Source organism: Echeneis naucrates, chromosome 1, assembly GCF_900963305.1.
Source record: "Echeneis naucrates chromosome 1, fEcheNa1.1, whole genome shotgun sequence".
In the NCBI taxonomy this organism is placed as follows: Eukaryota; Metazoa; Chordata; class Actinopteri; order Carangiformes; family Echeneidae; genus Echeneis; species Echeneis naucrates.
The window spans coordinates 12,085,674-12,157,762 of record NC_042511.1 but is presented as its reverse complement, the minus strand read 5'-3'; the positions used below and the strand labels follow the sequence as shown (position 1 = coordinate 12,157,762).

General features: G+C 40.6%; 2 protein-coding genes across 4 annotated transcripts; both read left to right on the top strand.

The window, feature by feature from the left end:
• The first annotated feature begins 30,304 nt into the window (after positions 1–30,304).
• Positions 30,305–40,889, top strand: cusr (Copper-only SOD repeat protein). Its single transcript, XM_029497315.1, has 10 exons — positions 30,305–30,486; positions 33,039–35,112; positions 35,624–35,723; positions 36,820–36,897; positions 37,567–37,668; positions 38,062–38,194; positions 38,318–38,432; positions 38,903–39,027; positions 39,874–39,954; positions 40,341–40,889. The coding sequence occupies exons 1-10, from the start codon at positions 30,447–30,449 to the stop codon at positions 40,445–40,447; spliced, it is 2,955 nt and encodes a 984-aa protein (XP_029353175.1). The 5' UTR covers positions 30,305–30,446; the 3' UTR covers positions 40,448–40,889.
• Positions 40,890–41,624: 735 nt separating this feature from the next.
• Positions 41,625–50,855, top strand: xpnpep1 (X-prolyl aminopeptidase (aminopeptidase P) 1, soluble). 3 transcript variants are annotated; one of them, XM_029497318.1, is made up of 20 exons: positions 41,625–41,826; positions 42,900–43,018; positions 43,319–43,382; positions 44,008–44,112; positions 44,366–44,458; positions 44,552–44,695; positions 44,807–44,902; positions 45,853–45,934; positions 46,093–46,303; positions 46,637–46,726; positions 46,878–46,928; positions 47,103–47,161; positions 47,492–47,569; positions 47,668–47,739; positions 47,892–47,952; positions 48,598–48,667; positions 48,985–49,158; positions 49,920–49,996; positions 50,192–50,290; positions 50,569–50,855. In XM_029497318.1, exons 2-20 carry the CDS (start codon positions 42,902–42,904, stop codon positions 50,686–50,688), a joined length of 1,863 nt encoding a protein of 620 aa, XP_029353178.1. In that variant the 5' UTR covers positions 41,625–41,826; positions 42,900–42,901; the 3' UTR covers positions 50,689–50,855. The 3 variants fall into 3 exon arrangements, with proteins under 3 accessions (XP_029353178.1, XP_029353176.1, XP_029353177.1); XM_029497316.1 differs by lacking the exon at positions 41,625–41,826 and adding an exon at positions 41,871–42,613; XM_029497317.1 differs by lacking the exon at positions 41,625–41,826 and adding an exon at positions 42,595–42,613 and having other exon boundaries at positions 42,894–43,018.
• The last annotated feature ends 21,234 nt before the right edge of the window (positions 50,856–72,089 follow it).

Here is a 72,089-nt window from a genome sequence, read left to right as displayed (position 1 = left end):
ATCTATCCTTCCTTTGCGTTCTTTCCTTCTCCTCTCCCTCTTCTACTGTTGCAAAACTTTCACCTGAAAATCTTGACCAGGCAACAAAAAAAGCAAAAAAACTTTTCAACTAGATCTGGCAAGATCTTCTTTCCCTCCACTAAGGGACCCTCCCTCCCCATTGCTCCTCCAAAAGACACGCAGCACTTTCCTTGATAGAAGCTGAGAGAAACACAAAAAAGCCTGAAGGAGGATTTGACCAAATCAACGAAAGGAGAGAAGTGATGGGATTGAAAAATTGGGAATTTGCAGAAAACGTCAAAGCACTGAATGTCTTGTGAGCATTTTCTGATTGCTTTTACAGTTCCAGAGTACACACTCAAAGCAAACAACGCCAGATTCACTAATAACAAAATCACCACAACTAACAAAACAAACTGTGAATTAGTGCTACTGGGCTTGTTTTTGTTCAAGAAAACCAGGCTAATACTTTATCCACTTTTTCCTATTTATATGCTAAGCTAAGATAACTAAGCTATTCACTCTGGCTGAATACGTAGCACACAGGCGTGAGTGGTATCAAGGTTCTCCTTTAACTCTAAATATGTACATGAGATATATGGTTAAATAACTGGTTGATATCCTGGCTGCTGTATTTTGTAGAGATGAAGGGAGACGTGTGTTGGTGCTGTCTCATCATTGCAATAAGGTCAATTTGTTAACTGGGGGGGATTTAAAAAGAGGCCGGGGGGAGTGACATTAAATTAGCATGTGAAAGGCTCCCACATTGACTAACATGTCCATGCAACTATTAAACTGGGGAAGCGCAGAAGTCCTTCCTTCTTGCCTTTCATGTCTTCTAACAAACTTCTCTGCATTAGGTCCATGCATATTCATTTCAGAGTAACAGACAAAATCCACGAGGGACACCACAGGCTTTAAAGGATATCGTTTCATTACTATGGTTTCAACACAGACATTTTCCAAGAAACCTCAAATTTCCAGGAATGAAAAGGGAATGAACTGACATCAACAACATCAGCAGTTCCTTTTAAACTGTTAGTGTGTGTAATTTTTGGTCAGCAGAGTAACAAAAACAGCTCAAATGAAATTTTAATTGCCGCTTCCTCAAAAATGCTTTCACTTGGAAGGTAAAAGCTCGGCTTTATTGCTGAGCAGCGAAGAAAAAGGAGCAGCCAATAATTATAGGGAGCATAAACACTAGCTAGTGCCTAAAAGCAAGTAAGCCACATAAACCTAAATCAATTCAGAATCAATTATTTAAGCTTAGAGAGGACAGGCTGCAGTGGGCCAAGCTACTGTATGCCCAGCTGTCAGCGTCTGAGTGGAAGGGATTCCCTGCTTGTCGGCACAATGACTGAAGCTGCAGGTTTATCACAGTACGTCTTCAGATGATCAATCCCAGGTCGAGCTGAAAGCAGAGAATCTCCCACACTGGAAACTATTTAGTGTGGTGTGTTCAAGTTGCAGTGTAATAAATAGTATCATTGGTGTTGGTGGGAATCATCAGCTGGCAGCTCCAATCGCTCAGATGTGTCAGATGAAGATCCCTCCTCGCACGTGTTTATTAAATTGTATTTTACACACAGACCTCATCCCTCCAGCTCTCCCACAGTCTACATACCTGTCCTAGAATAACCCTTGCCCTGGCCTCCTGCAGCATAACTGGAGCTGGATGCCGGTCTAACATTAGGACATATTTGAGTGAAATGTCCAGGGGCCCTGAACTCTCCTTGGGTTAAAACGGGATACATGTCTAGATTATTTATGAGATTGCTAGTTGTAACGTTTTTCTGTTTTTTTTAATTCTTCCTTTACGGAAAAAGAGGAAGAATATGAAGTAGTATACTTTGCTAAATGGCCGATGGTGAGTGCAGCGCATAGGTTAAGAAGCACTGATACTTGTATGTAATTATATAGTCCAAGTAAAGTCGGTGTATAAGAAAATTCACATTACTTGTTAAATGCTCGCTCATTTTAGAGACATGCTGTCGTAATATTAATCAATTAGTTGAGTTTTTCTGTCGCTATACATACAGTAAACAAAGTATTGCATGTGTGTGTGAGAGCTTCTCTCTCATTTGAAAAACACAAAAACTGCCCATCACAAACACCATGTGGGTAAGGGGTAGGAGGGCGGACAGATATAGCATTGTTACTCTACTGGGTCAGGGAGGTTTTAACATTAATTTTGACAAGAAAACCTGAAGAGCAACCTCAGCAGCTGTGTTGTGTGACAGGCTACACTTTAAAGAGGAAAGATCTGGAAGAGCGTTAGAGAAAACTGAAATTTGGCTTCCTAATGTTATTGCTACACAATGACCAATGGAGTCCAGACAGATGTGTATCATTTTCCCTGTCAGCATTATATTCAGAGGAGAGATCAGTATTTATTCTGCAGAATGTTTTTGTGGCTGACAGTTGAAACCACTGATTGCCATGTTCATGCTCCATCCCGTTAAATCTGTCAGTTGTCTCCTCTCAAAACAGAAAAATTATTATTTCCACTGTTACGTTTGACACAAATGCAGCCTTCATTTGTCCAAAACAACAGAGCACAGGGGCAGGAGCAGCAAAAAGTACAATACAGACACAACTGTAGTATCAACACAAACCAAACAATAATACAATGATGGTCTAATTTTCTCACGTTCTTTTGAAAAAGAACACAATGTGCCTTAAAAAAAAAAAAAAAAAATCTAATGAAGAGGGTGCAAAATAAACAATTTCTCGAACTTGACTGTAGCTTTCTGCATGCAGAGAGAACAAACAAACCACACAAAAACAAGAGGATAGCAAAGCCATGTAAATGCTGACGGAAGCTAAAATCCCCCCAAAAGATCCACCTGCAGCAGCTTGGAACTGCCTTTTGGCCTCCGCCCAGCACTCAACTTCCAAGTATGCTGAGGAGGGTAAAATTCATGCAGGGACCCTCACAGACACCGAGCCATCATATAGAAGTATGAACAATGTGCGGGCAGAGTAAACAGATAATGCATTTGTGGCAGCAGCAGTGAAGAGTACAGTATGTCTTTGTGTTATTGTTTAGTAACAAAACTTACCATCACAGTGCAGGGGTAACATAAATTGTAATAAACATGGAAAAATGCCAAAAAGCCCCCAATATAAAAAGAAAAACATCTAGATTTATATAGATTTTTTTCTTGTTTCTATAAAGAATTTGAGGACACATTACCCTTCACAGTTTGGAGTGTGCAGACTCATAACCAACACAGGCGTGTGTGTTCTTTAATTACCGATGTTGAGTGTAACACTGTGTGACAGAAGTAAACATTGTGTTTCAACTAATGAGTCCACGTCTGGGACAAGGTCAGGAGGCGTCTATTAAAGTCAAGATCCACACAGTGACAGGGATGTGTTCCTGTTATGTTCACAACATTACCTTAAATTTCTGAAAGCAACTTCATATCAGCGAGGCAAATACAAGCAATAAACAGCTTGACAGCTACGTAATAGTGATGTCAGCATTAGTGAGAACATAGACGTCATCTATATAAAACACACAAAAAAAAAAATAAAAAAATCTAAAAATTTTACCTATGCTTCCAGCCCAGTCCAAAGGGAGCTGTTAAAACATGAGGTAAATCTTGTGTGTGTGTGTGTGTGGGGTGGGGGTTTGGGCTCTTGGTCTAAAAAAGGCCTGAGCTTTAACTCTGCCTGACTCCAGTGGAGACAGCAAGAGAGAGATCCAGACAAACACAGCTCACTGCCAAGCATCGTTACTTACAACACCCACTCCTCTTCACAGCACATTTCCACTGATGACTGCCAGACTCAGGAATAATGATATTAGACAAACCCGCCTCTTTAAAAAATATCTCCAGCAGAGGAAATAAAAATAATTTGGGATGTGCTATTGGAAACAAAAGGGCATTTTTTTTTTATACATTAGGACAGGATGACTTGCATGGAGCTCCATGTATGTGGTTTCTCAATTTGAGCAGGAACAAAAATTGCAAACAGAGATTAAATGCAACTGAAGAGTTATATTTTTCCTGATGCAGCAGACGAGAGATTCTTGAGGCAATCAGCAGGGAGATGAGTCATTGTGACAAGTTCCCTTTCCAGTAAATGCCTGAACAACACTCAATTTCAAAATAAACCTGCAGTATGAATCATGAAAATGGAAAGTGGGTGATCTGTATGTTTTTAAGGTTCCTTAAGGAAGTGCTATAAGTGAAAGTATCTATATATAGCTAAAATGGATTTGACTGACAGATTAGATTACAGAACCAAATAAACTGGAAAATTTGATATTTAAAACAAGAAAAAAAAAGAAAAAAGGAATGACCTGACCGCTGTCAGGTCATGTCAGACTTGGGCTGCAGAGCACTGAGCTATAACACTCCTGTCTACTTGTCCTCCCTTCACTGCAAGCCCATTTTCTACTCTGGTGTCATGAGGAGACTCTAATGAATCAGCCTATTGAGACTGGCAGAACTGTGCACTGGCTCTAACACTGCCAAAGCGTGCGTGTGTGTGTGCTCGTCTGTATGTGTGTGTGTTGCGGCCAAACTTTCTCAGCCTCACAGGACACAAAGCTGTCGTTTGTGGCCTCTCAGCACTACAAAAGCCCTACAGGCCACCAGAGCTGGAAGTGACAGTGTGCGAGTTAGTGGTTGACTTTATGTGTCTATGGGAACGTCCTTCTCCTGATATGTTTTTAGCTGGTGTCCATTATTTATAACCCCTGAAAATGTAGTGTTTTGGAAACACTGCTGGCCTTTTTGTAGCTTGAATCCAGTGTTGCGTTACTGTCAGGGACTGTACCTTCGGAAATGACGACCGAGACACTCACAGTCACTCTGATAGCGTCTTGTCGTCCTCGATTACCAGTGGTGAATGCAACATGAATAATGAATGACAATATATCCTTATGCCATATGCTCTTGTCTAAATGTGTAGTCAAGAGTTGGAGCAGAATCAAGGACATCAGAATACATACAGTCTACATCTACTGATGATCACAAGACACATCACATGGCCACAGTTCAACACAAACTCCAACACAAAACTGTGGCACAAAGACGGACAGCCATACAGCTGAAGATATGAGACCACTGCAAGATAAGAGCAGAACTCTTCCCTTAATCTGGACACAGCTCTAAAGAGAGGGCAACACATCACATGTGGCTATGAAACAACCACCAAGCACAATACATGCGTAATCAGTCCTGGACACAGACGCACACAGACCAAACCCTCACTCTCAGGACTAATGAGTCACCAATGAGACAGCTGTTGTTTATCCGAGAAACTCCCCTTCTGATTAGAGTAAAAACATCTTGTCATACACTCACAGTGTCACAGTGCCAGTTCATGAAAAGATGTGTTTGGTCAGTATCTATACACATGGTCGCCATAAATCTGTGTGTGTGTGTGTGTGTGTGTGTGTGTCTGTGTGTGTGTGTCCAGACAGAGAAAAGTTCACTTGACATTTTCCATTTTCTTCTCACACTCCATCAAACATTGTAGTCTTTCTTGCAGCAACTAAATTATCTAATGATAACTTCTAAATTAAAATGCCTGGTTAGCTTCATCAATTTCAGATGAGAACAATTAAGACCAATAAATCTAACACAACAGACTAGTTTCACAAGATTAAACTTGTAGTAAACTCAACCCCTGTAGTGCTGGAGGGCTGGGCTGAACATCATTATTTATGTCAGATGTACCCGGCCTTTTACATTCTAACCGAGCACTCACTCTGCTGAACTGCAGGCCTTTTGCTGTTCCCACCCTCTGTAAAATCTCTCCCTTTAGCTTTTTATGTTTGAGTATCACAGGCACTACCCCCCAGCTGCCCATCTCCAGTAAAAATGCGTACAAAACTTCCTCTGTCTTGCAGATTCCTACAGTAGTCTCTCAGGGGGAGTCAGCTCAGTCTGTATGTGTAGAAGAAATAAACACATGAACCAAATATGAAGAAATATTCTAATGTCACAGTGTAGATGTATATATAAAAAAAATAATAATAATAAAAAACCCCACACACACACAGCAAACTCCGAGAACAGTTCTTTCACGGTTAGGTAGGCTCAGGCTACTCTTCTGGGAAATAAACAGATTGGTTGGTGTGAATATCTTTGCACTCCAATCTCATTTACTTAAAGCTACGCTTCAAATAAGAAAATTGCACAGATACGTTTGTTTACTGTCTGTACCAGATCATATTCAGTCAGCTCTAAATCTTATTCTTAACACTACTGTCTGGAGTTGGAGAGGTATTTGTATTTTTGCTTGTATGATTTCTGAACAAATCATTTTCACCCAAGCCACACTGGTAAACAACACCATAGTAACTCCCTCCATCTTTGCTGCTTGATCAATCTAATGCAATCAGCAACCCTGTGTATACCACCTTGCCAGAGAAATGTTTATAGGCCAGGGAACGATAACAAAACTATCTAATAAATTGACATTTCACTTTTCGGTGTGCCACTTAAGTTCCTTACAAAAAAAACAAAAACAAAAAACTGCCTCTTAACGTAGCCTAACCAAATAATTACTTTGCACCCACAACATAATTGGAAAAACAGTTAAGTCACTGATCTATATGAGCATAATTCCTAAGAGACACAGTTGGTGCGTGTGTGTTTATACAGAGGCAGTTATGTGGGCAGCCGGCGTGTGTGGTTTGGACCCAGTGAGATAAGAGCAGCTGTGATGCCATCCAGATGACTGCAGAGGAGACAGGCAGCCAGTCAGTCAGTGCCAAGTCAAACCAGCGTCTCAGGTCCCAAAGCTGTTTCACAGCTCCAAGCATTCAACAAGAGGGAGCTACAGTGACGTCACCCTGGAGGTCTGAACGCCGCCCCCTCACTGGGAGACTGGCTCAGGTTTGTCTTGGTTATTAATCAACATTTTAAAATCATTATGCTCAAGAAAATAATAGCTGAACAAGAAAGAGCTATTGCTTCTGCTGTGATTACTGCCAGACGTGGCTAGACAATAGCATATGGCCTCTAATTTGAAACTTGCTTATCGAAAGAACAAATCTAATTAAAAAAAGATCTAGATCTGTATCGCTGCTTCTATACTAAAAAGTAAAATATAATTTGTCCTGATGTTGTCATGTACCAGGTTGAAGACACGCTGGCTGCAGGCTGAGCTGTTTAACAAAGCGAGAGGATGAGGGAACAGGGAGATGGTGACGTCTCTTTTATGGCCTGCTGGGTAAAGGACAGCTCGCCTTACTGAAGGAAATGAAGAAGGAGAAAGATGGGGAGAGGCAAACAGCAGGAAAAAAGATGACAGTCACAAAGAGAGAAACTGAGACAAGTAGAAGGATGGAAAAGAGGGAGAGTAGGCTTTCCAGAAAAAGAAAATGACCTATGGAAAATTTTGACCTTTGCTTTCGTCCTCCAGTAAAAAGCTTAGCAGCCATGTGCGTTTTACATCTCTGTTCTCTTCTTCTCTCCATTTTGTCTTTTTTAGCTCTCCTTGCTGTACAGACACCCTCAAATCCCAGACAAACCGCTGCTCCCCTCTTTTTTCTTACTCCTGCTCCTGTCTTTGTTATCTGGTTACATGGACACCTGGACAAGTTTATGTAGCGTCGAGTGTTTTGCTCTTTCAGTTTCGACGTCACTCACTTATGATGGCTCAATTAGTCTGGTTTACAAAAATCAGTGGAGCCAAAGAGAGATAAAACACTGCTGATGATTTTGATACTCATTACTTCAATGTGAACGTCCATGACTGACTCATGGAGTCACATCATTGGTCAGCTGGCCTAGACGACTCCACTTTGCTGTTGCTCTTTCAGAAGATTTGCTGCAAATGGCCTCTATTATGTATGTTAGGGAGTGTGACTTGTTTCTGTTGGTTGCTCTAAAACGCTCAGCTACGCCCAGACTCCGCTGCCTGTTCAGAACTATATGCCTGTCTCAGGAAGCTGCACAGCTGAGGCGGAAACTACCAACCGTATTAGGACAGCGCTGTTGACAGCTTTACAGATGAGACAGTAAAAATCGCCAAATCTTTGTGGTGAGCAGACAAACCTCCATCAGCTGCCAAACGTCTGTGTCAGGTACAGCCTTGGTGCAAACAATGTAACTCATTCCCAGTTTTATCTCACACAATGGGGAAAAAAAAACAAATCACCTCACACATTACTACGATTCATGGTCCACCTTTATACTGGTACCGGTTTTTACATGGTTTTATGTTATTAAAAATAGAAATTTGATGGTTAAATGTGGAAAAGTTCAGGTGTCACCAGACTATCAGTTGCCATGAGCTCTGAAGCGTGTTTTAGTTTATTATTTTGGTTTCATGGCGCATGACTTCATTGCTTGATTTATTTTCACCACTCTCAGTTTGTTGCTGTCATTGGGAGAGTTTGCCAGTACATTACATTACCACTGTTTTATGTCTTTTGTTTTGTTTGTTTTTTGCTGAGCTCTGTTTCATTTTGTTGTAAGCAACAGAAATAAACTTTATTTAGCATGACATTTTTCACATCTTAGTGAGATGATGTAACTATGTCAAAGGTAAAAAAAAAAAAATAATTATTAGAGCTGTAAATCATGATCATCATGATTCATGATTAGCTACTATAAAACCAAAAGGCCTAATTCAGCTCAAATGTGTATTACTTCTATTGGTGTGGGATAAACAAAAATCACAGAGAACTATGAAACTCATTAAGGGATTACATCAACAACTGTTAATCCACTTTCTATTGTGTTGTAATTAATAAATGGAGTATTAGGACCTCAGCCAAATGGCTTAGCTATCGTTTGCAGTCTAAAAGGAAAACATGACCAAATCGCAACACTATCAGCTCCAGCTCCATGCTGACAACACTGAGGCAACTTTCTGGAGTCATTTGTGCATTTTTTTTTAAATGAGATGAGACTTAAATTGGAAAACAAGAATGGATCCATGGAGGCAATTTGAGATTTACACTAAAAACAAATCAAGCCAGACATTAAGTGTATCACTGTATATGGGTGCAAAATTCTTTCCACTAATTACAAAATCCTAAAGAGCACAATGTCTTTGGTGTTTCAATATTCAGCAGGACAAGAGGGCTAAAAAAATAACTGCCAATAAACTGCCATCTTCAAACTTTCTTTCTGTCCAAGTATCTTCTATTCCTAAACAGTAGAAGATTTCAGGAATGTTCTAATCCAGCAGCTTGCAACAGTGCAAACACTGCTTTACTTTAATGCATTTAATCAATTTACAACAACCAAAGGAATCAAATATATCCTTGGCTATGGATACTAAATGTCTGTGCCACAAAGTACTTCTGTTACACCCATGGTCTAACAACTTTGTCAAAGTTACATAAAGCAGGAACAGCCACAAGTCAGAAAGTGGAAATGAAGCCTGGCAGCTGCAAGCAATGCAGAAAAAGCTCTTAAATTCTTAAATCCTGAGAGGCCGACAGTGAAATAAACAGGTGTTCTCTCACTGTGGAGCCACTATGGCTGACTTAAAGAAAGGCTGAATAGTCAAAGGTGTGAGTGCAAAGACTTGAAAGATGCAGGCTACAGGTATAATTACGCAAATGAAAGGTGAAGCTTTACTTCAGAGCAGTAACCTTAATTTAACGTCTTAAAATCTCATGAAAAGTGTTTGGAGCTGCAGGTATTTGGATAAATGGACCTTTTCAGCAGACACAGCATCAGTATGTGTTTTTACGGTGGCAGTTGACATGCTTTGCATTCAGTCTACAGTATGAGCACATTCACAGACACCTTGTGTCTATATAAAGCTGTGAAGTTCATTATGTGGTTTTTTTATTCCCAACTATCTATCTATGTATTGAGAGAGAGAGAGAGAGAGAGAGAAAAAGGTCTCTCACGCTTTCCTTTGCAGGAAAACCTCCAGCACAGTAAAACGTCTGGCCAGAAGCACTCAACAAAGTCATGTCACTTATTCAATGCTATCCAAAAAGTGCTCACATTTACACTGCAAGTACCTTGTGTGTCCTTTAAAATGAAAGAAAAAAAAAAAAGCCTAAAGACGAGGGTGGGGATTTGGTTGACAGACAAAAACTTTCCATTTCAGTCAACGCTACATTTCAGAACTTTTCTTCTCCCCTCTTTAATTCCCATCAACTATGTTATGATATAAAATACTACTAAAAACTGTTTTGTGCTATTAATGGAGTCAACAGCTGTTTTCCAAGCTGCAGCAAGAGATGAAATGGTGCGCGTTGATGTAGAAAGTCTTACCTCACGGGGGACTGCTAGGGTAGATGATGTCTCGTCAACTAGGGGGGAAAAAAAAAAAAACAGATACAAACGCATTATTACTTTCTGCATCCAAGTCTGCTGAGGTCTGCCACGGCTTACCATAAAAGCAGAGTCATATTATGTGTTTGAGGTGAAGAAATCTGTCACAATTAAAAGTAGGCGTGTTGTTGCTTTAAATATTATTTACTTGGGTGTTTTTTTTTTTTCTTTTTTGAAGTCTGTAATTGCAGGGTACAAAAACACAAATTAGGCAGGAATGAGTGAAGCAAAAATCTGAAATGAAAGAAGATGGTTCCCACAGTCAAGCCTACTTCATATCCTGAAGAATGAGGCCTTTTCATTAACTTTGTGAAAACACTGTAATTTCATGCGGCTGACATTCAGAAAAAAATGTAATCAAATAGAATATAGTGAATGTTAACAAACACCTGTAGTCTTTTATTCTCCAACATGCCCTTTCATTTAAATGACCTGATAGGTGCTTTGTCACAACCCTTTGATATGCTAAAAGACATTGGAGTGTTTCAGATTTCCATTGTCATGGTGTTAGTGATACACACAGTAAGCAAAGTCTAAGCTCTACTTAGTCATCATAATAAGATTTCAAAGTTAAAAAGAGAATAGATAACATTGGTTAAGTGACCATCGGTTTCCCACAGAAATTATAAGCAATGTCCCATTTAAGTCCATTTATTGTCTTGTCCAACCATCCATCGACACTCACTTCCTCCTAATCTACCTGCACTCCTCCTTTGTGCATTTCATATTAATATGACAACTAAAGGTTGCCCCAATTTTAAAATACAGCAGACCCTGTAACAACTTCCTTGCCAAGGAAATTCTGAATGGCCTCTTATAAGCCATTTCCAGAAGACAGGACACTGTAAAGACAGACGCCCATTGTTCAAGTGTTGCATTGCGTCCCTGAAGGTCCACATAATGTTGTAGGGACTTCTATCATGTCTGGATGTGGTTCAAATACTGTGTGCGTGTATGTCTATCTGCTTATTTGTACAGTTGAATTATCGCTTAAATCTCCACGCCGCTGCATGAGCGTTCTCGGTCAGAGCGGTCAGCAGTTTCCACTGTAGAGACTGAGCTCTCCCTCTGTACTGTACTGGTGGCTACAGAGCAGCAGGAGGTCTGTCCTTGATAGTCATCTATGTCATCTGCACAAACACCAACTGTGTCAACACCAGGGAGCACAGCGCACTATAGAAGAATATGAGGGCTATTGATAGCATGTGAAATGTGTTATTCCTGAGGGTGCTACGCCTGCATTCCATTATAATGATAATTGGCTGCTGGGAATTTTGGGATTGGCCCAAAATAACAAGTTAAAATATTCCAATTTCATGTCATGAAAGAATTATTAAAAAAAACAACCTGCCCGACTATGATCATTGGGCTTGGGTTACATTCACAACTGGTGTTTAGGGGATGTTGTGCAACATCAACAGAAATCAAAAGTGGAAGGTAGGAGGTACACTGGAAGGTAGGAGGCCATTATAGAGAATGTATACAGGATGTAAATTGAATATGGGGGGGATGATTAAATTAATTGGGTAACTAATGCAAAAGAAATAAGTTCCAACACGAGAGGCTCTGATTGTGTATCCTGATTCCTTCTAGACTCATCAACCTTTGTAAAAAACGAAAAGCTGATACTTGCATGAATGCCAAGATTATGTAACAGCAGGCTAACTGAGTGGGAGCGTTCTGCCTTTCACATCTGTTAATTGTGTGAGAGCTTGTAGAACCTTTCAAATGTGAAAAGCCCCAGATGGCACTGCAGTGGTGGAAACACACTTATGACAAGGTTGGCTGATTAAAAAAGGAAGTGAAACCACCTCCTGAACCTGGCAGGAATGCTCTGCTAATGGAGGTGGAGAAATGATGGTGAATGAATTGTCCTTTGTCCTCTTGTACTCAGGTGTAACATGACAATAAAAAGGTGCTTCTTGCTGACAGCAGGTCTACAATCTTTCTTAGCTAAGACACGTCTAGGAATGAAAACCACTGAGATGGCAACAGATCACTCAGCTCAGAGATGAATGTCTGACAGATTGATCATTCACTCATTCATCTTCAACTGCTTTTCTGTTTTTGGGTCATGGGAGCTAGCACTGGCTGAGGGCGGGGTCACCCTGGACAGGTCACCAGTCCATCAGAGGGCCAACACATAGAGACAGACTGTCAGGAGCAACAACCACAGCACTTTGGAATAACAAGAATGAGCAAAGCTTCAAGTCATTCCCTGTGTCAGACACTGTGCTTGATATATATTTTTTCTCTGGGCAAGGAGAATCAGGACAGTTACATAAAAGCATCTTCTGCTGACCACTGCAGTGGCCTCAAGTGAATTAGTGGATGGGACTTTTCCAACCACACAGCATCACTCAATTTTGTTTTATTATGTAAAATCCAGGCAAATTGAAAGTGTTACACTTAATGTATTACTTGTTTAGCATTAGAAGTCGAGGTGAAGTCACTTCTAATGGTCAGGTTTCAATGCCTTCAACGTACGTATTAAAACTAAGCTGTAAGAGATACTGCTTTATTTAAAAAAAAAAAAAAAGTCCAAGGAGATGTTAGATAAGAGTTTTCTTTGCTCTGCCATAGTTTCACAGAAAAGCTGACATCTCATGGATCTAATTGGGGTTTAGAGTGACACTGTAAGAGCTGCAGTGACCGCTCTGTAGGCCCTGTTGTCCTCCGATGGCATGACGGCTGGAGATTCAGTTAATTCAGAGGTATGAAGGGGATGACAGATGATCCTTTCAATGCTGCTGAGCTGTGTCGTGACTTTAAAATTGAATGAAGATAAATGAGTGCGAGTTAGTTAAGAAAGTGGCGAAGGGAAAGCGAACATTGGAGAAGAGGTGGGCCATGTGCAGAGGAGCAATTAGGTTGAGTATAAAGCAGAAGTAGAGATGCATTAGAATTTGCTTAGCATTAAGACTGTCTGTCAGGACTGTACTCATTCAGCTGGAAAGATCAGCAGATGTTGCTTGGATTGGAAACTTAAGTTAAATAATCACTCAGGGACATGGCAGAATCCCAACATGACCGGTTAAGATAATAGCTGTGCACAGTTGATACAAGTTTGTTTGTATTTCAGACTATTTCATTATCTCATCCAGTTCTACAAACTGATCTCATTATATATATATATATATATATATATATATATATATATATATATATATATATATATATATATATATATATATGTGTGTGTGTGTGTGCCCCATCCTTCATCCTGAACAAGATTCTTACATTATAGGAAGTAACTTCACTGATAATACCTTAAACAAATAAATGTAGGCTAGGGTTGGAAATCTTTAACGGACCTACTTGTTAGCTTTACTATGACCAATGTTAGCAACATTTCACTTGTCAGCATTCCACTTACAAGTCTTACAGAAACATTGCAAGTTCTGCATCAAAACATAATTAATTTAGTCACTAAGAGCTGCCTCCCATGGTGGAAAGTAACCTTTTTAGTTTTACCTCCTTTTCTATCACTTTTTTTCCTGCTACTGACAACAGGATGCTAACCAGCTAGCGGTGGCCTGTTTGATGTTATGACCTCTGACCTTTTGAATTGTATCAATCCATGCAAAAGAAAAAAAAAATTGCTTCTTAATTGACATGGATCACAATGCACACAGACACCACTACAAACACATAAACCGAGACACCCCAGATAAGCAGGAACCTCTTCATCCCAGAACAACATGATAATCAGATTTGGATAACTGACAGAAACAGAAGAAAACATTCCCTCGTGGGCTGCAGAGAAACACTGGGGTCATCTTGGATAGGGAGAAGACACTGTAAGCAAAGGTTCACAAATGGCGCAACAGCTGATGTGTTGGATTAACTGTGGATTCACACGTTTGCGAGATGAAGTGCTCACATCAGATCATCCACTCATCATATTTCATCAATTCATCCATTTGTGGGTACGACGTAATACATATTGTGTATTCTTGTGAGATTGGTTTTCTGCTTCCCCTCTCAGGTTTATGTGTTTAGTTCTGGCTGTGCGCCACTCCTTACAAAGCCTTTCTGAACATATCACCCAGACAGCTGTATTAACAGGAAGAGAGCCGCTCTGAAGGATGAGTTCAGGCAGAGTACATGACACAACTAGCCTGGATACAGCCCCATTAAACAGCTCCATTTCATTTGTTTTTATTAATAATAACAACTCAAAAATGTGATACACTATAAATCCCTGCAGGCAAAAACTTCTTTGGGGGGGGGGTCAGCAGTCAGGCTTGGCCGGACGGAACCGCCTCTGGTTCTGATACAGGGTCGATCTTGCCCAAATTATGTAGTTGAAGAACAGATTGGCCAACAATGTTTTCTTGAAAATGGTACAACAATGGTACAACTCTTACTGCAGCAATTTTTTTTAACAGTTTCCATTCATATAAAGTCTCAAACAAAGCAAAAGTTGCTGTAGATCATGCTGTAACTGTCTGAATGGCTTTTTGTCAATCCAAGCAACTGATTTGGCCAATATTAGTTTTTATTCAGCTTAATGTTTCTTTAAACATGGACCATTAGTATCCAACCCACAAACTGGAAGGGTTACATACTGTTTGGTGTCTGTAAATTTGCCAGTCCCAGGAATTATGGAATGAAAAACCATCATATCAATGAAGATCAAACTTAGCAATTAACAAGTCAGGACTAATACAATGATGTCTCATCCTCATGAATAGCTACATATCAATGGATGTCTGCATGCACACACACACCCTCATTCATGCCCATTCACCCAAACATGAACCACATTTAAACCTAACAATCCCAACCACAATTGTAACTATCCCACTAAACCTAATCTGCAGTCTGGAATTATGCGGAATTGGTCCTGTCAGCAAACGAATCAATCACGTTTGGCATTGCAAAAGTACAATGAACTTTCTTGCAAAAATTGAGATGATTGATAAAAATGTCATGTCTCTTACCAGACGGTGGTGTTAGTCTTCTCATCTACCACTCGGAAAGTAAGTGTATCCATTTCCTAAATATCCCTTTAATGATAACCCTGAGGGCCAGCATGTGTAAATCTACACATACAGTACATGTATGTATGTACACACACACACACACACACACACACACACACACACACACACACACACACACACACACACAACAGGCCTGTAAATTTCATATGTAGTTGTGATTTCATTTTACGGCTGGTTGTGAAATCCATCCGTTCCCACATTTATCACCATGATGTACATCTATAAGTCTTGACCAGCTTAGACTCCCACTGCTTTAATGCTACAGTTCTTGCAGTTCCAGCAAAAACAGACGCAAAAAACCAAAGGTTTCTGCGGTAAGAGCTCTGGCACAACTGCGTGCATTTCAATCCAGCTATATTCAAAAGCAACAAAAGAAAGACGAAATAAAAGATAGCTGCATATGATTTTCAGCTTGTAATCTTACCACAAGTCCTAAATTCACTTGAGCACTTTTTCTTTAGACCATACAGAGAAGTGTTTGGACTTCTAAACCTCTAACATGCACTAAATACACACATGCACCACCATTTTCCTCTTTTGTCACATCCCAGAGGGCATGAAACAGATTTTTCCAGAACAAAACAACATCTGAGTTCGTATCATACGTATGACATCATGTTTTAGACACACCACCGCCACACTCCCTTTACCCACAAAGTGAATGACATCACTTGTTCACGTTGTTAACAATGGTTCTTGAAACACCACCCTGTGTCACTGGCCCATAAAGGCCACAAAGACATGCTATGTGATATTACATGGCCTTTTGCTCCATGCCATGTTTGTCTAACCTGCCATTCAAAAAGTCAGTGTCAGTGATCATCCTGGAAAGACAGAACAAAAGACGAGTCCTATCCAGTGATTTCCTTTGCTGAGGTAAAGGAAATGCTGCCCTCCGAAACTTCCCATCCAGCGACGAGAGCCCAAGACATGTGACCAAACACCACGCACCTCTGACAGGGTATCTGTCCCTGACTACGACCAGATACATCCTCAATGGAAACTCTGCATGTGTGTGGGCGTCCATCCATCCGGAGGGGGAATTAATAAGGCATATTTGTCATGAGAATCTGTTTGTTGGCATGAAGGAAAAACTGAATTATAAAAGCAGCCGCTGTCAGAGGTGCCCAATGGGAGTGCCCTTTCAACAGAAAACTTTAAATTGTTTTGGAGTCGCTCGCTCGCTCTGTATATAGATATATGTGTAAGCTGTATGTAAATTGATCTGTGGCATTCTACATTTGGACTGACTGACTTAATAAATGCTATGAACTGAATGAAGATTGAATATTTAAAATCATCTTGTTTCAAAACTGTTTTTATTTAGTTTTTTTCCTAGCTATGAGTGTGCCAAACACCGTTACAAAAACAGCTGTTTCCTGACAGTTGTGTCTCCACCTGAAAGCACAGGATGTAAAGCAATATCACTCCTCAGATACCAGATTGCAATTTCATGTACCTAATGACCAGCCTGTTTACTTCTGCTCAGTCTCAGCAGCTCCTCCATTATGACAGAGATGCTGATATGAGGATGGAGCAGGAGGATCAGTGACAGCCAGCAGGAGCAGAGACAGATGGAGCGTCTCTGTGGTGCAACATATACATACAACGCATAAGAAACGTACATTCATTTGCTGTTTGAGGAATTTTATCTGCGAGTCGGCTAGAGGCGTTAAATTATCTGAATGCTCTTTCAAGGATATTTTCAGAATGATATAAATAGATTGTACTGCAATGAGGACGTTAAAGTGTGATACTAGGGCTTTAAAAAAAAAAAAAAAAAAAAAAACACGCTGCTGTGTCAATAAGATTACTAGCAACAGCACAAGCCATTTCTCTTCCTGTCAGAAATAGACGCTTACACTATCCATAAAAAATGGCCGGTGATGTCAAACAAATCCAAAGGGAACTCCCTTCTTTTGCATGAGGAAATGTTCACACTCCAAACACACAAACAAAAACCAATAAATTCTACACACAGTAAGAATCCTGAACAGAACGCAACATGCGTCACTAATGGAGAAGGACAGCCACATCAACAGCACAGTGTGAAGAAACACTAATCCTATACATACGGCGGAGAACACCGACCTGAATAGAAAACCGACATCCAGATATCATCTCCAAACAGAGGGTACTGTAAATGTCTGAGGTTCAACACAACGCAAGGATGAAATGAATCCCAAATTACAGCAGGTGCACTTACATACAGCTGAATTGTGAGTGGGAAGGCGATAATGATCCATAGCAGCACCGAACTAGCAGGAGTCCCCTCAAGTCTCTTAATTTAGCGTTTTAATAATCTCCCATTCAGTTAATGGTGTAAATGTTATCTTTATGGGTCTCTTACTCAGAAGGGAAAGCTGCATGAACTAATCATGTTGTTCTTGTAATTTTTATTACACTGCGTCACACCAGAATACATTAGCTGATGCTGGTCTGTACACATGCTGGTCCAGTAAAATAGTTAATCAATTCCATTTGACTCTGTTTTAGTCATATTGTATGGAAACAACCCAGTCACAATTCACATATGGAGCAAATTTGAGATTTTCTTAGTGGGAAGCACCACCAAGTTTTTTTTTTCCTCTCTCTATATGACAACAGTGCTGTCACTGCATCTCTTTTTACTTCTCTTCAGTGTTTGCTCTTTTAATTTTAAGTTTTTAACTTCATAGACGTGATGACTTATCAAGAAAATAATTGGAAGATTATTCATAAACTTAAAATGACAGTCAGGCCTAGGATCAACAAAGGAGATGTTTCCTGATGAGGCATTCTTGGATGCATTGCGTCCTCAGTGGTATGTGAGGATGAAAGGTCCACAGAGTCCGCAGGAGAGAAAAATAAATGAACTATGGATTTGCACGATGGTGGCCCCATGGATCTGATGGCACCACACGTATAGCTCACCGTTCAGCCATGTACTGTAGCTTTAAGTAACCATTATCGCTGATGCCAGGCCTGCCAACATGATACGGTGTCTCCTCTGATTGCTGTAAACAATGTTTTGTAACATGACGCTAGGCCGTACTGTCTTCCACCGCCCTATCGCACAACCAAGTAAAGCTTGCTAAAATCAACTGAAAACCACAAGGACAACAAATTGCCTGAACACAACACAAGGCCGCACTCGGGAACGCTGACACAGTGGTTTAGCTCAGCGGCACTGATGATGGGAATGGTTGTTTAGTACACAAGCTGACCCAGTTAGAGACAAGACAACAGAGGAGCAAAGCAGAGTCCAAACCAACACCAGGACCCTGCAGCCAACTAAGCTCAGTCCTGCCAACTGTGATTTGTCACTGGGAGTGTGATGTGACAATACCACGGTGTGTGTGTGTGTGTGTTTGTGTCTGCAAACAGGAACTGAGACATGGGTGTGCCTGCTGAAACAGTGGCAGATGATGTGGTAAATGTAGATGTTTGGCCACAGGGGCAATAATGCATGTTTCCTGGACAAAGAAGGCCAGCAAGAGTTCATATATACCCAAACACAGCCACATTAACCTAATTTTGAAAATGAAAGTGATTGAATGTACAAAAAGAACTGCAACTATTAATTGATCAAAAAAAGCTGAATCCTATATTTTATTACGTTGTCATCATTTCAGTCACGTTCAGGCAAAAATCCAAAACAATTTGATGATTTCAGGTTTTCAAAAGCTTTACACTGCTTTTACTGTACACATATTGTATTGAACATTGAGTGATGCCACCCGTGCTAGGCACTGTATCACTTTCTAACCCTAAAGCAAATGGTCATATTGCAACGGAACACAACAGAAAGCGCACAAAGGAAAGGTAAAGCACAAATGTATGGTCCAATTACTGTGGCATTTAGTTTTGCTGAGGTTAAATCTGATGTCAAGTTGAGATCATATCATTCCATCCCGGTCTACGCATTCTCCTGTCTCAAACGCCTAATTCAAATTGCAACTAATAAAAGCATCCACATTCAAATTTGGTGGTCAAATGTGACGTAAACTGATTCTATGTTAAGAGGAGCCAAAAACACCCCATTGGTGGTTTATCAAATAAGAAAGCAATTGATGTAACAACTTCTTCCACATTTAATTTTTATCACCCAGAATACTTTTCATCTGCCCAACACTGACGTATTGGATCCATGGTTATTTAGACTTTAGAACCACAGTGTGTGTTTTGAAAAAGCACAACACAGTCCAGTAAGATGATTATATAGAAGGTCACAATCAGGATGACATATCTCTACACAATGACAACAAGACAAAGGGCACACTCTGTGAAGGTCACTCAGAGTGAACAAAGCACTGAGTTGAGTGTCACTGCAAGTTTCACCAGTGAACTGTGTGTGTGTGTGTGTGTGTGTTCAGTTTCAGTTGGACTTTTATAGCCGGGTAATAAAACGGCAGAAAAAAAAAAAACAGCTCAGTGAAGAGTAGAGAGACACACACATGCAAGTCACTGCATGCTTTCCAGACCTCAAAACAGCCAGGGGATCAACACCCAATTTGAATGCATCCATAGATGTGACTCACATGGCCACACACACACACACACACACACACACACACACACACACACACACACACACACACACAGTGAGGAATGGATTCATGTGAGCTTTTAAATACAAACACTAAATGCCCACTGTACAGGACAGTCATTTTCCTTTGCCAGTAAATATACAAAATGACAGTCTGTTAATTGAGGATTAGGTGACCTGGAAGATCTCTAATCTAATTTCCATATTAACACAAACCCTTAGGGCAAGGTAATGAGAAAGCAAACTCCCCACCCCCCCACCCTCCTCATCTGTCCTTCTCATCCACCAACAGTGGCTTGCACACTCACTCTCACGACTGGCAAGTAGCCCAGACAAAAAAGCACACCAAGTCAGTGTCATTCTCTGCTCACAATGGCAGCATTTCATCCATCGCCACAGTAAAATACACTATTAACATCTTACCTCGCTAGGACAGTATTATGGATTGTTCATCAGCTATATTTGATAATAATAAAAGAAAAAAAAACAGATCATTGGTATTTCTACATGATAGATATTGTTGACTTGTATCTCACATCTGCACAAGTTCATGAAGTGAACAACTGACAATAATTCTAGTTTTCTCTCAGATACGGCACTACTTATCCAGCCTCATCATTCATGAACACTCTGGATGATTAAACGTTCCTCTGTCAGTTCTGAACTTTCATGATCGCTCATGTTTGAATCTCAGAGAGACACTTTAATAAGGTGACAACCACAGGGATCAAAAGAGCCACTGTCTGCCTCAAAAGCTCATTTGACCAAATACTTGGCATCTCTCTTTCTCCCATGGTCAGAGGCTGACCCCATCGCCATGGTTACCCCCCTCCAATATCTATGCAAACTCCTTCTCGCTGCATGGGAAGACCCACTGTGGGCCTGGGCAGATGCTCTGGCAGGGACTGCCCCCTCACTCACAAACAAAGAAAGGCCTGTGTAAACATAAACATATGTTGAACCCAAGTACACCGCAGACACACATGTGCATATTAACATGCATGCACATCGAAAGCGACGGCAAATGGAAGACGACACATCTCTGAGCTGGACAGGAGTCAGCTGTGCGTCATGACAGGCCGGATGCTTTCAGTAATACACCCACTCAGAAGTGTATAATACAGTTATTCTAACCCCACCCCGCTGGGGCCTCTGGCTCTGGCAACCAAACAATCCTAGAATCTAAACAGTCAGCCCACACATGTATCACATCAAACAGCACTCTGACTGTGGATGCACAATAGCCTGAAACAAGAGATTTCGCTGCTTCGTTCCTCCCATTGACTCCTTCAGTGAGAGGAACCACAGTATTAAAATATTGAACCAAGGGACTGTATCCCAGCTGTGGAGCTCAACAGCACTTTCTCAAAATCCAAAATTTAACGACCAAGAGCATAACAGGTAAATAACAACCATGCAAAAGTAATCTTAAAGCAGTGCTTTGCTTTGAGTTCAACTTTGGTTGGTTTGGTTGGCTCTGGTCTAATGGTTGCTCAGAGATGTGACATGTCAAGAGAGTTTTTTTTTTTTCCCCCAATCAGGCAAAGGCTGGGGAAGCAGCAGCAGAATGTCAGTGGTTTCAATAAATGATAAGTCTTTCAATGTATTAACTGGCAGAAGCTGTTGTTTATACATACATCCTTTTGAGACTTACATTTTAGGCTTTCCTTAAAATTGCCACGGCTTTAGAGATGAGAAGAATTAGGCTTCAGGCCTCAGTCCTGCCTGACCAAACCCAGAGCCACACCCTGAAATAAGCCAAATGAATGACATATGAAATCAAAACCTAGAGAGAAACAAGAAAAATCTAACATCATAAAATGAAGCCTGGTTGCAGACAAACACACACATTCTCTAACAAAGGAAAAACATTGGAATCCAAGACTCAATCAATTTGCAGTGTGCAGGGAGAATGGAGCCACATGTTTTTGATAAGTCCTCTAGCAGAGCAGGGTGAGGTAATGATGAAGTCATCTCTGTCCTCTGGACAGGTTCAACTTTACTGGGCTGTGTGCAAATGGCTTCAGGCTCACCGACACACACGTGCGTGGCGATACTTTTGAGTGTTCTTCCCAGAAAAAAATTAATAAATGACTAGCATCTTATATTTTGATAACAACACCAGAAAACATGTGAAAGACGAGCCGCAACTTGCAAGCTAGCTTCCTCCCTTCTCTTCATCTTATGAAAACAACAGTACTACTATGGACAAGGGGCATTAACAGTCTGAGCAGACTGCAACCACTCAAAGGGCTATTTCCTTAATCTATAGCCTCTTTCATGAAGGGAACCCCCTACATCGCCTTTGAAAAGGCCCTTCATTGGCTCCTTGGCTTGTTTACACTAAACCAAACAAAGTCGACATGATGCCGGCCTAGTGTGTGATTGTAGATAACTCACCAGTTTACAAGCATAAAGGGCGTGAGCCGTAACATAGCTGGACTATACCACCATTCCACGTCCAATCAACTCAATCAAACACAATATGGCAAAGGGGAACTAAATGCAGTTAGGCTGGGGCATCATTCCCCATAGCTGTGTGGTTCTGATGTACATGTTGCTTTTCATAATAAATACAACTCTACGTAACACAAACTACAAAGAACACTACAATGCATTTGAATCATTAGCATCTCAAACACATTCTTTGGCAACCAATTGATCAGCACCTGCTCCCTCATTCAAAAGCAGTTGCATGCAGCAATGTGTGAGGAAGTAAAGTGCAGGATTTTTAGAGGCAGCGCTGATAAAGAAAGAGCCACAAGAGGAAGAAATCTTTTAGCATTGTAATCACCTGCAGATCTGCAAAGTCTGTTAAGGAGATTAGTAGAGGCCTGCAATGCGTGCTTTTAAAAAGTATAAATACTACATCATCATCAATCCATGGGTAAAATATTAACCAACTTAGATTACAGAGACTGGTGTCATCAGTTTTCATTCAAAGCTCAATAAAACATGATGACATTAGATTACACTCTGTATGTTTTCTTTCAAGGTAGCCTTAACTTTAAGCTTGAGAAGTAATATCCCTCTTCTCGACTCAGTAAGAACAGAAACAAGTGGCAGAAGGCTCTGTGTCTCACCTCCCTTGAGTCCTCACCAACTGCAATATTCATGAAGGCCTTTAAGACATGAGAAAGGACTTTCAGCAAAAAGGATCTGTGGAGGTGGAATAAAAGTAAATAAGGAGCATGTTTGAATTTCTAAATCTATTTGTTAATCAGCTCTAGGATACATGGAAAGTCCCTGAGGGATTGTGGATTAGGGCCTCTTTTCTCTGAGTAAATCACAGGAGGGGAATGCATACAAGTTTTGGATTTCATATCCATATGGTGAGCATTCACAGTTTTTCAGAGAGCTCTGCAGAGGAAAATAATGGAAGGGAGAAATAGGACATTTTTGAGACAAATGTAACATTCGTCCGGGCCAAGCTTACTGTATGATGTGTAAATGTACATCCTAGGAGAATCATTTAAATAGCTCAGAGCCAGAGGTGCTGAGGAGGAAGTGTTGCAGGTAGCACGCAATGTGTCTAGCTGCCAGAAGTTTGATCCTGAAGAACAGGAAGAAAATGGCGGGAAACTAGGAGGAAGCAAGAAGAGTGACCCAGCTGTTGGCCATTTCACAGTTAGCAATTTACACACACTGAGGCAAGATACTCAGACGGACTGAAACACTACAACTACAAATACACCAACTGACAAAACACATTTAGCAGTGAGGAATGTCTGCTCTGCAATTGAGGAACTCATCCAGCAGGAGAGATGCAATATATTCCCATCAGCTGGCCTCTGTGAAAACCATTAATACAGAGGGCAGATATTGTAATCGCAGTCATGATAACATTACCAACACAAGTCACTTGTAGCTGCACCGTGTCATGTTTACAGAAGTATGCAACCTGGCTCAGCTAGAACGAACCGGTCGAACTGATTTCAGTGCAGAGGTATACCTGATCATCATCATGACTGAATCTTGGGCAATTAACTGTAAATACTGAAAGGTTATTGTAGACATCGCAAAATCCTCAAGTAAAACAAAATGTCAGTATAAAATAAGCCTACAAAAAAAATTACATCTCATTTAAGTGCGTGATAGAAAATTGCACAGCAATACACAAACAGACAATAAAGCACAAACGTGCAGCCTCGCTTTTGACCTCCAATAAAAACCTGGAAACTCCTAGTTTCGACTTTTAATGCGGTGATGTAGAAATAGAGGAACAACTGTATTTCTGATGTAGCACAGATGACTGAAGGGGAGCAGATCATATTTTAGTATTGTGAGGGTTTCTTCGATAACGTGCAGATGATGCACACTTTGAACGCTGCTGCTCAGAATGGCCAGGTCACGGTGGCGGGATGCGTTTCACGTATTTCCGGAGAAATCACGGTAACCGCAGCTTCGGGCGGGCGCGCAGGCGATGACGCGCAATAACAACAAAACAGCATGTGAGGAGCCACACACGCAGACCTACCTGCTGGGCGGAGGAGCTCCCCGCCTCCCCCACCTCCCCGGACGTTTTCTGACTCTGACAGGCCGTTTGAATTTAGTGGCTCCGCTGGAGGTCCGCGTATCCGACCGCTCTCCCTCGCACCCCCGCCCCCCACCGACTGTCCTCATCCAAGTCGGCGGCGCGCGCTCGCTCCCTGCGGCCGGGCCAGGAGGCGCACGTGCTGCTGCAACTGCATCTGCTGCACCGGAAGCTCACAATACGGCAGGAAGTGAATTCCCCCATTCCTCAAAGCTGAGGCGCACTTTTTCGCACGTCCCTCGCTTTCGACTGAGCACACGTGATCCGAGCCGGCTTGATGTAGTTGATGTGTATTATTTATGTTTGTCCCATTTCGTGCAAAAAGGCAGTGGATGTTTTTACCTCCTGAGCTCCGGTTCCTGGTTTAAAGTGTAATTCCCGACATAGATTTTAAATTCAAACCAGTAACAATAAAGCACATTTTATTCTGGACACTTTAAATTGCTTACAGTGAGCAAGTGTATATTGTACACTTCATTTGGATGCACATCTAAATATATCGAACATGTGACTTGTGAGCATCACTGCTCAGTCAAGGCAGAGGAGACTACAGTGAACCTACTATCGGACTGCTACTTTTATTAAAGGTCGTATTTATCTACAATCTCACAATGCCATGTGAGCAATGACAGAATGAGCCAAGCTAACTTGTAGCCAATACAGAAATGGCAGAGATGGGTTGTCCATATCTGCTGCACTGACTCCATCTGCTGGCCTTCAAGGGGTGTAAAATGAGACGCAGAAGAAGAGCCACTTCAGTACAGCAGGTAGTAATGTCACTGTTTCTGTGTCTGGAATAGATCTGTGTGAGATTAAAAAACCTCGGAAAAACTTTTATATTTATATGTAGTTTTTTTTTTAAAGGCCAGACTTAGCTGACTGTGTAACTTTTTATCACTTTTTTGTGCACAAATGAAATGTCCGAAAAGTGATGCTGATGAAGCTTGAAAAGCTGAGAAGATAAAAAAAAAAGCAATTTTTTACAATTATTGCCTTTTTTTTAATCAAATTTTATTTAAAAGGGCTGGATGGGGGAGAGGATTATATTATTTGTTATGTCTTTGTGACTTCCACAAAATGTATAATATTGTCGTGCCAGGGTAAAACAACAAATGCTCAATTATGATACGCAGTTCTGTTTTTAACTGCAGTCCTTTGCTGTCACATTACATTTGGATTACTGAAGCTGGAAGTGAAAACCCAGGAATGATGTCACACCTGCTCGAAATGGAAAGAAGATTAGTCCATTAAAATTAAATTCTTCAAAGACCAGATTGAATAACTTTTGGGAACATTAAAACAGGCTAAACCTCATTTAAATGGCTGGAGCCAATCCCAGGTCACACTGAGTGAGGGCTGGGTCACCCTGGACAGGTCGCCAGTCCATCACAGGGCCAACACACAACAACAGACAGAGACAAACAACTGCTCACACTCACACTCACACTCAGACCTATGGACACTTTAGAGTCACCAGTTTAACCCAAACATGATGTCTTTGGACGGTGGGAGGAAACTGGAGGCACAGGAAGAACATATAAGCTCCCCACAGAAAGGCCCTAACCCTAACCCTAACCCTAACCTGTTTTTATCGACAACTATAATAAGGTTGAACATGAAACCTAACTCATCAATTGTTTTAGTTGGCAAAGTCAAGCACACATTGTTATTTCTATAGTTTGTTTTTTTTTTTTCTATCAGATTTTTACTTTTTATTTTTATCACACATGCTTGTGTTTGTGTAAAAACAAAACTTGATGGGAAAGGAGAAGTAAAAGTAAGAGGAGCACAATGAGTCATTTATTATTTATTATTATTAGTTATTGTTTGAATGACTTGAGGTTAAAAGCAACACCCACCTCTGTCAGACTGTTTGTCACGACAGCTGATCAGAATGTTTCGAAAAATATGAGTTACGAGCAAAATCAACATGTTGCTGTGCATGTTTTTGAATACAATTTTATTTCCTTTGGAGTTGATCACATGCTCGAAATGAGTTTTACATTTTTTTTAACTAAAGTGTTGGTGACTGGTGGAATGTAAATACGCTTTATCATAGATGTGACTGTGAGAGAGGAGAACCACTTTGATATTACATGTTTCCCTCAACCAACCAAGTTCTAAGAAACATGGTCACAATTTCCCTTTCCTGAGTTACGACAGGACAGGGATTTAACAGAACATGAGGCTCTAACAGTAAGCTGGACTTTACAGCACATGGATCTAAACATATCTCATCACTTGCAAGATTGTGTTTTGTCAACTTTGACCTTTAACCACCAAATTCTAATCAGATCATCATTGAGTCCAAATGACTGATAGAGGTAAAAAGAAGAAAAAGAAGAAAAAGAGATTCCATGTGGACATCCTTGATATGTTGCATTAACAAGAATACAAGATCATCATGAACATGAATCTCGATATTTGATCACTAAAATGGATTCAGTTCATCTTTGAGACCAAATGTGAGTTTCTTTCAAACCATTGCTGAGATATTCCATTCGGGGAACTACGAATACTTTTTACTTGTGCAACCTTATTTAATGGAATTAAAACTTGTTAGTTAAGGTGCACATTTCTGTGTAATTGTGCATTCGTTTTTTGGCAACCACTACATGAAAGGTAAGGATTGTTTTTTTAGTGACAGTTGATGTTAGATGACAGATGCTTATATCAGCTATGGTGAGGAATGTTCCCGTGTAATTCAGGACAGGGTGTACTCCAGTTCAGTGATTGTCTTTATCAGAATGATTACCTGCTGTTGTGTATTGTGTGTAACTTCTTCATTTTCATAAAGCTGCAATCACAATGCTTAACCATTGGAAAGGTTTCTGGTTTCCACCAGATTTGGCACTTAGAGTTCAATTTTGGTTTAATCAGATCAAAGAATTTTGTTTTCAAGTGCAGGTGCCTTTATGTAAATTCATAGTAGCATTGGCGTCCCGTTCATTAAGGAAAGGCCTCTGTCTGACCAGATTGGAGTCCTTTTGTGATGTTGCCTTCCTAAAATTTTTTCATTTCTGGATTTCTGGAGCTCAATGACTATCAGGTTTGTGGTCTATTCTAAAGACCTTCTTGCATCAATTGCCCCAGCTCTGGGAAGATTACTGGTTATTTAAAGATGATGATGATGGTGTCCACTTAGGTACCAGAATGAATTTTAGCAGAGATGTGCATTTTTAACAGGTATGTTCCTTTCCAAATCATGTCCAATACCACAGTCCAGTTTACCATTGGTGGTGTTAAATCTCAAAAGCATTAAAGAAAAATATGAACTAAATTTGGGTGGCTATAATAATGGGTCTGAATTCTGTTTTTACCATTTTATTTAATTTGCGAAAAAATAGATATATTTTCACTTTGTCATTATGGACGTAAAGAATTTTAGATTTATGCTTTCAACAAAATGTACTTTTTTTTTAAGACACTGCATGGTGCAATATGTACTGTGACCCTCAGAAAAAGAAATTTAATTTAGATGTTTCCAGCTAACAACGCAGTATTTAACGGGCAGCTATGCCAACTTTACAAATGGTCTCTATGAAACAATTTGCTGTGACACAGCATTTTCCTTTTCTTGTTTTTGACTTAGTATGGCATGAACCACTCCCAAATACTTTCTGGTATCTTCGTTTGTCTCTTTTGGCTTGCGTTTCATAAGCTATAAAGAGTTTTGTGAAGATCTGGTTCCTCCTTCGGCAGAAGTTTCAATTGTTGCCCCACGACAAGAAGGTTGTGGATTCAGTTCAGTTCAGAATTTGCATGTTCTCCCTGTGCTTGTGTTTTCTCCGGGCATTTATACATTTGTTGACTTTTGTCCACTCATCTTGATTTTAATTGATTTTCTGAATTGATTTCATTTTATTAAAAAACAAAGAAAAAAGTGAATAGCACTTTAATTCATAAATGTGATTAACAAAGGGTAAAATTGCAAATATTAGCAATATGTGTCATATTGTGTCATGTATTGTATCATATGTGTATATTTGCTTTTAATGGGGATGAAGTAAACATCTGTTGAGTATTTTAATGTAAAATTGTCTGATTTTATTGTTACACATTGTGTTTTCATTCTTAAACACGTCATCATCTGCCTTTGTGCCAGCTATGCCTCTCCCTCATTTCTTGTGTTTCTTGTTTGTTCCTCTTCTGTTGCCAGTCCCCCTCGTATTCAATCACTGATCAAGCAATACATCTGACCTGACCTGATCTCACCTGACCCTGAAAATTATACTAGCAAATCTCCAATAAAAGGACATTTATAGTGTTTGAATCTGTTTTTGAGTCCAAACTCAAAGAATTTGAGAAGGAAGACCACAGTTTAATGTCTAATATTAGAATCAAATCAAAAGAAAATATGACCTTCATTATTAGGTCAACAGTAAATGAGTCTCTCTTGTGATCTCTTGTGAATGCTGACGCGTCTAGAATTTCTCAGATGTCAGATGAATCTTCACAATTTTTCTTTTTTAACTGACAGCAGAGAGGAAAAGACTGACGACTCGTGGCCTAACTAATGGAAGGCTGTGACAGGTATATACTCCTGCCTGCTTTGTGGAGCAATACTTTATATGCTCAAAAATTCTAAGTTTAGAATCAACTATCTGTCTTCCGTCCTCACGCCAGCTGAATGACTGCAAAAAAGGCAAGCAGATGGAAAAAAAAAACTGTTGATTGAGATTGTCAATGGGTTCCTTTGTTACTTCCAGTATTTATTTAGCGAATACCACAATTGTTTATACTTCAACTTTCAACATCAACATGTCACTGGTCTCGCCATCCAGGCATCGCCCTGTGTAATGCAGATCACTTCACTGGGAGAAAAGTCACCTGCCAATGTAACATGATGGTCTGGTTTTATTGATCTGTGCCTGCTGGGACAGAGACACAGTCACATGATGTTTCCAGCTCCTGCTGCAATCAGTGATCTAAACAAGCCAAGTCAAGGACTTGAGCCACTCCACTGGTCCTCCAATATGTTTAAATCGCTGTGTGGCCTACCCCAAACAGCTCACAATGATGGGTCATTGGGCCGCTATTCTTAGAACAAGTTACTATTTTCACTTTTTTTTTCTCCCCCTCAACGCTGTGAGGAGGACAGCCAGGGGATATTCTTTGAGACAGGAAAAATTAAAAATAGGGACAGGGAGGAAGAGAGAGGAAGAAAAGAACCACAGTCATTTTGTAAAGAGCATGACTAACCAAATGAAAAAAAAAATTGGCCGCATCCCCATTTTGGGGAACTTATTGACTCACATAAACACACATGCTTTGGATTTGATGGAAAAATACAGAAAGTTAAACTGCCGCACAGTGTGCTTGCCCTTGAAGGTCATGTCTCATGTTTCCTATGCCACGGCTACAAAACAGGAGCATCCTTGAAACGTGGGGGCATCTGCCTCAAGAAGAGAACAACTCAAGGCTGAGTGGGAAACTACTAACCTCTCTTATACCCCACACTCTGTTGTGGAGCAATAAGGTATGATCATCATTTTCACATTTAACTTCTAAGACTATTGCTGACTATTGCTCGCAACAAAAAGAAGTTAAAGCATAGGGAGCATGAGATTTAAAAACTATAGTTGCATTGCACTTCTTCTTTTTTATTGGGGGGGAGATTCATTTTAAGCCCCATCTGTGTGGGACTGTACATAAGAGTCAAAGTGTAATCTTATTTTACAAAGCATAAAGACAAGTCCTCATTGGATTGCATTTCCAATTAATATGGATGTACAAGTTGGTGCCTTTGTTTCACATTAATGAATAGGTACCATGCAAGAACGAGCCATCAAGGACAGGCCACCTCCGCCCACTCAGGCTGCCAAATTTTCTACCTCCTCCCCTGCCTCCATACATGAAAGACTTGCTCTGCTGACCAATTACAGGCTGACAGGCAGCTGCTGAAATACAGAAGCAGGAGGGAGGCTGCACATATCACACATGACATACTGCATGAGACACTTAGCCATACACACATAGAGACATCTTGCTGTCATTGAACTTCTTATGCTTTAACTGTGCATTGTTGTTGTTTTTTTTTTTCACCACGTCAACGGTGATAGACCACCTTTTCTTTCAAGCTGTGTTTTTCACACATCCGCAAAATGCACCTTCTGACAGTTGCCCTGTTGTTTTCTTTCCTGGGTGAGTATATCTTTCATCTTGTTTTACATTTCTTCAGGGTTTGGTGGATGATTAATTTACTCAGCAGTGTAATGTGTATCCCAGGGGCTTTAGTGACAAGGACAGAGAATCTGCAAAGTTTTCATCTTGTAGCAGGGTCATTCCATCAAGTGTTTTTTTTTTTTTTTTTTTGTTTGTTTGTTTGTTTGTAGGTCATAGCATTCACTCTTATGTGCCATGTGCATGACTGCCAGGTTCGATTGAAACTGATTATCTCTCTTTACCATCTTCAAACTGACTTGAGACAGTACAAGAAGATATTTTCAGTGTTGTTGATGAAGGTTGAGTAACCCCTTTGGAAATTAGATTTTAACGTGCTCATTGCCAAAAACTACAGAAATCCCAAATATGCATAGCTGAAAGAAAATGTGCCGTGGGCAATTTGATGTTGGCAGACTTTAACGGATTACTATAAACAGTGTTCAATATGTTGGCTTTGCAATTCAAAGCTTTTCAAACTTTTTAACCACACTTCAAAAGAAATTTTTTATTTATTTAACATATTGCAAATAGCTATTTAAATAAAGTTTCATTCTCAGTTCAAAAGCTGGGCTAGTGAGAGTGACTATTAATAGAATTTTGAGAGTAGAAACTAGGAGCACCTCAAAGCAGCGTAATTTACCTAATTCAGAGCTTATAAGTCAACTACTCTTGTAAAGGAAACAAATGGTGTAAAGCTGCTTCAGTTATAAGTCACTTAGCCTATTAACGTACACAGATTTCAATTATGTACTTTCAGTGTCACACCTTTTTTTTTCCACAGATGTGACATTATGCATAATTAAATCAGTTACACCTCACAGAGTACAATGAAAGTAATTATGGTGGATAATAAGCATGTTGGCTTCAGAGAAAATTTATTCTGTTACATTTTTTTGTAATATTCTTCCTTTTCATTTCCTGAGCAAGGTTGATAAAAGCTTATACAGAAACTTAATTCAAAAGATCTATCCTCTTTTGAAAGGATTGCTGTGCAAATATATATATGTATATGCTAAACACAGTATTTCAATATCTCAGCTGATGAAGAAGAAGAAGCTTTATTTATATAGCACATTTCTTACAAAAGGCAACTCAATGTGCTTCACAACATAAATACACAACTACAAGAATATAAATATATATATATAAATAAATACAGCAATATAAAGTACAGTTATATACAAACACAAATAAACAGAAAACCAAATCGTCTATGAAGATTCTAATTCATCCAGGTCATTGTTCTCTGTCTCAAAATTGACTCGTAGGCAACTGGACTCACATCTTCTTAGACTAATACGAGTCAACTTTGAGACAAAAAAAAACTTAAACAAAAAAAAAAAAAAAAAAGTTGTCCTCATTTCACTTCCCTTTGCCAAAGGAGAAGTGAAATATTTTTTACATACATATTAAAAATTCATTTCATATATTCTATTAAATTCTTAACCCTTACAAACCAGCCATATCAGAAACCCTTTGGGTAATGAGCAGGTCAATTTTGACCCACCCCAACTATTCCCTCATATTAAGTGTCTATACCAATGTTTGAACCACAGATCTATTTAGAATGATTAAATAGCCTATCTAACATTAATAAATGAAACGATTCAGCTTTAAAATACGTTCCAGACATTTGCAGCAGGTTCGCCCTGTTTTGCAGGGAAGTTGTATTGCTTTCATTTCTGTCTCCGTGTGTTGGCTTCTTGTGGGACATGATCAGTGCTAGGCCTTGTTTGCTGCACAGCCCTTACCGGGCCTGCTGAAGCTGCTGTGCGAGGAAGGTGCTGTTGCTTTTCAATGCAAAGTGTAGCAAGGACCTTCCCATGTTCCTTCAAAACGAACTTCCTCCAGTTCCTCCTGCTTGCCCACCAGCTAGGGTTCAGTTCAGTCCGTATAACAAAGGCATCGTAGGCTGATACAGAAGTGATATTGTAGAATAGCACGAGAGGACAGCAGGCGGTCCTCCTCTTGCAGCTGTACGTGCCTGTTACTTGTCAATGTTATCCACGCCTCCTTTTTGACATTAAAGTCAAGAGTGATAGTTGGTTTTCTGTCCTTCCGAGCACTCACCTCTGCAGCCTTATATAATGTGCTCATGAGGATGACATTCTTGTTCTTCTTTTGCAAATATGAGACAACTGTGGTGTCCTCAGTGAAAGCAAACTTGGAAGAAAAGACTTCTCTCCTATGCCTAACTCACATGACTATCAACGGTCAGTAAAACCCACTAATGAGCGATTGTTCACCAGGAGCTGTGTGAACACTCCCACAGAGGTTAAACACCTGGGTCCAACTCCACTGTTTGTCAGACCGATGCGTTCCAAGCTGATAAAGCCCCTGGGATAAGGAAGGAAAAGGTCTTTGACAAAGTCCTAAGTGCAGTTGCCACAACACAGTTTGTGCATGTGTGTTCAAAAATGTGTTTCAGGGGTTTTAGGATCAAAAGATGTCCACATTTGAGTTTGGACATGTGTTAACAATTGCTGGGGCACAGGCAACCATCATTATTTCATTCTTCTTGCTCCTTTCAGGTTCCCTGTCCTGTATTCAGTTTTGGGCAAAACTGAACATGGGAGGGGTCACAGGGAATGTGCACTTTAACTCCACATCTCAGAACGTCACTCTCAGTCTGTCTGGCACTGGATCCTGTGGTCCACTTAACTTTTCCCTCTCTGAGTTCCCTGTCATGTATGGCCACTTTGCTCAACCATGTTCAAGGGCAAATATCGGTCCCAGTGTTGTGAAATTCAGAGCTGAGCCAAACTCCACCAATAACCTGGGACACATCTTCGAACAAATACCAAATCTGGATGACTTCTCATTGACTTTGCAGACATGTGATGGCATTGAAATATGCGCAGTCATAAGCCAGGGTCAGACCACTTCAACTCGTCTGGCAAGATTCTACGGACCTGTTGCTGGCAACATTTATATCCGCTTCAACACAGGAGAGACAAGCTCAAGGCTTCTTGCAGACCTGGTTACAATCGGTCAGGTTAATGCCTCAACAACCAATATCACCCTCCATGGATCTGCAAGCACGGTTGATAGTTGTGATGTTCTACTTCAAAAGTTGAACAACACTGTTTTGACAGAATTGGGTGTGGTGAAGGTCGGAACCCCGTTGCAACTTGAGAAATCCCGTCTAACCCATACTAGTTTAAACTCGAGCACCCGCTTTCTTCTCTTCGAAATAGAGTCAGGATTCAGGTGTGCCCAAATTCATGATGTGCCAGGGAAACAGGTGAGCTCTGTCATGAATATGAGAGGAATCAAAGGATACTTCAGTTTCTATCAAGCTTCTCCGTTTGATGTGACTGAGTTGAGGGTGAACCTGACCAACTTGCAGAAAAAAGTTGGCCCCTTCCATGTCCACCATTTTCCTCTCCTCTCAGTCATGGCTCCTCCATCAAACCTTTGTTCAAATGATAATGTCGGGGGCCACTGGAACCCATTGGAAGTCAACACCTCTGCACCAACATACCCCACAGCGCCTGGATCAACACATGACAGGTATGAGATCGGGGACCTAAGTGGCAAGCATATGTCCCTTGAAAATCAAAGTCAGGTGGATGCTGTCTTCCAGGACTTCAACCTCCCTCTCTTTGGACAGAACAGTATTGTAGGTCGCTCAGTTGTGATTCATGAAGTAGATGGTGCCAGGTATGCTTGCTCCAGCATTGGCTATCCTGGTGATGTCATCGTTGGCAGAGCCAGGTTTGAGGGGGATGTGATTGGTGAGATCTGGTTCACCCAGCTGGAGAACAACATTCTGTCTGATGTATCCATCTTCGCGGATCTCTCGTATGGAAATCCAAGAGCAGCAACCAGGAACCACAACTGGCATGTCCACACTTACCCCATTAGCTCAGAGAGGGATGATGACGAAAACCGCTGCAGCACAACAGGTGGACATTGGAACCCCTTTAACGTTGACACACAAGATGAAAGCTACAGGCGCCACTGTTCTCCATCCAGCCCCTTATCCTGTGAGGTTGGAGACATGTCCAGCAAACACAGTACATTCGACCTCAGTACTCGTGTTGGTAAAGTGGAGGCAAAAAGCTTCTTCACAGATGTCACATCCTGGTTGCCCCAGTCAGGCATTGTTGGTCGCTCAGTAGTCATCCATCAAGCAAACAGGGGAGGACCAAGAATCGCTTGTGCCAATGTTACCATGGTGCGGACGCCCAAAGCTATCCTAGGTAGCTGGTTTGGCCCAGGGATGTCCAGCGGCCAAGTGCGCTTCTCCCAGGCTGTCCCGCAAGGCCCCACAACTATTAACGTATCCCTGATGGACTTGGGTGGCTTAGCTGGGGGTTACCATGTTCACATACTGCCTCTCATTCCTGGCAGCAAACAACCCTGCTCCAATGACAACATCAGGGGACACTACAATCCATTTGCCTGGAATATATCAGCCTCTCCTTCACCAGGAAGCGGCACTGTGGACCAGTATGAGATCGGAGACATCAGTGGGAAGTTTGGTTTGCTGAGTGGCCTAAACCGGTCCGAGGAACTGCACAAAGACCCTAACATGCCATTAAATGGACCCTACAGCATCGTGGGAAGGTCACTGGTGGTACACTATGCCAACGGCTCGAGGTAAGAACCTGTTTGTGGTGATTAAAGACAGAGATTGAAAAACTGAAGGTTAGAAGTTTTGAAAAATATTGCACATATGACCATAAGTTCCTGAAATTTAAGAAGAAATGGGTTACACTGTAACTACTATGCTGCAACCAATTTTAACCAGAGCTCAATTTTTGTTGCAAAACAAAAGAGAGAGAGAGAGAAGTACCTCACATACAAAATATAGCATCAATTCGAGCCAACACTTAAGTTTCTCTGCCCTCTGAGATCCTCAACAGCTCTTTGACACAGTTGTAGATTTGGCCAGTCTTTTGTGGGGAGTTCCAGGTGTAGTGTGTCACATCCCCTCACCTTTGATAATCCACTTCATTCACTAAAAATGACTCAACAAAATACTATGCCCTCAGGGTTAAGCCTGGAGGATTTGGATGTGTTGGGTACTCATCTTGTTTTTCTTTGTGTTACTAATGTGCACGTGCGTGTGTGTGTGTGTGTTTGTGTGCATTTGCATTTTCCTCTGCAGACTGAGGTGTGCTGATATCTCAGCTGACAGGGATACAGATGGGCAACTGAGCATTGCTACGGCTGTTTTCAATGGTACAGTGAATGGAACAGTTCAACTGGTAAGAACCCACGACAGCCACCAATGACAGTGATCTAGTCCCGAGCCACTAGGCTCATACGGAGAAGATGACTGGGCTGCAGAGGATTGCGATCTTAAGCTCAATGACAGACAACAGCTAAAATTAGTTCGTACTTAGCTCAAATTTTACTCCACGGATTGCTAAGCTAACCACAATTCAAAATATCATGCTATATTTCACAAGAGATGAAAACCACACACATACACATTAGTGGTAAGCTTTCACATTTTATTGCTGTGTATGTATTTGTGTATTATTTAAATTGTCATGGGATATATCATTCATTTTCCTTGGGACTGAAAAAGGAAACTTTATGTAGTACAGAACATAATTACATAATATCACCCTCATGAAGGATTTGATCCTTTCGATAACAGTCCAGGAAACAGTTTCCTCAGTTCAAAGCATGAATTGAATTATATGAATATGAATTGTTGGGAAATCATCAACCATGAATTCACTTGAAAAATCATCCACCCCAGCTCCTTTTGTCAGCAGCTAAGTCGTGAGATTGCCAAGAATATTTACAAGGTTTTTTTTCTGTGTAACTAATAAGGAGCCAAGCTGCCACAAAAACATGACAGAGTATTTCTGTTGTGCCGGACAGACAGTGAATTCATTATGCCTGTGGCGACTTGCAACAGAAAGCTATAGAAAGCGGGGGAAAGATCATTAGCTTAGCTTAGCATGCACCTGCTATGGCTAGTGAAACCTACTGCCCCCCCTTAACAAGAAAGCTCACCAAAGGAACAGCTGTCTCTGTCAGCCGCCCTTCAGAGCCCCCATACTGAGCTCTGCACTACATCTATGGATCAGAGCTCATAATATCCACAAACAGACCACAAACTTAATCCGCTTCATTTTTCTTCTCAGTCAAATTAAGCAAAAATTGAAAATGCTGAACATATACAATATTCACAAATCCCCACACCTAAATTTTACAGTTTAACATAAACAGATACCCAGTTCTTGGTGAATCACTTACTATGAAAGTGTGAACATACAGCTTTAATTCAGTTAATTTAATTTACGTTAGTTTACTAATTGAAAAAATTATGAATCTTCTCACTTGCAGAGCCAATGGATATTTCCTGATGGAAGCAGCAGTGATACCACGATAGAGGTTTCCCTTCAATCATCAGCAAGAGATAATGTGAGTATAAATTCATATGCTGAAAATTGATATCAATTTTCAAAACCTTTCCATGTACAAACAATTCATAAACACTTTCACCTGAGAAGAGAAGTTAACGACAACATCACTGTGGTGAAATGCACAGTGACCAAAAAAAATAAAAAATTAAAAAATAATAATAATAAAAATAGAAATTCCTGGAAGACAGCACCAGCATTCACTGTCAACTGTGACTCGTTTCAAACCTACAACCTCCAACAAATATGTCCCAGACAAGTATTTGCAAAACAAACATAGCTTGTGGGTGGGTTTGATTCTACTAGCAAAAGAAAGCCATTGAATGTAATTTTGCACATGTATTTACAATTTGCCTCCCTCAAGATGTTGCCAAATGCCGTGACTAAGAGAGGCACGAAGACAGATAATATCTTGCGGCCAGTTTTGTTCATACTCTAATGGTATGTGGGTTATTTCCCCACTACATAGAAGGTGGATAAATAATATGGTGCAAATGGCTGGAAGTTCTCAGATATTTACTGTTGTCCCATAAGTCCATTTCTTTGTGAGCAGTGACCTGAGACATATAGGAAATGTCTGTATGAATCCCATTACTATGTATGCATGCAAAAAAATATCCAAAGACAGTATGTACACACACCCATAATTGTATTTTGCTACTCCCGGCAGACAAATATGGTATACTTGTCCATCTCAAGCAACCGTGTCAGCGCTGATATGCAGTGCAACAATGTGAGAGACACGTACAATCCTTTCAACATGTCAACAGTGGTGAGTCCACACTATTGTTTCTTTCCCCCTTTGCTTATGTATGATTCTGGCAGGTGACTCGTGTAGATGCCTGATAATGATACTTCAATGCAGAAGTTGTTAAACCAGAAATGTAATTCCAGGACACAGTGTTTCTTTCTTACTCCTCCATATCTTGAACATATTGCAGCACTTTTAACTTCATGCTCTGAGAATGCAAGCAGTTGTTATCTTTGAAAAGTATTTAGCATTTGTTCCTAGGTACAGATTCAGTTATCAGTCCTTAAAGGGGTGAATAAAAGGGAAACATTTTCAAGTACCACAGACAAGGAAGTGAAATTGTGTTGGAACGACCCATAAGATGACAGCTGCAGCTATTAATATTGTGACATCCGTTCTCTTCTTTCACTTCAGGAATCCACATGTACATTAGAAAGACCTCTAGGCTGCATAGTGGGAGATATAGGTAAAAGGCATGGCCCATTCAACCTTGCGGACCGTCAACTCTACACTGACAGCATCATCCAGCTATCTGGTGACAATACAGGTACAGCGTTGATAGGGGTGTTCCTAGTGATCACATTTATACATACATTTATACATTTTTTTCATATTTGCTGATTGTCGTAATGTAAGAAGAAATGTAGTTAATGTTTCTTTGTATCTTTAGTGGTCCAGAGGTCACTGGTGGTGAGAAGGGATAATGACATCATTGCATGTGCTGACCTTGTCCCAGAATCCCCTGCAGCAGACCAGACCTTTCCCACAGTGGCTAACTTCAGCAGGTGTGTGCAATAAAAAGTAATATAATAGTGTAATATACCTGTTTACTTGATTCATGGTCATGAGGATGAGATCATCTTTCTCTTTACTACATATCACACGTAAAATGCGAAAAGTTTCAGATGATGGAGTGCGCTGGTTGCATCTTACTTATCATTAATATTACTACTATTAATTTTGCTTAATTACATTTTATTACATAGAGAACTTTAAAAAATCAGTTAAACATCCTGAAGTGTATCAATCAACCTGTGGAAATTTCTTCCATGTGCTTCCATTCACCTTTTGGTTCTTTGCACCAATGTTAAGTCTCACTTAAAATGTCGCATGGTTGGCGCTCCTTCTGCTGTCCCCTGGTGTGTTCCTCAGTTAACATGTAACCGATTTACTGTCACACTCCCACTGTCCCCTGTCGCCCACTTGCCCTCTTCGTCTGCACTGTGTAGTTTATTTTCCATTTCTTTTTACACAGATATGACTTCCGTCGAAGGGTTGCAAGAGTCCTGAAGTTGGACATGGCAAGAGTCACCATCCTGCCAGGGTCTCCCATGACTGTCAGTGGTGGAAGGTGTCAGGAGGTCAACTTCATGGTGTCTGGTAAGGGGGAAGTTCTTAGTAAAGGGTGTCTAGGAATGTGTGGCCATTGATATGATGTTATGAAACAATCCAGTTCCTGAAATAATAAATATAATTTGTTTATTTTGGCAATAGTTAAGCAATGGTGCTCAATGGCATCTGTACATTCAAGTTACTTTGAATTTTTTGTGCTTCAGGACGTAATACCTCTCTGTAACAAAAACAGAAGGAAGTTTCATATGCAAAACAGAGACCATTTAACCACTAAATTGGTAATGTCTGTGTTGTGGCCAGGACTAGTGTGCTCTATTAATTTTGGTGTGTTATAAAGCATAACAATAACAGCTTTAGATACTTCAGCTCTCTAGGACCTATCCAGACAGGCAGTGTGTCCCCAAATGACTGAGGTTAAAAGGACAATGAACAATTATGGGCATTGACAATCTTTAGAAAACCTGAAACATTTCTCAGTAACCTGACACTGGAGTCTGTGTGTCTCATTTTCTGCCCCTTCCTCTGTCCCAGGGGGGGAACAGAGAAGCATCTGTACTGAGGTCTCATACAGTATAGCACAAGACAGGCTTTTATGCCCTCAGAAGTCTCCCACGAAATGAAAAGTTTAATATTGCCATAATATCCAAGAAGGCCTCCCCTACGGTGACTGTGTATCGCAGTGATACAACAGAAGCATGCAAATATGTGATATGCTGCAAAATTTGGGGTGTGTTATCATCTGATCATCTTGTGTTTAACTGTGGGAAAACAAGCCTAAAACTGCTTTTAGACTCAAGGAGGTGAAGTGCTAATGCCCAAGCTTCTTGCACTGCCTATATGCATGTGTGACACAGCCTTGTTTTTATTTTAAAGGGGACGTCAGCGCAGAAGACCTGAGATCTGTCAAAACCAGTGAGGAGATGGGCATATTTATGGAGTCCGACACATGTCGAAGTAAGTGTGAAACTGCAGGAGAATCTCTATGATGAGAAGGAGAAATAGAAAATGTATTCAAAGAAAAATAGAATGGAAATGATACAATACAATCCTGAGGTTTAACTTCTATATAAGAACAAAGTGAGCTCTGTGAAACAGACTTCAGCTAAAGTTTAATCGGGAAGCACAAAACATCTAATAATCTTGTGTAAGATCCGGGTTTTCAGATTTTCCAAATACCAAGACAATACAATATTAGGTACATGATGAAACTGCTCAAGGAGAGGCTATATGTGCCATTAAATTTGAACAACACATCTTCCGAGTACAGGAATAGCATGCTCCAGTCATAGCCTCTTTTAATTTTCTAGCCCTTGCATTAATAACCTGTGGAAATATTTCAGATGTGACGCCCACACCAAGTGCAGCTTTCCCACTGGTGCCACAAAGTTTCCTTCTTGGCTTGATGTTTGCTGTCGTCTGCCTGCTGAAGTCCACAAATTATGCATAGTTCATGCATTTAACCATGCCTTGCAGCGTCAGAAGAGATAAATGGAGTCTCATACTGTAAAAGCTTTGAAAAGTTGGATGAAATGCAGCCAAGTCCACTACAATGGCCATCTGATTAACTAGAAAACAAATCATAAACATATTTCTCTGTACAGCCTTTGTTATGTCTGTAATGAATCGCCACATTGTTAACCATTTTAGGCAACTGGATGTTGGGTAGCTCTTTACTGTAACCTTTATAGAAGCTTTATTTATTTTTCAACACAGGTATTTTTCATGTCTTAAATGAGTGTTCGCTGTTAAATGGGTGAGCGGAGTTACTGATTAACTTTTTCCAATTTGCAGAATTGGAGCTTTAATGTATGCATCTATGAATCTGTGTGGAAGTTTTGTGTAAATATATGGAGAATTGTGAATAAAAGATGATCATGTTTGTAAAATGCGTGTCATGTGTGAGTTTATGATGTGTTATTTATAATAAGAAAAACAGGAGATTTTTTGCTGATGGAAACGGCAGCAATGTTACAATATACAACAAATGAAACTATTAATATGTCGTCATATGCTAACCCTACGCCGGCTGTTTGGTTGAAAGCTGAAATTAGATACCAGTTTTCAATACTTCAGCAATTACAAAATATTTCCGTGTTGCAACAATTCTTTGACATTTTCAACTAGAAAGGTTTGGAAAGGAGAAGTTGACAACTTTTCAAACACCAGGCAAACTGATGAAATGCACAGTGTTGATAAAAGCAAATAAAAACTAAACTTAGAAAAGAGCACCAACATAGTATTTGGAAAAGGAAATAAAAAAAAAAAAAAAAAAAAAAAAGGAATTATTAGCTGATTCGTTAGAAAGACAGCAACGTATTGATACCAAGAAATATTCTAATGCAACAACAAAGCGGATATAGCCTACATCTTTGACAAAGATGTACATAAACATTGTTTATGTAAAAAAAATGGTAATTCACTTGTCAAAATAACGCAACAAAAAGATGCTCTGACAAAGAGACACACGGATAAACCGCCTGTATTTTTTTGCATATGACGGTATTCTTAGTATGGAATCAGTTGGTAAAACAATAATATATCCGTTCTGTGTGATGATATTTTATGGACATTAAAGCAGTGATGCAGGGGTTATCCCTGGCTGTTGTGTTGTGTTTCCTTTGAGTTTCATTGCTCAGAAAAAGAGGCGAGTCTGGATCCTTCGGCGGCTACTGGAAGGCGCCGCAGTCACGTGGCCGCCGACGTCACCAACGCAATGGCAGCCTCCTGGTTTGTAGATTAACGCACGGTCCGAGCTGCAGGAGGAGCGCTTCGTTTTTGCCCTCTCTCTAACTCCCGAGAATCACATTTCCGAGGCGAAATCACCGGGTGTGTATTCAGCATCTGTCGGGCCTCATGTGGGGGGCGGGCTGGGGAATATGGGCGTCAGCTAGCGGCCTTTTGGTTCAGCTAATGACCAACATGTCCCCGACAGCCCGGAACCTCACGGGGGATGTGGGCTGTTTGCAGCCGAGGGGACGGGGCCGCTCGTCCGCGTGTCTGTCGCTGTCGGTCGGCGACAACAACTCTGGGTAGAGCTCCTAAACCCGCTGAAGGAACTGGAGAGAAAAATGTGCCATGATCTCACACTGCTGCTTCACCACACCCAGTGCACGTTGTTACGGTTGGCCTGCTGACAACAATGAGCTCAATGTAATATGGAAAAATCCGGAGAACATAGACCTCCATGTATTCCGGGCAAAGATAACCCTCGATTTCATTTCCTTCTCGGCTTTATTTTTAAACCACCGATGCCCTTGTTCATCTCAATAACAACTTGTAAACAACAATTGCATGCGGGCCGTTTTAACCAATAGGAGAGCTCAGCGATGAGGAGTGCAAAAAGCTGATTGGCCGCCTTGTAGCCGATGTGGCGCTGTGGACAGGGGACGCTGAACTCACCACGGCTTAGTGATGCCCCAGCTTTGTTCCGGCGACATATCGCGGCGGTAATAAGTCGATTTAATAATTAACCCCGACTCCCGTGACAGTTGCTTAGTCAGCATGTTATAGCAGACAGATCCAGGTGTGGACTGTGACTTTGAGCTCCACGTTAATAGTCAGGCTCTGTCCAGCTCCAGGCACCTGAAAGTCAACATGGCTTCTCAAAAATCAGGTAAATTCTGGGAAATTAGTGTACGTTTGAAACTATTAATGACTGACAGAATACTCTTGGGGCTTTTTCCTCAAGTGGTTGGGTTGTCTTTGTTTGTAGGTGCTGCTTTTGGAGATTAAACCAGTTACTTTAACATCATAAAATCCCTAACTACGTGCACTTCTCATATCTCAGCACCTTCTATATTAACTTCTGAGATTCAACACTTTGCACTGTGGACAGACACCAACTTTAATTCTGAGGTTCTTTTGAAGCATACCATTCTTCTTTTTCCACTCATACACAGCCATGTCTCCAAAGATCACCGGAGAGCTGCTCCGGCAGCTTCGCCAGGCGATGAAGAATTGCAAATACTTCTCTGAGCCTATACAGGCCTACATTGTCCCTTCTGGAGATGCCCACCAGGTAAGTGAGACCATACAAAATAGCATTTCCCATATTTATACATGAATACACTCAGAAGACGCACAAGTTTACAATCGCATCAGATTTTTCTGTCTTATCTCCTGTATGTGGATTAATTTCTGATCGTCTTGTCTGACCTTCGCAATTAATTTGCTCCTCCCTTTTCCCTCTCCATGCACAAGTCATGATGTGAGAAGAGGAGCAAAGGTGGCATTTAAAATGGCTGACTGGTTGATGGCCAATTTGCACTGATTGTTAATGAAGCTGATCTCTGCCTTTCTCTGTCCCGGTGTCTCTCAGAGTGAATACATCGCACCATGTGACTGCAGACGTGAATTTATTTGTGGATTTAATGGCTCAGCAGGTATGGTTTGTTCGGTCATTAATGCAAATGTATATACAAGCGCATCTGTAAAGTAAAAAGTCCTCCTCAGCTCAAATCTAGTTGAGCAGGGAAGAACCAAGATCTAATTTCTGTTACATTGTTCTTAACACTGGGAACAATGTAACAGCTTGCAGAGATAAATTTATCTGATATTCTTGTTGTTCTCACCTATCCAGGGTAGGGCACACATCTCGTCTCAGTTTCAATGTAGTTAGTACAATACATGAGTCTGATGAGTTTTTATGATGTTCACAGAGATGACCTACTTTTGTAATATAACACTATGCGCAAACTTATATTTCAACCTGATGGCAATTTAAAAGGAGAGAGGGGAAGCTCACAAAATCTCAAATGGCATAACACTGTAATGATAGAAGCGTATACTGAATATTTTTCTATTTAGAGCTGATCAAACAGCTTTAGATCCAGTTTCTCACACCAGAAAAAACAAATGATATAGTCAAATAAATAACACGCACTAAAAGCGAAGTGGATCAAAATGCAATATTCCTGTGTACTTTGATAAGCTTCCTCTGTATTAACTGGAACTAGCAAAGCATTTGTCATTGGACATATGAAATCTTCTTTGTGATGTAATGTGCAGGTACAGCCATTGTGACTGAGCAGTATGCTGCAATGTGGACTGATGGGCGCTACTTTCTCCAGGCCAGCCAGCAGATGGACAACAACTGGACACTCATGAAGATGGGTAATGTCTTACTTTGTGTCTCCTTTTTAAAATATGTAAGTAATAACAACCTCTTTGTAATATTCTCTAAGATGAAGGTGGACTACAAAGTAGACTATCTCAGTGTGATTTGAGGGTGATAAACAAATGTCCAAACATCTTGCCACTCAAGATTAACCTGGACTTCCTCAACAGCAAGTGAAAAAGTTAGTACTGTATCTTGCACAGTATGACATCATCTTTGTTTGATGTGTTTTCTGATAAACATCTGTAGGACTGAAAGAGACACCCTCTCAGGAGGACTGGCTGATCAGTGTCCTGCCAGAGAACTCCAAAGTGGGAGTCGACCCTTGGATCATCGCTGCTGGTCGGTTACAGTAACATTTCCAGCTTAGTACAATGGATTAGCATTATCAGGAAGGCAGGACACAGTGGTAATTCCTCTGATGCTGTGTTTCAGACCAGTGGAAGAACATGTCCAAGGCACTAGCCAGTGCAGGCCACTCTCTGGTAGCGGTGCAGGATAATTTAATCGATGCGGTTTGGACTGACCGCCCAAAAAGACCCAGCACACAGCTCCGCACTCTGGGCTTAGAATATACTGGTCAGTCCCCCGCCGCCTTAACACTACTATTACATGCATACTAACTGGTGTTCAGTCAGTATGAAATCTCTGCCATCACAATACTGATATGTTGCTTCTGTCCACCTGTAGGTTTGTCTTGGCAAGACAAGATCACCTCATTGCGAGCCAAGATGACAGAGAGGAAAATCAGCTGGTTCGTTGCCACAGCATTGGATGAGATAGCATGTACGGCTCACTTTTGGAGAAGCATATTCATTCATTTATTCAGCCAAGGGGGCTACCAAAGATATTAACAAGATGCCATACCTCCTGCATTTTGTGGAGATTATTTAGGTCAGGTACTTTTTTAAAAGGAACTTTAGAAACTTAAAAATTAACTTTGTTACTTTTCATGTGGTCGCACAAATTCATTTAGAACAATTTATCCTTTAAAATTGTTAGAAGACCAACAGCACATATGAACTTAATTCGGCCAGAGTAAAAAGTGTATCACCAAACCAAACAATCTTAACTGTGCTAACAGTGTGGAAATCCAAAGTCTGAAAATCTAGTAAAGTCATAAACTAGACTAAACTGAATCTTGTGGCCCAATTCAGTGCATTCTTCTGAGCATCTTCTCACTTGATATAATAAAAAATCTGAGTTTACAATCTCCCCACCATGTTTAGCAGGTTTTACTTACACATGCAAAGCAACCAGCCATACCCACCACCATCTCTGTTACGTAAGACCGGTTCAATACATGATCACGATCCAAGGACCCAGGGATGCACGGGTGTCCCTCTACATGCCTGTTTGAGCACCTTGTTCCCCATGCCTAATGAGTACTTCTTTCTGATTGTTTGGTCTGAGAGCTTGTGTTAATTAGAGGAATGCTGATTTTGATTGTCATCAAGTAGCATTCAGACTAAACCATTTCAATTGGTGCTAACTTGAAGGTGGTTTGCTCGGGGATCTTAAGAGGATGAGTGACAGTCTAATAATAACACTGATATTTAACACCAAGCAAGGTGCATGGAGGTTTGAAATACAGAATACAGTATTTCATATGGACTTTGAGAATAATCAAATTTACACTGAAACAACTCACAAGGGAACAGATCAAGTAGACACTGACATTATTTCCTCATTATTTTTACCCATTAATAAAATGTTATCATGTTTCCTTTTTACAGGGCTGTTTAACCTTCGTGGCGCTGACATTGAGTACAACCCAGTTTTCTTTGCTTATACAATTGTGGGAATGAACACAATAAGGTAATGGAATAGACACAACTCATGTAATTAGTAAACTATTAATTTTGTATATGCTACTAACTCATAACATGGACTTCCGGATTAAATGACGATGATGAACTTTCAGCACTTTTTTTTTTTAATACCTGAATTCACCCACTCTTTTTTTTTACCTGCAGGTTTTTTGTGGACCTAAAGCGCCTTTCTGATCCCATTTTAAGAGACCACCTTCAGCTGGACTCTCCCAGCAAGCCTGAGCTGAGCATCCAGACCTTCCCGTACGAGTCTGTCTACACTGAGCTCCAGGCCATCTGTGCTGCACTCGGCCCCAAGGACAAAGTGTGGATCTGTGACAAGGCCAGTTGTTCTCTCACACAGGTCATCCCCAAGGTGAGAGAGCAGACTCATAGAGCAGTAGTGTGTAGAAGGAAATAAATTCTTTCTTTTGTTTGCAACAGATCATCTTGTTCTGTCCTGATTATGATTTATGATTGCTATCAGATTTCAGTGTCATTACCTTTATATGTTTACCCTCATGTGTCAAAACCTTCAAAACTACAAAGAGAAGTAAGATAAAATTCATCTTTGAACCTGGAACAGTTTTACTAGTTTTCTAATTTGGATCATCAGTAAAGTATCTTGGGTTTGTGAGTTTACACAAAACATGAAAATTATATAATTTATCTAAATAAAGATTTTAATTCAAGTTTAAATTTAATTCAGGCACAAAGGACTCCAATTCCCTACACTCCGCTCTGCCTCGCCAAGGCTGTGAAGAATGCCAGTGAGATTCAAGGCATGAAAATGGCCCATGTAAGAATGTTTGAATTCAGTATTGGTTGTTCATGTCTTTAATTTTAGATGTGTACTTGCTAAATACCACACTAGTAATTTAAATATCAAATTATTTTAATATAGAAAGAACAATAGGCATATTCACCTGTTCCTGCTTGTTTATGAACAGATCAAGGATGCTGTTGCCCTGTGTGAACTCTTTGCTTGGTTGGAGAAGGAGGTATTTTCCTTTTTATTTTTTTTAAAGAGGCCTGCAATTTAAATAGAGAAATAGTCTATTCATATATTAAATGAAGTTACTGATGTTTGAGCTCATGTGAAATTTTGACGGAAGTTAGATACTTGAACTTGAGCTACAACTGGCTTTTTGGGTGTTGTGCTTTTTGTTGGATAGATTCCTAAAGGCACAGTGACAGAGATCTCTGCTGCTGACAAGGCTGAAGAATTGCGCAGGTGTGTTTATTATGTTCTTTTAGTTTTGCCAAGAATCACTGGCTATTATCATTTCATCAACAAGACCATCCAGTTTAACGTCATGTCAGGTTTCATGCAAATGAAGATCCATTCTATGGCTGCTGCAAAACAACTGCTGTCTTAGTGAAGTGACTAGTGTGGAGTTATAGTTCCCTCTGCTGGACGTAGAATGGAGTAGAGGATGTCGTAAAATTTGGATCCCATCACTGTAAAAGTGTCATGTTGTCAATCCTTTTTTTTTTTTTTTTTTTAAACTTGTAGATGCCCGGTATGAGTGTGCCACTCTTATGGATATTGTTTCTTTTTCAGTCAACAGAAAGGTTTTGTCGGTCTGAGTTTTCCCACAATCTCAAGTGTTGGCCCAAATGGAGCAATTATACATTACAGGTCAGCTGGGGAGAGAAAATAACTTATGTAACCATATTTGACTTTTTATTGAAAAATTCTCTGACTTTTTTTTTTTTTTTTTTGTTGGTTTCCTTTAGGCCACTGCCTGAAACCAACAGAACACTCACCATGAATGAAGTTTACCTGATCGACTCTGGAGCTCAATATGTGTAAGATAATTTTTAATTTCAGTAAATTCATGTTTACCAACCAGTGTGGTCTGAGTTTTAAATCAGACAATCATCCAGAACACAGACATCATTGTAATGTTTTTTTGGGCAGCACAAAAACTGCATCTGCTTCCATATTCTGTCTTTGGCAGTGATGGAACCACAGATGTTACACGCACCATTCACTTTGGGACACCGTCTGCTTTTGAAAAGGTAAATTTACTTTTTAATCACAGGTTTAAGTGATTTTTTTTTTTAACTATTCTTATTGTCATTGTCAGTCATTCATCCGTTTATCTTCTACCACTTATCCATTTCACGTGGGGTTGCTGGAGCCAATCCCAGCTCACAATGGGCAAGGGTGGGTTACAGCCTGGAGACAAACACTCACACTCAGACCCACAGACAATTTAGAGCTAGGGTCTCCAACTCTGGTTCAATACTGCGCTGCATGTTTTAGATGTTTCCTGCATCTAATTCAAATGAGTGGTTCCTTATCCACAAATGAGGGGTTCCTTCAGCAGAGCTTGGTGTGTTGGGGCAGGGAAACATCTAAGGAGAGTAGCACCCCAGGAATGGAGTTGGACACACATGATTTAGAGTCACCAATTAATGTAAACATGATGTCTTTGGACGGTGGGAGGAAACCCACGCAGGCACGGGGAGAACATGCAAACTCCACACAGAGAGGCCCCAGGGCCAGGAACCAAACCCGCAACCTTTTTGTTGTGAAGCAAAAGCACTAACCACTATGCCACACTATATTGCATTAATCAGCCAAAAGCATTTTTGTTGTTGTTGTTGTTGCTTTTTGTATATTTATTTTTTAAACATTGCCTTCTCTCTTGTTTCTTCTAGGAATGCTTTACCTATGTACTGAAGGGACACATAGCAGTCAGCGCTGCGGTTTTCCCTAATGGAACGAAAGGTGCTACACTGTACTCTTACATCAGGATATTCATGTACAGTGTACGATCGGTGCCCATTAATCAGCTTGGCTCAAGTTTAGTGTTTGAGTGTTTTTCAAATATTGTTTCTGTCTTTTGAATGTAAAGCCTTAAATCTTAGTCTTGTATAAAAAAAAGTCAGCAATTAGCTGCGTGTAGTCGAAATTTGAGCAAAATGGTATTTCAGCATATTTGTTTCATACAAACTGGAATGGAGGAAAAACCAGTCAATAAACTTATTGTGTTTTGCTGTGTGTTACAGTGTCATTGCTTGCTTTAACTTCTGTGCTTTCCATAGGCCACCTGTTGGATTCATTTGCCCGTGCAGCCCTGTGGGAGTCTGGGCTGGACTACCTTCATGGCACAGGCCATGGTGTGGGCTGCTTCCTCAACGTCCACGAGGGGCCCTGCGGCATCAGTTACAAGACCTTCGCCGATGAACCTCTGGAGGCTGGCATGATCGTCAGTGATGGTACAGCAGGGATTTGGATCCTACAAATGGATGTTTTGTAGTAATAAGTCTTGATAAAGAGCAACATATTTCTGAGCGGTTTTACTGACATATTAATTCCTTCAAATGACTGTTGGAGAACACCCCTAACTGGCATACCAACAGTGTTACCAGTCAGTAATAAAAATAAATACCCCAGATGCTTTAGTAGGTATGGCACAGGAATGAAGGCCAGCCAGACTCCAGTTACGATTGTTTACTGTAGTTTACTTGCAAAGAAATTAAATAGTCACACTCTTTCTCCATCATCCATTTCCTGTAACCCTCAGGCCTTCCAGCTGTTATGTATTATTCATTCATTCATTTTACTTCTCACACTTAGCTGTTTCTGGGTCGTGGGTGATGCTGGAGCCAATCCCAGTTCACACCCTGGACAGGTCACCAGTCCATCACAGGGCAGACACACAGAGACACACAGAGACAGACAGAGACCAACAACCACTCACACTCAAAACTCAGACTTACTTCAGAGTCACCAACTAACCTAAACGTGCATGTCTTTGGATGGTGGGAGGAAACCACAAAAGCACGGAGGAGAACATGCCAACTCTGCAAAGAAAGGCCCCAGGCCTGGGAGCCAAACTTGCAACCTTATTTTGGGGCAACAGCACTAACCACTATACTGCCATGCTGCCTGAATTTTTTAATTCTCGCAGACGGGTAGCTGTTATCCCAATACCAATGAAAAACTCTAAGATCGAACTTCTTTTTTTATTTTCTAGAACCTGGATACTATGAAGATGGCTCTTTTGGCATTCGGCTGGAAAATGTGGTCCTTGTTGTACCAGCTAAGCCCAAAGTAGGTCTTTAAATCAGAATTTAGAGTAGACAGAAGGAGTGCTGTCTGTCTGAGATGATGTTCTTTCCTGTGTTCCTTTCCACCTGCAGTCTTTCCATGAGTAAAATTGTTATTTTTGTTATTGTGCGTGTGCGCGTGCGTGTGTGTGTGTGTGTGTGTGTGTGTGTGTGTGTGCGTGTGCGTGTGTGTGTACAGTACAACTATAGAAACAGAGGAAGTCTGACATTTGAGCCACTCACTCTGGTCCCTATCCAAGTCAAGATGATGAACACAGAGCAGCTTACTCAGAAGGAGGTAAAGCATATCTAACAAAGAAAAAGTCACTCAAGAAGTTTAAAATTCCTCTCAAATAACTTTTATTGGTAATGTGATGAACATTTCAAATAAAATGTGCTGAATGTAGCCTATTTTACATATTGCTGGAACAATGACAATGGTTTAGCTTAAGATGAGTGATATTAAAATCATAAGCAATGCCTTTGAAGTTTGATAGTTCTAGGTATTCCTAGTACCGTATGTGTTACATAAACACACCTTCTTCATGGTTTGACTTTTGCTTTGCTGTTCCACAGAGGGACTGGGTGAACGAGTACCACAGGAAGTGCCAGGAGGTGGTTGGAGCAGAGCTGGAGAGACAGGGGAGGAAGGAGGCACTGGAGTGGCTGGTCCGAGAAACCCAGCCCATCATCTGAGAACTGACTCTTTTGCTATCCAATCATGGTTCGAGTTCATGGAGTGCTCTATGATCGATTGCTCTGCAGTGATAATTGTTTGTATTTTTCTCACCTTTCTCTGTGTCTCACACTCGGCCTCTTTTTGTAAAGTGCATCATACCAGCAGTTTTATTAAAGATCAATGAAAATCACACATTTTTACTGATTTGTGTCTCAGAAACACTTTGACCTACAAGCCTAGCTTTAAAATCCTGCAATTTTAAAGTTATCTAGTGATGTTTTGTAAACATAGTAGAAAAAGTATATCATCCTTTTGCATGAAAGAGAAAAATCTAAATTTAATTATGATTTCATATGAAAACACTGAATTGTATTTAAATGTATTTTAATCTTAGGATGTATTCAGAGATGACTAAACATGACTTTACAAATTTATTGCTAAATATTAACTTTTTTTTTTTTAAGAAATGATTTTATCATCTTTCAAATGTATCCTCTGTACACGTCTCTTTTGAGAAAACGTTATAGTCCCAAAAACTGTGCTGCCCCTCAGTACAGTGATGTTGAGTCACCTTAGTATCAAACAACAGCTGGACAGTTCGCTGTCAGATAAACATCATTGTTTCTTCCACTTATGCCAGAAACAGAATAATATCAGCAGCAGTCGTAAAAACTCTCACTTAACACAAACTACCTTTTGAGGGACTTGAGCACGTCAGGGTTAGAATTTTAGTCTCTCATATATGTCATGGTTTTTTTTTTTTTGTATTTTTTTTTACCTGGATTCTTCACATCCTGTCGTGCAGTTTTATGTGGTCTGTACTTTTTCGCCAGATAAATGCAGACAGCTTTCAAATGTCATCCTAACTTAATGTGACAAAGCCCTTCTGTTTTCAAATAGTCTACCTATGCGTATGTAACCTAATTGTCATGACTGAGGCATAAGCCTTTGAGGACATACAAGTTTTTCCACAGACTGAACTCCCGACAACAAGTGAGCTGAACTTGGTTTGTAAAATCACTACCTGTTCATCAACCCCACGTATGCTGACGTAGTTTTACATTTGATAGACACAGCTGAAGGGCCTCTGACATTCAGACTAAACAAGTACTACAAGTGCCTCTACCCAGCTCTCTCCCTCCCTCTCCCTCCCCACCACCACTGACTCATCGGCTTCCTCTAGAGCTGCATGTAAAATATTGGAGGGTCCAGGATGACGCCACTGTTTGGATCACTGGCGTACTCCTGAAACGACAGGGGGAGCAACAGTGCCGTTTGCTCCTCTTGTCTCTGTGGGACTTTAATCCCCTCGTCCTCCTCCTCCTTCAACCCAACCGGCAGTGGGTTGCTGTAGATGTAATAGATCCTGGAGTTATCCTTTGCTGCCTCTGGTTTCCTGAAGAAGGCCAGAGGGTTGATGAAGCTGGTCGACCTCCTCACTGCTTTAACTGCCACAGGATCCACCGGCTCCCCTCGGGTCACTGCACTCTCATACACGTGGGCTCGCTTTGATTGCCTGATATAGAACACGAGATTAGTTGCTCCAAGAAACGTAATTTAATTTTGCATAGCTGCACTGTGCCTCAATTCAAAGTAGCCTTTAAGACTCAGCAAGCCAAGCTCTCATTTGTTTTCACCTGAGTTTGATAAACATCAACACACAGGATCAACCTACGTAGAAACATGAATGGACCATCATGAAGCTACAAGGGTCATACATCAGATTGAATCAATAAAACTGTCATCCATCAGACCTGGTGCGACTGTAGCAGAGAGAGAGGAAGTACACGCCCGTGATGGTGAGAATACATAAGGCCAGAGCTATGATGACAATGTTGAACACCTTGAGTTCTGAGTAGAGGGAAGAAACACAAATGTTTCACTTAGAGAACTCAATGAAAGCAGCACTGAGAAAACTGCTGTCTGTCCTGTTTCCAACGTTTCTGTGAGATGAAAGAAACTCACCAAACTGAGCTGCGTTCAACTCCTCGTCATGCAGACCTAAAGCTGCCGTCCCGTTCAGATGGAGGCTGTCGGCCGTCATTGCTTGCTCCTGTGTGGCTCCACTCATGTTGCTGCCATTGGCATCCGAAAACACAGACTAAAGGCTGAGCTCCAAGCCTCCTCGCACTGAGTTCAATAGAAACCCAGGCCATGTGACTGAAGCAGCTTGACTCAGTTGCTGCGGAGACACCCCATCTTTTGTCACCCCTCGGTTAGAGTAGGACGTCCCCCCTCTTCTCCCTCTCTGCTGTTCCCCTTGTTTACTGCTCATTATTCTGTGCAGCTTTTTATTTCTTGTTTTGAGGGGGTTGCTGAAGGGAAGGAGCTTTTGGGCCTTTTATACTCTGTGACCCAAAACCAGAGGGCTTGAATGCTCGCAAAGACCACCGGTGAAAATATGTGAGATGAAACAAACGCTACTCTCTGAAATACAGTGTTTTCAGTTTGTTCTCAAAGTAACGTCAAAAGTAAACAGATAAGATATGGAAAGTCTTTTCCGAAGTTTTGTCGCCACCAGCAATTGCATTACATTCAAGCACACTATGTTGGCAACTGTGGAAATCCAATCATCAGTGAAAAAGAAATTAAGCTACAACTAATAAACGCAAAAACACACACAGGCAGCGTCCCAGCATTTATGGCTGCCACATTGGAAGCAAAGCATGCTGATGGTGACAGCCTGCGTATGCCTAAGCATTAAACACTCAAACGAAGATATTCAAAGGGGCAGTTATTAGAAATATGAAGATATACCTAAACTAATCAGAACATCATACAAAACAGCCAACGTTAGAAAAAACCTCAGCAAACCTCAACTGCTTTGTGTGTTTCAACAAGATTAAAGTGAACCAAACCCCACAAATCAGGAAGCCAGGACCAGATCCACCGACTGATATTTCCACAGAGCTGCCAGAACCACAGCCAGAAAACAGGGCAACAAAGAGGACATTCTCCTTCCTCCTTCTGCCTCACTTCACACCACAGAAACATGGGAGATATTATGCAATTAGTTGAGCATCTAATTAAAGAGGTTTTGTTTTTCAGTTTGACAAGAGAAGCAGAGTGACCTTTGTGTAAACCTGGTATAAGTCTCATCACGAGGAGGGGACTTTAAGGTTCATTTAGTGTCATTATTATTCTGTTTTGATAAAAAGTTCTGCTCATTTGGTTTTGTAAAGTAAAGAGAATATGTTATATGTGTATATAATTTTACTTCTAGATTTACCGGCAGTTTAAATGTTACGTTTTCTTCGATATTGACCGTGATAATAAATTGTACTTGTTTGGTATCTGCTCTGCAGAAAAACATTTAAGACACAAGAACAGTTTTATGATTTCATTTCTAATTTAACTTCGCCTGTTAAATCCTACCAAATCCATTCATGCCTCGTTGTACAGTTTTCATTTCCTAAATGATATATTTTGTAACATACGTCAACATGTAAAATTACTGTTCATACTTTTGAAAGCTTTCCACCAGAAACCCTCCAGGAAGTCTCCAAGAAACATACAAGTCCATACAAGTAATAAGCTGTGATGGCAAAGTGAACAACATGTAAGACTTTCACAGAAGAGGTTTGGGTACAGGCATTGTTACGTTTATTGATTAAGCCGAAAGAAAAAACAAGAAAAAAACATTCACATGGCACTCAGGTCTTTTTTTTCCCACAACAACCCCGGCAATAAATAAATAAATCAAAATTCACTCCCTCTCAGGACCACGATGGTTTGTTTTCTGTGTAACTGCCTTTCTGTGAAAATACATGTTTCCCTTTATTCCTTACTTCTATATACAGTGGGTACGGAAAGTATTCAGACCCCCTTACATTACAACCATTTCCTAAAACCATTTAAGTAGATTTTTTTTCCTTAATGTACACACAGCACCCCATACTTATGGCCATGTCATATTTCAGTTTTTGTTCTTTAGTAAATTTGCAAAAATGTCTGCGTTAAAAAACAATAATGAGGGGGGAAATTAAGTAAATGATTTTAGTAAATGGCTGCAATATGTCAAAGAGTGAAAATTTTAAGGGGGTCTAAATAATTTCTGTACTCACTGCATGTGTGCTGTGAGCTCTGTCCTTTAGTCTGCTTTCTGTTTGTTAGACTGTACTTTGGCATTATTTATATTATTATTATTTGTAAGTAAGGTATAGTCTGGAATTATACACTTGTTTCAGTTTATTTGAAAATTTCAAAACACGGGGGAATTGAATTAAATAATTGGAAAAGCTGATTTTCTTGAGATGTGGTCGACTGGAAAATGCGACGCAACTAGCATTTCCTCCAGCAGGTGTCAGACCTTACCTGTTTGACTGCAGACTCTGGCTATAACGAGCAGTAAAACATGAGGAACAGCATTTCTATACTCTGATAATCCATGGCATAAGATATCTGTTTACTACCCTCCTGAATGTCCTCTAAGTGTGTTTAGTTTTCACAGCGACCCTGGTTCTGTGCAGAGCGAAGCTGTTTTGGTTTTAAGGGGCATGTGGGTGGCATTAAGCTGGTATGGTTTATTTGAGCAGACCAGTATGCATAAACCAACTCTGTCTGTGGCAGCTATCATGGGAAGGAGACTGGGAATATTCTCAGCTGAGTGACTTTCTAGTTCACCCACAGCTAAAACATTAAGCCCGTGGAGAAAAAGACACCTTTTTATCGTACTGTTTCATTGGTTTCTGTAGGGGAAGGGATTACTCTAAACCCAGTGCTGCTTTGTACATTTTGCCAGTGATTTTGAACAGTGTGAAATTTTTAAAAAAGGAAGAAGGGCGTCTGTGTGGGTCAGCTTCAGAAAATGCACACATTTTCACAGCCCATCCACAGCCAGCATATCATGCATCAGTTAAACACGCTATTAATTTGCCTCATATCTTTTCCAAGGTGTCTCCCATTTGCATCTAAAAAGTCTCTTATCTGACAGAATCACCATTTTGTGTTTTACGCTGTTTCGATCTAAAAGCGCTCAGAGTGACTTAGCGGTTGAGATTGTAATGTCTTGCTTGATGACTCACCATTATTAGAAACGCTGTCTAGTTCCTACGATGCTCACTGATAAGTTGCTGTTTCCTTAATTCATTTCCTTCCCCTCTTTCCCTTTTTGGCCTCTGTGCTATGCACTATCACGTCCAAATGGGATTCCTGTTAAAAGTCGGCATCTGTCTGACAAAGCCAGTGATTGCCTACTATTAAATCAAATCTTGGCTTCTTTTAATGGCATCGCAAGGCCTTGGTTGACTACATGAATAGTTTTACAGAGAGACCGCTGTGAAAGTACCACTTTATGCTGTGGGCTTTTCAATAGAATCCTTTATTTCATATTTTCTCTGAATCCTAAAAGTGCAGTAAACCAAATCAATCATCTCTCCTATAATCTCCCCCAACCCTCCCCACTCCCTCTGACTGGCCAGCGAAGTCCAAACCATCCCTCATCGCCCAACCTCACCCTCCCTCACCCCCTGGTCCACTCTGCTCCTCTGGCTCACCCTCTCTGTGTTTACGCAGAAGCTGGTGGGGAATTAGTGTTCTGGTGCGATACATTTGTTTGGATGTGGTTCAGTGGGAAGGCCCAGATTTGATTTATTAGGCTTGTCAGTTACACTTTAGGGCACAAAGGCTGGGCACCGTATGTTGGTTGTGTTTTTGTCTCTGTCTGATTTGATTGATTAGTTTTTGTGTCAATGATCAAACGACTGAGTGTAAGTGAGCTCTCTACATGATGAAAGACTGATGAATGAACTTTTCATATATATATACAGGAAAATACTGATGAGAGATGAGAAATCCATTCATGATTATCATTATTATTATTGCTGGGACCCATATTCTGTCTAGGTCACATTTTTGCTTGAAATATAACCATCACAGGGGAGAAGAGGAACTTAAGTCTTATAGCTTTGTTAAAGGGAGAAATAACAATAAACTGTATATTACACTGATACAGTGAACAGTACAGAGTCAAAAATGTGCTTGAGGAAATTAATCACTTAAACTCCCAAGTTCATTAAATGATCATTAATTACATTAATCAATTTGTTGAATTCATCAGTAAAAAAATCCTTGCAAAATTACCTGATAGTAAAAATAATTAGTTCATTGCTAAGAAATTCAAAAAATAATACAATATGACACATGCATGACTGTTTAATCTTTAACTGTAAAAATGCACGTGCACATACTGAATTAAAAGTGTCGGCTGTAGTCTTTCTGTGAAAAGTCTTAAAGGCTGAATCTGAAGTGAAATGATTCTTCTTGACAGATGTTGAAAAAATCTGCCGTCTTGGCAGCATGTAGGTATAACATAGATTGGACATGTGGAGAGCAGAAAACAGCATGTGTTGGATTTAGAGTGTGAAAGGGAATAGACATCAAGAAGCTGCAACAAGTCAGACGTTGTGTAAATATGAGTGATTTAACGATTCCTGCTGTCATCGCCGTTCTGTCCAATTAGACTGGAACTCAGCGCAGTGTGGACGGCTGTGAAACCTTAGCAAGTATATCAGAAAGAGGTTTGTTCAAAGTGCATGACCCATAAACCATGCTAATGTGCTACTTCCTCCTCTCTGTTTGACCTTTGACCCCCATACTGTAGTGCACAGGAAATGTGCTTGGGGCCAAGTATAGTATTTTTGCAAATCATTGCTAACAAATACCATGAAGGAACAAACAACTGGGCCAGACTCTGTGTCTGTCTGAGCAGATTTACAGCATAGATTTTCTCTCCGTTATGCATTTTCTTCTTTAGAAAACCTTTTTTAATATAGTGGGGTTTTTTTTACCATGAACAGGTTAGTCCATCTTAAATCACTTCATATCTGACAATGTCATTCAAAGGATGCTGAAAATCTCTATTTCAAAGCAGGGGTTCACTGCTCCTGAGCCTGCATGGCTCCTGGGTCAGTGTTAGGTCCTCAGGTCGGGCTTGAACTTGTCAGTGTGAGTGGGAGAGTGAGCAAAGACCTTCTGGCAGACATGAAGGAGTACTGTATAGTATCTGGGTTTGGTTGTTCTTGCTTTATTCATATAAGCCTTTAACTTGTATTGATAAACATTTTTAATATTGCTGTAATGGGACGCACAGGGCGCTTTTGCTTATCCTGCCTGACTAAGTCACTAACTCAAAGGAGTCAATACTCCTATAGACTGCTACAGGTAACCACTGTAAGACACACACACACACATAATACTCTTCCAACTGTCAGTTGCTACCAAACTTACAGGAAATATCCATTTGGTGCAGTGGTTGCTTTTGGTGAGTAATTGCAAATGACTCCGACTAATTCATACGACTGACAGCATGAAACAGAGCCGAAGATGTCTCTGTGACAAACCTGGTGTGTATCTTGGGTCGCAGATTGTTTAACACATGAATATGTGTTTTTCTCATTACCAGCCACACCAAACATGCCCTGATAAAACAGAACGTTACCTGCCTAACTACAAAAGTCAAAGAAGCATCCTAAGGTACTAATTAGTTTCACTAGTATCAACATCAACAACCAGCAGCTAAAGACTTGGAGTGCCTCCACCATCACGTGTGTTTTCCAGATATATATGGTGAGAATTATATTTGCTTGGAGCAATAATAATAATCATAAAAAGTTTTGTTGATTTTTATTCCGTGGGAGTGTGTTATCTTCTCAAAGTATCAACACAATTTAGCATCAGTCATATCATGAACTGTAACAAACCCAAATGTTATAACTCAGTGCTAAGGAGCGGGATGGTTCATCCCCCGCAGTTCAGCGATGAGTTTCAGCCGGGCTCTGTGCACCGTTGGCTGGACACCAAGCGCCTGCTACACCCCTGAGCATATCCAGGCCTCGTCTTCAGGTTGCCAGTAGTAATGGGTAGTAAATTCAGCTTGGCAAATGGGTCTCAGAGACTGTGTGTGGGAACCGCAACACACTTGCTGTGGGTTTTTGACATCTCCACTTAGATTCCGTCTGGAATTTATCTTGGGCCCAGATGGTCTTCTGTAAGGAACTGATAGAGGAGAGTGCATTTTGGGAACAACAGACAACAGAACTCCCAATTACTTGTTTAGGGAGTGAATGAATTCAAGCCATTAAGGGCAAGAAAGCTAATATTTGGAAAATACTGTAAGCGGGAGCTAAATTAAAAAAAGACCTCCCCCTCACCCCCCAAAAAAACAAAAAACACTGTGATAGATTGAAACTGAATATTGCAACAGCACATGAATCAGTGGAGGATTCGCAGCACATGCAAGGCTGGTTTGTGAAAGAATATACTATAGCCAGCAACAAAACGAATGTAAGGGCCACACATCTTTCTAAAATAGTCCGAAGTTAAAACTTGTGCAGGAGATTTACTTTGCACTCTGCTGCTTATGTCATAAATTTGTGCTTGTGCTTATATGTTACCTTTGGGGGCGCTCAGCTGGATCCTTGGATCCTCAACCAGCCACAAACACTCACATGTTTTCTTAGGAAGGTGTGAAACTTTTGCCAAATCAAACATGAATGGCGATCTCGCTGTGCTGATCCCTCTCCGAAGCTGAAGAAGTACAGACTTCATGCAGTTAGCAGAATAAGAAAATGACCACCGTTGCATTATCAATTACATGTAAACTAATTTTTCTGGTCTGAAACAGGTCTGAAACATCTGCAGTGTTTCATTCAAGAGTCTCAGCTCGAGTCGCCAGTCTTTCTACTTCATTTTTTGTTCATCTGTGAAATAATGTTCAAAAGTTAAACAACGTGGTAGTCAGATTAAAAGCGTGTTGTCTGAAAAGTCATTATCACTTGAGATCACTGATGCCAGAGGGAGCGTTAATGACAGCCAGAGAGGGGTGGTTTGTTTTTTTTTTGTTTTTTTTGTTGTTGTTTTTTAAGTTTATTCTACTATGTGACAAGTTTGTTGCCCCTCAATTTTGTGCCAGTTGTTTTAATCTGCATTTAAAATCAGCAAAAACACTAAAAGTTCCCATAAACCCAGACCACCTACTGTCTCTCTTCTGCAGTGAGGAAAAGGGATTGCAACACTGCTTCACTTCAGCATCAAAAAAAGCATCACAATATAAATACCCTGTCAGCTTGATAGACTGGGGTTAAATGTGATGACGGGACTGATTATTTTAATTGTTGAGTGGTAAATAGTATTAAGTAGACAGTGGAATACAATGATTTAAAAGAAATGGGGAGTAAAAAGATTATATCAAAGCTGTTAATCAAGTATTCTTCCACAATTATGGCTTTGGTGCCAGACAGTTGGAAAAGGAGCTGCTATTTTTCTCGATAATTAGAGTACTACAAATCTGTTTTTTAAACTGTCCTATCTGTCTAGGCTAATAAAGTCAGGAGGCAAAAAATGGGAAAGGTATTCATCACGTCCAAAACATTTAACGTTGGCTTTGAACTCAAAGACAAGACAGTATAATGAGTTTATCAGCATGAACTAAGTGTTTGTGTGGTCTTCTGCAGAGCCCTCGAAACACCTACACACACACACGCACACACACACACCACACACACAAGTCACATGAAGATGTTTAAAGTTGTCTATTAAAGCTTCATTTCAGTACTCCAGCTCTATATGCGTGTTATGTATATGCACTATATGGATGCACTTGTTGGCATGTGTGGCACTGAACACTCAAAGACTTGTCTGTGTGTGTGTGTGTGTGTGTGTGTGTGTGTGTGTGTGTGTGTGTGTAGACCTTGCAGGGTCCCAGTGAGTTAATTCTGTTATCTGAACAAAACCCATCAGACAACAATTTATCTTGGTTTGTGTGTCAAAGCAGACTGGGGAGTCTTAGTTAAACAGTTTCTTCAAAACAATCTCCTCCTGCCAAAGCTGCTGTTGGCCAGAAGATGACTGAAGTGGCTGCAGTGGGAAACTGAGGCCAAAGAGAAATCCTCTGGAGACAAGAGGAGTAAAAGAAAACATTAGGGAAGCATTTAACTACTGGAGATCTGCTCATGCAAAACCTTTTATATTTTTGACAATGTGGAAAAATACATATGGTATGTCGGACACAGGATGCTTTCCTGATTGTGAGGTTTCTCCCCTCTCTTCGCTATTTCATAGCTTTTTGTCCAATTAGAAAGAAGCAACGACCTCTTGTTTCTTTTGTCTCTAAACTTCACCTTCACCCTACAATAGTTTCATGTGTTTGACAGCGGTAGCTCTATCACGCCTCCACCTTCATCAGGCACCTTCGATTTTCACGACACGACGACTATCTAATATCCATCGACTCAAACTGGCTAGCTAATCTATTTTTCTTGACATCTCCCAGATGAGATAAGGAGCTGGAAAAGCAAGGGCTGGCAAATGTTCTCTGGTGGTGTCACTTGATGAAGTAACTATCCAAATAACACGAGGGTGGATTGTATTTAGATTAACAAGTCATTTATCACGAATGTGAAGAAAGATAAATATGTGGTGCACTTTGCGAGGAAATATGTTGTTAGCTGAGTTTCACTGGTGACCTTTCAGCAACCTGTTTAATGTCTGAGAATGAAAAATGGCCCCACGAAGTTAAATAGACACGATCTTTGGTGCTGTGCCCATCTTAAGCTTGCATAATCAATTCCTTTTACCTCAGTTTAATTTGCCTGCAGTGATACTTTAATACATAGATTTACATACATTTAATATATAGTACAGAATTGAGTGACATTGAAATTTATTACATATTTTTCATACATAATATTGCATCAGATTCGCTGATGAACATTCACATTATTTTTCAAGAATATAGTTTTTTGCAGAAGTTAAAAGCATATTGAATTTAGTAAATTAGTTTTTTTCTATTAAAAATACATGTTCTTAAAGGATTTGTGTACTTATTACATGATCGATGTAAAACACATAGTTTCTACAGTAGTTACACTGTACATAATAACATGACATCAACAGTTGGGATTCACGGTTGAAGCACAACCTGCGTATTTCGACTTTCATTTAGATACTGGGCTCAAAGTAAATATCTTCTTGTACACCAGCGACATCAAAACGCGGTCAGCACACTTACATCCTACATAAATACAAAGTGCATCAGAGTCAGCGCTGGCTCCAAGATGCAGCACTTGGAAAAGGTCAGTTCCACTTGACCCACATAAGATCCATTCAGGCCTCTACTCACTGACAAAATGCAGATATCGTAGCTTCTGTTACTAACAAAAACGAGAGGGACATGAATGGTAAATGATAATTTAAAACATCCAGGAGGAGATCGCTGTGTTCTACTGAGGAAAAGTCTTGATTTATAATTCTGCAGTAGTGAATGTAATGTAATTGTAACTGCTATGTGTATGTTGCTCACTCTGTCATAGCACAGACAGACCTGCCGGGGTGAATGTGGCTCCTGGTAGTGAAGAATGCAGTGATGGGGGGGGGGAGGCCCTGCGGAATGATCTGCTAGGATGAGCAGGATCATTTAAAACATTTTCTTTTTGCCTCATTCAGGCAGGGATTCGGGATCAGGACCTCCAGCCTCACCAGGCCTAGAAAGACTCAAACATTTGAAAGAAGCTATTACAATCAGATGTAATGACACAGAAGAATTATGTGAATGACATCAGAAACACAACCTCCTCTGTGACACAAATGTTTCTCGTTAGAAAAGTGTGATCTGGATGAGGAAAACAGATGTTTAGCAGGACGTTTTCCTTCCTACCAGCCTTTTTTACTTGAAATCACTTGCTAAAGATTTTGGAAAGTCAAATGTACATGTGAATCATCATTCATACTATTATAGTAAATAGTCAATCTGATTGTTCTTTGGACCAAAAATTATTTTCCTCTCCTGACTGTCACCCTGATAAATGACTGGGCACATACATTGACCAGACCAGTTAAAACCATATTTACTCAGAATATCGTGTCCGTTTAATGCAACACAGTCATTTTTCATCCCCGTGCAGCATCTTATGGCTGAAGAAAGGAAAACCCTGCCAAAGAAGGATCGCTTCTGGCAGCAGGTTAGCTACAGCGTTAGTGAACAAACTCCTCACCTCAGATTTTTCCCTGGAACTTGGCGGTTAGTTCATTTGACTGAAGACACGCTCAGTAGCCAAAATTATTGCTGACAGGTTCAGAAACATCCCAGTCAAAAATAATGCATCCATTCCGTGAACCAAACACCGGAGCAAGCATGGAATCAGTTGTGACCATCAACATGAAACCAAACATTTTAATGCAAGTCAGTGGACAGTGTGTTTGGTCAGTCTCAGCTTGTTTATGTGGGTCACACACTTATTCTGTTCAATATTTTTGTAATCTGCACATCTGCAGGAGAAAGAGAGCGCCTCTGTTTTTAAGTGCTCTTTAGATGGACTTATACTCTCTCGAATTCAGCCAAGAACTTAGATTTTGGCAGCAGCGCCGCAGAAGATGAAAGCCCGATCTGTCATAGGATGAGATGGATGGCTGTTCTCAGCGCTGCGAGGCTGTTGAACCTTGGAGTGGCTCTAAGCTTAAGTTAAATATAAGCATTGCGCTTTTAATATTATTTATCAGATTTTATATCTGCCTGCAATACTCCTAAAATATAATGTCAGGGTAATCTCAAAGTGACCTCTCAGGTTTTAACAAAACACAAAGTCTACAGGCAATCAACAATTTGGCAAGTGTGCTTTGAGTAAAACATGAGCATGCTTACATCACATCACATGCCCAAATATCTAAGGTGTTAGCAAGACGATGTCAGAGATACAGAGATAAGGGTTCATCTTTCTTTTTGTATGTTGTAACTTGCTATGTAAAGTAGGGCTAAGGCTGTTGGACATGTGTTGCAGTAACTTATTAGTTTAGAAGCAAAATCTAAAGAAAATTCGTCCAATTATGAATAAAACTATATTGAAAATATTAATAATAATTCCACGAGACCAAAGTTTGTTGACTTTCAGTCACATCACTAGTATGACACACATTCATGTACCATGCTAATGAATAGCATTTGGTCATTTTTTAAAGGTCTAAAGGTTATTTCAGTTCAGCTGCCTTCGCTGTGCTGAGTGTGCAACGATAAAACACATCTTGAAATCCCGTCAGTGAAATCCCATGCCTGACTTCTATGAAGTATGAGAATTGGGTGATTTGAATGAACTGGTCCTTTAATCTCTGGTCCTCTCTTTACACTTTTGCCATAACTGATCCTCCTGTAATGCTTTGCAGCAGTGGACATGAAGTTTCTGCATCTGACTCACTGTGTCAGTGTGTTTGGAGCACAACAGAAGGTTTTGTCAAAGAACATCCAGACATTGTCTCACTCTGGGAGACTTTCCACCATCATCCTCTGGCTGTACGGGGACCAAATATCTGATAGATCTAACTTATTCAACATGACATGTTAACTTGGACCTGTAGAGGAAACTAAAAGTGAGCAAAAAATTTGATATTCACGAACAAGATTGAAAATCTGATTCTGGTGTTGAAAGTAAAACCTCAGATCTTGGACGCTTCACACTAGGGGCCCTGCTATATATATATTTCCTACTATATATTTCAAATTTCAGCTTTCCAGTTGCTAATCTGACTGATTTCACTGATATTTGCAAAAACTGCTATTGCTCTGGTGGATTTCTCAGTATGTTGCCCACTTCCACAAGGCAAACCTTGTTCCTGGGAACTACACACTTAAACAGGGAGTGCCTACATGACAAATAAAGATGACCCGGGACGCGTGTATACATAGATCTCTGGGAAAAAGATGTCGCCAGACGCTCCAGGGGAATCATGCATGTGTGGGACGCAGGAGTCGTGCCCGAAATAGATACAGACCTCTTGTTTGGAGATGACTGGAGGAATGCGGCGTCCCCCCATCAACTTGTTTTCACAGGACGAACACGGGAAAATGTCAAAGATCCTCTTGAAGCACCAGCCAAATTCAATCTTAGCATACATATTTTAAGTTTTGTAAATTTGGGAATTTTCTTCAGGCCCTCTTCCCTGGAGAGTCAGAGCATCTTTGGCCACCAACAATCAAAGTGACAACGTTCTGACATCAGAAATCTAACATTTGACAGTCACGTGCCTCAAAATATTACAAAAGAGATTTTTGTAACCAGTGTTTAAAGGAGATCAGATGTGATCTTGGTTGTTCATTAAATTCAATTTTATAATATGTTGCAAGCTGTACTAGTCAATAAATATTTGACTAGTGCATAAATAAAGAGTTTTCCATGAACAAAGACTGGGCATTATCCTCATTTACAGATATGACCTTGACTGGATTCAGCCGTGAACATCAAAAACATAAGTCACACATGACACAACACCACTGAAATAGTTTAGCACAGAAGTGATTGTCATGAACTATGTATCTATTGTACCAGAATACAATGCACAGCCCCACATGACCAAACAGGGGATTTTTCACATAGCTCCTGTATGATGCCTGTCTTGTCCCTCACAGGCCAGCAGGCTGCTCTTAAAGACGCGCACAGTTCCAGTCTGCGCAGCCAACCCAAACAGTGAAATCGCATACTCTGTGGCTCATGGTACAGTGAGTGCACTCGTCCAAGCATGGAGAGAAAAGGAGGGGAGAGGAGTGTTATGTTCTGTCCCCCGGGGATCAGGCACACCGGAGGCACTAGGCTTGTAAGGCCTCCACCAGCTGTATGGCCCTGTAAGACGGAGATCCTCTTCTCCTCAGGGCCCGCTGATACTGGCCGCTGGCCCGAAATACTGTGGGGCCGAAAGGATTGAATATATTCATTCAGGAATTTAATTAGTATAATTTCAAAGGTACAAATCCACCACAGACACCTTAGAGACAGAAACTGAGCTAAGTTAAGTATAACTGTATTTTGCGCCAAATCGTATAATTCAGTAATGTATAATTATATCATAATGCACTTTATGTATTTATTATTGTTCCCTCTCACCTAAATCCATTTGGCAAATTGGACCTTGTCACTAAGTTTCCGTAATTATAGAGTTGAAGAGTGAATGTCACATTTCCCATTGTGTTCACATTCTGGGTATTGCACAACTTTGGCGCTCTGTAGTAGAAGCTGCCAAGAAATCATTCGAACTGAGTCAGGCAACACTAATAAGTACCTCTCCCAGCGTTTCATCCATAATAGTTTAGCAGCCGCACACTACTCTGGAAGAAACAGAGCGGTGTGAACAAAGCAAAGCCATGTGAGTGCTGAGACGTGCAAGACTGCTTTTGAATTTTGGCATGAAGTGTAGCTGGCACAGTACATTATTACCATGTTACATTGGCATGGCCTCTCCTGGCTAGTATTGCTGCTGGTATGGTAAATGTGCCAATTTAGCATTTTCACTGTCCACAATAATCTAAAACAAATGACATTACGCAGTGATATCTATCGTATTTACATTCTCAGCCCATAAAACCACGCTATACTGGCTATGCAGACTGTAGCAGCGTGACTTTTTGCCAGTGATGATGAATTACACCGTCAACAGGTATAAGTTAACGTGTCAAATAATCTCTTATTGATTTATAGATGTTTTTCTCAGAGGACGTACATATCACTTCAACAGCTGTCCTGTTACACACATACGCATCCATTCAGTTATTTTATACATTGTTCGCTATCACTAAGGCCTTTGAGCAAGAGGCTAAAGTCACTTTAACAGGGACACATGCGCTACTGGACTGGAAGTTTATGATCACGGTAGAGCTCAAACAAGGCATTTATGGAGCGCTCCTTAAAGCTCCACTTTTAAATGAAGCTCATTGTTATTTTGCTGTTTTTAAGCGCCTCATCTGATCACAGTCAGAGATGATAGATGGCTGCAGCCTGAGTACATATTTATCTTCATGGAGAATTTAGCGGCAATCAGAATCAGCACTGTCATGGGGTTTGTTGAGACATGGTCAGTATTTGCAGAGCATTTGTATTGTAATTGCCTTCATACCATAATACAAAAACATTTATTGTGCATCTTGAGTAATATTTCAAGTATATTGTGTGTTTAAGAATTTAGCTTTAAAAGCACATTACGTTTGTTGTTTTGTTTTTTTTTTTTTATTAAACATTAGCCAATACAAAAGTCACATATACTCTGTATCTAAAAATCTACAATCATTCCCTTTGAAAAGTGTGAATTCATTCATTCACTCAACCTCATTATCTCAGGATAGTACTTCACAGAAATGACCTAAGGCCTTTTCTGCCTCCGAGCACCAATAGAAACGATCAAAAGAAATCTCATTTGGCTTATGGCTTGAAAGTAACAGTATCCAGCTGTGGAAGTGCCTCCGGTGTCCTCTGACTGACCGACAGCCACGATAAAGTTCTGCACATAGTAGTCGATTGTAAACGGTTTTTATGCTGGCACAGAAAGGAAACTGGTCAAACATTATGACCGGCTTATTCTCTGGGAAGAGTGAAACAGCATTCTTGATGTGGCTTGAGAAATGCTTTCTACTATAAATGTTTCAGTGGGAAAAATGCTGTTTACAAAGTAAGTAAGGCCAGCCGATTTCACTAAACGGTTTCTTAAATCCATTTATGCAATTGTGGGTTCACAGCTTCGTTTGCAGCGATTTGGTTTGGCCATAACTGCTCTCCTTTCACACCTCACTGAACCAACAAGTGCGCAACTGCCACAGACCCACAGGATGCCGACTCGGTGTCGACATCCTGAGAAGCCAAGGTCAAACATCGGGTTGTAAAGGTTAAATTCCAATATGAGTTCATCGCTGAATGGCCAAGCATCATATCTGGAAATCCAGGCATGAATCCATGTCGCTATATTGCCAGAGGAGATGACAGCATGTGTGAAATGCGTCTCAGCTTGACACTTATGGCTCTGGATGGAAGCAAGGGATGGTGAAACATGATTAACGCGGGACAAGTGAGCGATTACATGAATCCTCACATCTCCTGAATACAATGAGGCTTACACAAGCAGGTTTGAGCGAACATAAAACAGAAGTGACCCTCTGCATTTGAGGGCCTCACTCCCACCACATCTTTCAGACACAGCCCCACCCCTCAAAGCTCAGTTGCTCTGGAAAAACAAGGACTCTCAGTACCGTCCGGTCACGGCGCATCTCAGAAGTGCAAAGTGTTACCTCAAACATTTCTTCAGCGTCCTGCTAAATGCTGCGTTCAGCTTGTCAGTGTGGAAACCCCAGGCTGTGTTATCTTTACTCTGCCTCCCCCTCAGGAAAAGTCATGAACCTGGGGAGAGTTTATTATTTCTACTCAATTAGAGCTTAACCTGATACTCCAAAGGGCCCCGTTTTTAGGTCCTCACATAAGTGCAAAAATTTATTCAATCCAGGGGAAGGCAAAGTGGCTCATTAATTATTTCCTTATCATAGTAATTGAGGATGGCATTAGGCAGACACTTGGCTTGGAAAGTAGTGATCAAGGTCTCGTTTGGGAGTATATGATCACTAGGTGGGCTGCTTCAGGAACACATTGTCTCCATATTAACGATCACATCGGTGAATCACAACATCAAAAATCATTTCCAACATGTTGGGGAGGTGGAGACCATCTTTCTCATAAGGCCTTTAACATCTTGCACTCACCGCTACAGAAAGGCAACATGACCATTAATTGTCATGGTATTTGGTCGCAAGGTATTGATTTCACCACGCTCTGCAGCCTTTTGCGTTTAAACACAAAAGCACGATGACAGAAAAATGGGAACCAGCTGAGCCCCCTGCACAGTTGGCACTTTAAAGCTTATTTGGACTCTTTGTGCAGGCTAATAAATTGAACAGCAGTGATTACTGGAGAGGTGTGACTGTGATCTGCGGGCCCTCAGAGAAAACAATTAATGGAGCCGAAGCCTCGATAGAAGGCTGAAATTTCACAGACGAGACCACACGCTATTTTTTAAGCCTCTAAATAAATATTTAGAATTTAAATTCTCATCCTGACTGGGGGTTCACGAGCTCTTTAAGACAGTCAAAGCAGCTGGCTCTGGTACCTGGTTCTCACCTTGAACCCCGCATTAAGCTGGTTCGAGAGTCTTATATTCCCCCTGCACGAGGATGCTATATGCTTATTCTTCTTCACAATGCTCAAATGTCTGAATGAGATGAGATGAAGAAAGATTGGTCACCCCTGCAGCAATATAAATATCTGACATGCTCTGAATGTGCTCATTAACCTTTTTTATTCAATTTAAAGTGGGCAATATTTCAAATCCTATAACTATAATGTGTCATTTGTCATATTTAAGTTAAATTGCATACAAGGTTTTATTCAATGGCAGTGCCAACATGTGCTGCTCGGCCTATCTGGCAGCTCATCGGTCACTATGGCACAAAATTTACTGTAGCTCAGCATCACCCCCATAACTGATCCTACTTAGCCGTTTTATTTTAATCCTTCTGAAAATATGTGGACACCTCAAAGGCATTTTTTTTTTTTTTAGTAAGCAAAGCTGCTCCATAGGCTTTCTACGCCGCCCCTAATAATTCCAAAAGGTACATCCAAGGCTATAAGTTTATATGTTCGGGACCATTGTTATACAATTCTTACATAAATCAAATACAGTCTTCATGTAAGCAGCGAAAAGAGGCCACCATTACAGATCCTGCATAACCAATCCGACAATACACAGACCATGTAGACAGTGTATGCCTGAGCACCACGACGCAGAATGGTTGGTCATGCAGCCTGCAGGACAGAAGTATGAGGGTGTGAGGGTGGATCAGTTTCCATTTAAATATTATCGCTCCGTAGATGGCAAAACAGTCACACGCAGACAGACAGTGAAGTCACTGACATAAGGAGGACTCCGTGGGAAAAAGGTCAGGGTGAGGATTTAGATGGGGGATGCTTTATCTGTTCATCTCGCTCCACAATTTTTTTTTTTTTTTCTTTAATGAAGCTCAGCAAATTTGTTTAAATTTAACACACACATATAAAGTTGCAGCAATTTATTTGTTGTCCTTTCTAATTTGCGTCACAGGATTACATACTATCAAAATAATGCTGTGATGAAAGTGAGAAAATTGGCTGAGACATTGAAATGAGCCACTGGGCTTCTCTTATTGCTCTGATTACATTTCCTCCGGTGTTAACTATACTAGATAAACTGGAGCCAGTGTTTGTCCTGCCTACCTCACTCTACTGAAAACAGGCCACACACAACCGCACGCGCAGCCTCAAACGCTCGCACACACAAATCCAATCATGCTAACACGCAAACACTCGTTGTTTCACTCAAACCAGCGCATACACCTCCATTCTAACCTAGACCCTCGTTCACTTAAATGCAAACACACCCGGAGGAAACCTCATTACTCCCGCAGTGAAATAAAACATCCAGCGAATCACAGCAGTCCAGACGTATTAATTTGATTGAGTCGATAAACATGTTCATGTTCTGAATGAGGACCCAGAGGACCCCTGTTTTAGGGATGGTTGCTCTTTAGGGCCAGTTGGTTTACATCTCACTCTTTTTCAGGTTGCACTGTACATTTACCATTCTGCAGTCCAACTGCAAACAAGCAGAGATTACATTTGTGGGGTTGGCTTCGTTTTGAAGTTCAAGTTCCACATAGCCCAGACACCTTTCCGCCGACCCCGGGATACGATGTCATGATATTTTTGCCTTTTTGATGAATGGCTGTCTGGAGCAGGTTCCCTCTCTGCAGTGTGTCCTCTCCATTACATCCCAAATGCCCAGCTGCTTGTTATCAACAACTCTACTTTCCAGAGGTCCTCTTCATGTAATTCTCTTTTCTTTCATTAATTATTGCCAAAGTATGACCAATATGTGCTTACTTTTCACCTCAACAGCTCAGTGTTTTTACACCTCTGAAAAGAGTTTTGATACAAAAACCTCCCTTCGTAATTCTGTAGCAGCATTCAACCAGATGGGACTGTGACTGTAACTGGCACAAGTGCTGCTGATTTCCTCCACTCATAATCATGAATATACAGCAATTAAGATGGTTTCTGTGACTTTGGCTCATCCAGATGAGCTTACATAATTTTATTTTCTCTGAACCCTCACATTTTACTTAACCAAAAAATATCCTCTTTTTCTGACAACATTGAACCACAGGCTGAGTGTGCTTAACAGGTGTTGATATACCTTTTAGAAGTTAACAGCATCTGCGTCTGCTTTGCAGCAAAAAAAAAAAACCAAAGAGAATGAAAACTGCAGTTGCGTTTCGCTCCAAAATCCATAAACAGTCGACCACAAGCATCCGAGGGGGGAACAAGCCTCACCATAACATACAACTCTGGGGCAGACAAGATCAGATCTAAGTCATAAATTAGCTCAAACAGACGACAACCAGCTAAGGTGGGGCTCGCCTTCCACTCAAAAATAAATAGACAAATCTGAACTTTAGAGTACATTTTAATACTCTGAATTATTTGGTTTACAGTCACAGCTCCAGCTAATGCGCACCTCACAGATTGTAATCTCATGCTGCTGTGTGGTTCATGTGCGTCTATTCCACAGATCATTCATCAATTCTTTCCCTCTATCACAGTTCAGGGACCTTGTTATATTTACCCTGCACTTTGTGCCAAAGGCAATGATGAGAAACACAGTGGAAAAAGAACGAATGGTCCATCCTCCTCCTCTGTGTGATCAAAATGTCACTCATTTTATTGGGACACATCCTTCAAAGATGCAACACAGTCTGCATGTAAGGATTTGATAACCTGATGATTAAAGATCATGTTGATGTTTTACATTGTGTTTCGATTCTTACAAAACTCACCAAACGAGGCCTTTCACATGATCCGAGCCATGATTTACCTACAAACAGAGCTAACCTTACTCATCTCTCCCGTCTAAATCTACAACAAACATCTATAGATTTCGTCATATTTTATGCTATGAAAGAAAGAAAGACCAAGGGAATTATAACTGACATCCATCAGCGCCGATAAATCATGATGAATGGAATTGTTGCCTCCTAAAGAGAAACAGGTTCTTGTGACTCACTCAATTATTTCCATATGAGATATGTAATGTACACACACACACGCATGAATAGGTGTCCACTGTTCGACACGTTTGCTTTAATATAAACGACACGCACACACACATATGCCTACATGTGAAAGGCAGACACATGGCACACAGTGATGCTCAGCAGTGTGTATTCAGATGTTTGGGGTGTTTGGATTTGTTAGATGACGGATCATTCATCACCTGATAAACATACTTCATCAAACCGTCCACGTGTCTGTTTGAATCAGATCTAGCTTTCCATTCGCCATCAGAGGTGGGCCGAGCACACAACTTCACTACTTGAGTAAAAGCACAAATATTACTCCAATAATACAAGTAAAAGTATATTCGACAAAATATTACGTAAGTATAAAGTAAAAAAGTATTTGCTTAAAAAATTGCGATGCGATTCGGCTACAGACATGTTTAAAACGGCCCTACAAGAACCGCTCTGTGGAGGAGTCTATAAATGAAGTATATATCTATCATATCATAAATGATGGCGGTTGGGATGTGGTGA

Coding starts and splice junctions, on each gene's coding strand:
- cusr (XM_029497315.1), top strand. CDS start 30,447: ATGCACCTTCTGACAGTTGCCCTGTTGTTTTCTTTCCTGG. Junction 36,898..37,566: donor AATCATCAGCAAGAGATAAT/GTGAGTATAAAT, acceptor TACTCCCGGCAG/ACAAATATGGTATACTTGTC. Junction 37,669..38,061: donor CTTTCAACATGTCAACAGTG/GTGAGTCCACAC, acceptor CTTTCACTTCAG/GAATCCACATGTACATTAGA.
- xpnpep1 (XM_029497317.1), top strand. Junction 47,162..47,491: donor AAGGCTGAAGAATTGCGCAG/GTGTGTTTATTA, acceptor TTTCTTTTTCAG/TCAACAGAAAGGTTTTGTCG. Junction 49,159..49,919: donor TGGCATGATCGTCAGTGATG/GTACAGCAGGGA, acceptor TTTATTTTCTAG/AACCTGGATACTATGAAGAT.